Source organism: Crocuta crocuta, unplaced genomic scaffold, assembly GCF_008692635.1.
Source record: "Crocuta crocuta isolate KB4526 unplaced genomic scaffold, BGI_CrCroc_1.0 scaffold457, whole genome shotgun sequence".
Classification (NCBI taxonomy): domain Eukaryota; kingdom Metazoa; phylum Chordata; class Mammalia; order Carnivora; family Hyaenidae; genus Crocuta; species Crocuta crocuta.
Window position 1 is genome coordinate 6,016,155 of NW_027531318.1, and position 60,948 is coordinate 6,077,102.

General features: G+C 37.0%; 1 long non-coding RNA gene and 1 pseudogene across 2 annotated transcripts in view; both read right to left on the reverse strand.

The window, feature by feature from the left end:
- The window catches only part of LOC144238045 (uncharacterized), a 51,806-nt gene extending 33,135 nt beyond the window's left edge, over positions 1-18,671 (reverse strand). Inside the window, exons 1-2 of one of the 2 annotated variants that reach the window (XR_013336990.1) lie at positions 18,622-18,671; positions 8,884-8,998 (exon numbers count right to left, since the gene is read on the reverse strand). This is a non-coding gene — a long non-coding RNA (uncharacterized LOC144238045). Of the gene's footprint in view, positions 1-8,883; positions 8,999-10,137; positions 10,249-18,621 lie in introns of those variants that run through there. The other variant, XR_013336989.1, reaches the window with a different exon arrangement.
- A 12,526-nt stretch (positions 18,672-31,197) lies between these two features.
- Positions 31,198-52,537, reverse strand: LOC144238037 (E3 UFM1-protein ligase 1-like; annotated as a pseudogene).
- Positions 52,538-60,948: the final 8,411 nt, after the last annotated feature.

A 60,948-nucleotide genomic window follows, 5' to 3' on the forward strand; every position in this document is an offset into this window, starting at 1 on the left:
GGCATGTGGAGATGAGCACTTCCTCCCATGAATTAGGGAGGAGCCAAGATGGAGGTTTCCTGGTGTTACTAGTACAACTGAAGCCTCTTCTCTGTTAAGTAGACAAAGCAAGTACCACGTGACTTCCTGTATTCTATTCTCTGGGGTCTCATCCTTGTAAGGAAATACTGAAATGTGAGAGGAAACGTGTTTGCTTAAATAGAAATTATAATTAAGTCATAAAATAACAAAATACGTATGGGATTTAAAAAAAAAAACACTAAAGAAAATTCCAACCAAATCTAAATATAATCATATGAAGATCTGGCTAAGCTTATTTAACAGAACTTACAGCATGTGTCCAAAATGTTTTGGCACTGTTTTAGGCACTTCTTCATTTTGTGAAATGCAGTAAACTTGTAATACTATCGTGATCAAGAATGGAACAGGTTCCACTGGGAAAGCCTTCCAATAAATAGTCCAGAGTATATTTGCTTGTCTTTGCAAAAAGAAATATAAGAATGATGAACTTGAAACTAATGAGTGGGTAGGAACAGGACTGGGAGGTGGGGAGGGAAGTGAGACTTCTTATAATATACCTGTTTATATCTTTTTGACTTTTGAAACATACAAATGTTTTATATGTTCAAAAAATAAAATTACATCAAAATGCATTTTTTAAAAACTCTGAAATTGAATACCAATAGGGGGAAATAACTTAAATATATCAAATTGATAAAATAACCAAAGAGCTATTTCAAGTAACTGTTGATTTCAAGAGACTTCTTGGTTTTGACTAATTCAAATCACTTTTATCTCTGACAAGTATAATGGGGTATATTCTAATGCCAAAAATAATAGCAAAGAAACCCAAAGATTTACTTACTAGGTTTGTTGAGAATAGTAATATTAGTATTTGTGGTGGTTAATTCGATATCTCAATTTTACTGGGCCACAGGGTGCCCAAACATTTTGGATATGGCTGTGAGGGTGTTCCCAATGAGATTAACTTCTGAACTGGTAGACTAAGGAAGGCCAATTGCCTTCTCTTATGTGAATAAACCTAATCCAATCCACTGAGGGCCTGAATGGAGGAAAAAGACAGTAAACACACACACACACACACACACACTATTGGCTCTGTTTCTCTGGAGAAATATATATATATTTATATATATATATATATTTTTTTTTTTTTTTTTTTGAGAGAGAGAGAGAAGACACAGGGCAAGGGCAAGGGCAGAGAGAGTGAGCCTAAGAGAAAGAATCCCATGAGGGGCAGAGAGAGAGAGAGGGAAAGAGAGAGAGAAGCAGGGTTCACCTGAAGTGGGCTCACACTCACCCAATTCAGGACTCAAACTCACAAACTGTGGAATCATGACCTGAGCTGAAGTCAAATGCTTAACTGACTGAACTACCCAGGCATCCCTACAGTATTATAATTCTAAGATAATTCTATTTTTATTTCAAATAAAGCAAACAATTAAATATATTAATCTTCTGAGGAAACAAGAATTTCTCTGTAAGAAAATAGAAAGCAAAATACAGTAAGGGAAAGCCCTATACTATAACATTTATATAGAAAATATCATTAAAAATTCATGATTATTTTGACAATATATCTCCCAGCTTTGTTCAATGAAATGGCTAGTAGCCATGAGTACATGTAGCACCCAGATTTTGGTTTCTAAATGCCATTCTGGTGAGACGAGAAAAAACCAGCATCCCCTGGAGAAGTGGTTGATTTCAGATCTGGGTCAGAGAAAGCAAGTGATGAGCCTGGGACAACTTGTGCCAGAAAACAAAGCTGTGTTCAAAGACTCATGAGATGACACTAAAATGATACAAGTGTCGGTTGAAGGAGCTGCTGCTAGTGAAATTTCAAAGAATCTGAGCATCAGAAAAATTAAATTATAGTGATATGCAAAATGTGTGTGTGGGGACGTGTGTGTGTGTGTGTGTGTGTGTGTGTGCATGAGAGAGAGAAATGGAGAGACAGAAATGGAAACAGAGAGAGGAGATAAGGCTCTACTTTTGCGGGATGCCAGCTGATAGATATAAAAAAGATTATAGAATTTTAAAAAATCATTATTTTGCACCCTCCGGTATAATAATCTANATGAGAGAGAGAAATGGAGAGACAGAAATGGAAAGAGAGAGAGGAGATAAGGCTCTACTTTTGCGGGATGCCAGCTGATAGATATAAAAAAGATTATAGAATTTTAAAAAATCATTATTTTGCACCCTCCGGTATAATAATCTATTCAGGTGGGATTCATCATGGATTCTTAAACTGTTGGGTAAAATATGGCTAGTAACAAGGTCTTCACACAATCTCAAAGTATCAATACCACCTCTCTCACCAATTATTTACTAATTTCAAAAAGAAATCTATATCCATACAGCAGAGAGATCTGGTTTACAAGTTTTGGCCACAACCTGAGCCAAAAAATCAAACTTATGTCACCAATATTAGGACAGTCTAACATCACAGCCTCTTGATGTGATGAAATAACAAGTCCTCAACACAACTATGTAATATTCTTACCCAAATTATTTAACCTGAATATAATCATACATTTAGATTTTATACTGAAGTACAGGAAAAACACAGAAGTTACCAGGAACAAATTAAGTAACATCCTGAGGAGGCGATCAGATCAACCTAGAAGGTAGGACATTATATAAGAATATTGGCCTGAACTCATAAAAAAAATACAATGTCATGAAAGATACAAAAGGAAGTGGATTGTTCTACCATAAAGAAACTTAAAAGCAATAATAGCCACATGCAAAGTTGAGCCTTAATAGGATCCCGAACTGAACAAAGGAATACAGACTATATATGAGTTGATATAATGAAATGTTCATGTTATTAGGTATGATAATGATATTATTAGTTAGGTAGGAGAATATCTAAGGTGAACTTCTATGACGACTACAATCTACTTTCAAACAGGGCAGCAGAAAAAACAGGCGTATGTATACACATACGCAGAGAAAACAAGAGCAGGGGCCAGGGAGAGAGAGCCAGATTGTACAGGAGAGAAAACAAGCAACTGGGGGCATTGGTGAATCTAGGCCAAGAGTATTTTTTCCTTTTTTTTTTTTCTGCAGGTTTGAAAATTGTCAAAATAAGAATTTGGGGGTTGTGAGGAGTATTGATGATAATACCTTTGAAAAGTAAAGTTAAATTGCTGCAGTAAAGAAAAATGATTGATCTGTGTTCTTAGATAAGAATAGCAACATCCCCCGCAGCTGGGGAGGGACGCCTGTCACTGTCACTGTTAAGGTTCACTCTTTGATTCTGAGTACCTCGTTAATTTAAAAGGGCAAACTCCATCTGCGTCCTCCCAAGCAGTCACTATAAAAGGAAGGAGGGCTTTTCCAGGGCAGCCAAGTTTCCAGAGAGGCGAATCTTGCAGGATGAGATGGACCTTTTTCAGAATAAAGAGCAGACAGGGAAATAGATAGGGCTTGCCTTGGAAAGATGGAGCAGGGTGTATGTCCATCACACAACCAAGACAAAAAAGTGGCCAGGAGTGGGGGTGGGAGCAGGAGAGGTAAATATGTGGTTGAAGGAAGAAATGTGTGCTCTGAGATGAAGCTTGATATAATTCAATGCATAAGCATGATGTTTCTCAATTTCTGGGGGAGGGTTTTTGGCTATTGTTGTTAATGGAAGTATTGATATAGCTTCTCAGCATGTTTTGATTCTTTCATCTGTCTCTAACCTCACCATCCCCCTAACTGATTATTGCCAAGACCTCTGGTTCCCCTCTTCCTCCTCCCCCTGCACTCAAAAGAAATCCTTGGCTGTTATTTTCCCCAGTGCTCACCTCAGGTTTTCAGGCCCAGCCTCTCCCTGAGGAGCCTTCTCTGTTACTGGAGATTTTAAAGAACCACATGTAACTCTTAGATATTCCCAACTAGGTGCAAAGAATCATGGTTTTACAGCATGAACTGTAATCAATTTTTTTTCAAGTTCTTTGCTAGATTGACTGTTTTGAATTTACTACTTATATCTGTGAAAGGGTGAGGTCGAAGCTAGCAGCTCTAAAGTATTTACATATACAGCATTCACCTTTTGGGCAATAGATTCTACATTTGTATTTCTGTGCTCAGTTAGGCAGTGAAAGGTAGATAAGACTGGTTGATACTGGTTGAAAATCCCTTCAGAGAGGAAAATGGGCCAGAAGCAAAATGTCTGGCCATGGTACCCTGACACTTCATTATTTCCCATGAAATTGGTTCAAAATATCTTCCATTGCATATTTCCTTGAAAAAATAAGATTATAGGGGACTGGGTGGCTCAGTTGGTTAAGCATCTGACTCTTGGTTTCAGCTCAGGTCATGATCTCACAGTTCATGGGATCAAGCCCTGCATCAGGCTTTGTGCTGATAGTGTAGAGCCTGCTTGGGATTCTCTCTCTCTCTCCCTCTCTCTGTCCCTTCCTTGCTCTCTCTCTCTCTCTCTCTCTCAAAATAAATAAACTCAAAAAAATTAATTTGCTAAAAAAAGAAAAGAAATGAAAAATCAATTATAAATGTAGTGAGCTCCAGCATGAGATAGTTCTTGTATAACCCAACAAATACCTATGTCCACAAAAGTTTCAAGTGCCCAGCGGGTACTAAATATAATGTACACTTCACACAACCTAAAAGGCTGTATACACCTTTTTGTCCTGGGGCCATGGCTTTGCTAGATAAATATTTATTGGATAGTATCACAAGCTGGCTAAATCTACTCTGCTTTTCACACTGACTGCTAAGGTTCAAAGCCAAATTTGAAACCTACCCCTACTAGTGTGATCAAAATCTTGTATTCTGCATGTGGGACACCATCTTTGCATCCTCATGACTTGTTACTTTACATGGGTTGTAGTTCTATAAGTTGCCTTGAATCCTTCTTAGAATGAGGAGGTATATTTGGGATGAAGGGAGCACTGGCTGAGCTTAAAACACAGAAGAGGCTGCCCAGGATCCAGGATGATCTCAATTTGTAGTGGACCCCACGATGTCTTTCTAGTAATCAAAGGTAATTTGCCAGACCACCAGGCCTGAACCCAAATTCAGTATTGTTCCTAAGAACAGCAAATCCCTGGAAAGCGGCTCTCAGATGGTGAAGCCAGTAAATGAAGTCACCATTCTGGCTTTTCTGATGCACACAAACCACATCAAGGAACAATGCAGTGTCACAGCACATCCCCTACCATAGGGAAACTTGCATGCCTTTTTATGATGTGCAAACTGTGCCTAGAAATTTGAGAGAAATAGTACTAATTATGCTGGATACTTATAATACAGTAAGTATTACATATGTTCTGTAACAACTCTAATAGAACATGATTACTCCATTCATACAAAAAAGAAAAAAAAAACACCTGAGGCTCATAAAACAGATCTTTAAGCTGAAAGAAATGGCAAACCATGAGTTCCAACACTGGTTGGTCTGATCTGACTCAAAGTCTTGGCTTACTGTAGCAAGCCTGTGGGGTCTATTGCCTGCCCCTGACTCTGTTTCGCTATATGTCATGTGCAAAAATGCCACTTCTCCTTTGATCCCTGATGAAGCTGCTATACAAAGTCTATGAAGCATCTTAAATCCTTCAGAGGAAAAGAACATTAAATGCATAAAGCCATGTGGAATGAGACCAAAGAACTAGTGGATGACCACCTGGTTTGATTTGGGGTCCCATGAGAACTAGGGAATAAATCTCAAAGAATAGATCTTTAACACTGGCATCCATGGGTGTCATAAAAACTTGTGGAAACTCTAGATAAGTCACAGATTCTTATAACTACATCATTTAAGTGCTGCAGTGGGGCTCACCACTGTGGTGATTATAGTGCTAATACCAGCACCCTGCACTGTCAGCCCCCATAAAGGAGCTATGATGACAGGTGGAAGTGAGGCACGGAAAGCTCTCTCCTCCTACCCCAGGAGCCACAGTTCCAAGCATAGCACACTGTGAGCAATACACTGACCAGTGAATATAACACTTGAAGCTCTCTGGGGAACCCTCAGTGAACTGCTTTACAACTTGTACCTGTCACTTCTCAGATCCCTCAGAGAAGTTCCAGGAGTTGTGTCCTAAAACATTACCTCCTCTTCAAAGAGAATTTTTATGCTCCTTTTATAATGAAGCTCCAATCCTTTCACCCTTATTTTGGATTCCTATTCCCTCTATACTGATATTATTAATGCTGGTCTCCTATGCTATGCTCTCTCTCCTATCACCAAGCCTTTGCACAAGCTGCTTTCTCTGTCTAGAACACTGGAATACTTGCTTGCCCCTAGGTCCTCTCCCTGGATTTGACTTCCATGTAGTTAGGTCACTTCTAAGGGGGCCTCTTGACTTCCTTAGGGAGTTGGGCATCTCTTATATGGAGCTCTGTTATAGCTCCATATGGTTCTTTAACTTTCATGACCATATGATTATTTATTGTCTGTCTCTTCCTTTAGACTCATAAGGGCAATTACTACATCTTCAGTGGTTCCTGCTAAAAATCTAAACAATGTCTGGCACAGAACAGATGCTCAATAAGTGTCTGATGAATGGATGAGTAAATCTCTCCTAAATAATGAAGACCTAACTCAGACTAATGCCATCACAATGATAATAAACTATCCTCAGATTTATTCAGCTCTTCATAGTTTAAAAAGTGTTTTCAACAGCTTTATGACAACAAATCTAATAATCTAGATCAAATGAATCCATTCTTTGAAAGACACAATTTGCCAAAACTAATACAAGAAGAAATAGACAATCTAACTAGGCCTGTATCTATTAGAGATATTGAATCAATAAATTCATAGCCTTCCAAAATGTAAAGCACCAGACTCAGGTGGGTTCACTGCTGAATTCCACAAAACATAAGGAAGAATACCAATTCTCTATAATCTCTTCAGAGGATAAAAACAGAAGGGATGCTTCCTAACTCATTCTATGATGTCAGCATTATGCTAATACTAAAACCAGACAAAGAATTATAAGAGAAGAAAACTACAGACCAATATCTCTCATGAACATAACAAACAAAATATTAGCAAATCAAGTCCAACAATGTATACAAGGAATTATACACCATGACCAAGTGGGATTTATCCTAACTATGCAAGGCTGGTTCAACAATAAGAAATAAGGTAACATAATTCAGCACATCAAAGGGATAGAAAAGAAAAACTTCATAATTATATCACTCAATGCATAACAATCATTTCACAAAATCTAATATCCACTCAAGATAAAAAAAAAACCTCTCAGTAAACTAAGAATAGAGGGTAACTTCCTCAACTTGATAAAGACTACCTACAAAAAAAAAAAATCCTTACATCATGCTTAATGGTCAGAACCAAGAAGAAGCTTTTTTGCTAAGATCAGGAACAAGGCAAGGATGTACCCCCTCACTACATTGTCTCAGTATCATAGTGGAAGTCCTAGCTAATGCAATAAGACAAGCAAAGAAAATACAAGGCATAAAGAAATAAATAGAAAGAACAGAAAGAAATAAAACTATTCTCGTCTCCATATGTCCTGATCATTTATCTGAAAATGTAAAAGAATCAACAAAAAACTCTTAGAACTAATAAGTGATTATAATAAGCTTGCAGGATATAAACTTCATATAAAAATATAGTTGTTTTCCTATATACAGCAATGAGCAAGTGGGATTTTATATTAAAACACAATACCATTCACATTAGTACATACTCCCAAGATTCTTATACAAAATATGTATGAAATTTATATGAGAAAACTACAAAACTCTACTTAAAAAAATCAAAGAAGGACAAAATAATGGAGAGCTTTTCCATGTTCATGGATAGGAGGATTCAATATTGTTAACAGGTCAGTTATTTTCAACTTTATCTACAAATTCAGTGTAATCCAATCCCAATCAAAACCCCAGCAAGTTATTTTGTGGATATCAATAAACTGATTCTAAAGTTTATATGGAGAAGGAAAATATGAGGAATATCCAATACAATACTGAAGGAAAAAAAGAAAGTTGGAAGATTAATACTGCACAATTTCACTACTTACTATAAAGCTTTAGTAATCAGTTCAGTGTGGTATTGGCAAAAGAATAGACATATAAATCAGTGGAACAGAATAGAGACCCCAGAAATAGGCCCACATAAATATAGTCCAATGATCTTTGACTAAGGAGCAAAGGAAGTACAAAACAGCAAATACAAACACATTTTTTTTTTTTTCAAAAAATGGTGCTGGAACAACTGGACATTCAAATGCAAAAAAGTGAATCTAAACACAGACCTGACTTCCTTCAAGCGGGTTATAAACCTCAGTGAAAATACAAAACTATAAAACTCCTAGAAGACAACATAGTAGAAAGCCTAGATGAGCTTGATATAGTAATGACTTTTTGATACAACACCAAAGGCACGAGCTATGAAAGAAAGAATTTATAAGCTGAACTTCATTAAAACTAAAAAACCTCTGTTCTGCAAAAGACAATGTCAAGAAAATGAAAAGACAAGCTACAAGTGAAGAGAAATATTTGCAAGACACACATTTGATAATACACATTTGGACTGGTATCCAAACTACACAACGAGCTCTTTAAAGTCAACAAGAAAACAAACAACCCAATTAAAAAATGGGCAAAAGATCTTAACAGACCCCTCACCAAAGAACATATACAGATAGTAAATAAACACATCAAAAGGTGTGTTCCACATCATGTCATCAGGGAAATACAAATTAAAACAATGAGACACCACTACACACCTATTAGAATGGCCCAACAGCAAAAACACTGAGAACACTAAGTGCTGACAAGAATGCAGAGCAATAGGAGTTCTGTTTGTAGGAATGAAACCTGGCATGCTTTCAAAGACATCATGGCAGTTTCTTACAAAATTAAACATACTCTTACCATACGATCCAGGAATTATGCTCTTAGGTATTTATTCAAAGGAGCTGAAAACTTGTTTCCACATAAAAACCTTCACGTGGATGTTTATAGCAGTTATATTCATACTTGTCCAAACCTGGAAGCAACCAAAATATTCTTCAGTAGATGAATACATAAACGTATTGTGGTACATCCAACAATATTGCAGTATTTTTCAGCAGTAAAAAAAATAAAATTGAGCTATCAAGTCATTATAAGACATGGAGGAAACTCAAATGCACATTACTAAGTGAAAGAAGCTAATCTTTAAAGGTTACATACAGGGGCGCCTGGGTGGCTCAGTTGGTTAAGCCTCCAACTTTGGCTCAGGTCATGATCTGACAGCTTGTGGGTTTGAGCCCCGCATCAGGCTCTGTGCTGACAGCTAGCTCAGAGCCTGGAGCCTGCTTCTGATTCTGTGTTTCCCTCTCTCTCTGACCCTCCCTTGCTCAGAAATAAATAAAACATTAAAAAAAATTTTAAAGGTTACATACCATATTATTTCTCTCTCTCTCTCTCTCTCTCAGAAATAAATAAAAAGTACAAAGAATGTTTTTAAAAAGGTTACATACCATATTATTTCAGCTATATGACATTCTGGAAAAGGCAAAACTATGGAGACAGTAAGATGATTAGTGGTTGCCAGGGATTGAAATGGGGACAGGTGAACAGGCAGAGTGCACTGAACTTTTAGGACAGTGAAAATACTATGTTTGATACTACAATGACAGATCCATGTCATTATACACTTTCCAAATCCATAGAAAGTACAACACCAAGAATGAACCCTAATGTCAACTATGAACTTTAGGCAATAATGATGTGTTGATCTAGGTTCATGATTTGTAATAAATGGATCACTTTGGTGTAGGATGTTGATAATGGGGAAGGCTATACATGTGTGGGGGCAAGAAATAAATGGGAACTCTTTGTATTTTCTCGGTGCTGCTGTGAACCTAAATCTGCTCTAAAAATAGTCTCTGTTTTTTAAAAGTGCTTTTACATACATTATTTTTATAATGCTGTAAAATGTGTGTTTCTTATAGAAGGCTTTTTAAAAATCTTTCATTCTTATGAGTATAGTTTTGCTCTGTAAGTGGTAACAATTCCACACTGGTGTCTCCCTATAATTTTTCTTTTAGATAACTAACATTTATTTGGCCTTAATGGTATATTAGGCAGTTTACCTAAGACCTCTTACTTTAAGGTCAAAAAAGTCTTATGATCCCAACTTACCTTCCGGCGGGCCAACCCGAGGGCAAGATGCTGGTTTCTCCATTTGTCCTCCAGTGCTCCCCGCCCCAGCCCTCCCACATCGCCTCTATTTCTACACCTGTTCCTGATGCCCCTCTTTCTTTCCTGCTAGTTTTTGTCTCCTATCTAAGCGGAGTGCTTGCACCTTGGGATCTAGGACAGGAGACTGGTCCTAGCTTTGGTACAAGGAGCTGCCTCCCCGCCCCCCACTGCCAGGCCCCTCCCTACCACTGGCCCATCTCCATTGACTTCATTTGTCCCTTACTGAAAGCAAATCTGACCCTGGAGTACTTTCCTCACCAGAGTCAAGTAAGCCACATGTCAAGCAATTCAAGAGGGTGCCAGAAGTCAGGACTGTGATAGCAGAAAGAGGAATGTGGATCATGAGCTTGATATGAGCTGCTGATGAGTGTCCACTCCCAGAAAACAAGAAGGACTTTACTAAACTGCTGTCAGATTCAGAGCCTGTTCCCTCCCCAAGTGGATGCTAACTGAAAATATACTGCCTATCAGAAAGAACAGGAAAAACAAAACAAAACAAATGCCCAGCATGGTTGTTAAACACAAGACCACTCGAGGCAGAAGCTGGTCAGTCTATGTCAGATGGCCAGAACACACACAAATCCAACTCACAAACCTCAAGATTTTCCTGGGCTTAGGGTGCTAAAAATTCAGTGAGTCCTGGGCTTAAGAATTATTCCTACCTTCATGAAAAGTTAGGGGCAGGAGTGGGAGAGCTGGGAGAGGAGGAAAGGAGCCCTCTGAGGCCACAAGCTGAAAGGGAGCCTGGCCCTTTCTAGGCCTGGCTGGGAGACTCACATTTAAAATCTACTACATCATTTATGTGCTTGGATAGTAAATTTATCTCTTTCCTTCTTTTTTATTCAGGGTGGGGGAAATGGGAAGAGAAGGGAGGCCAATAATAAATAATCTGATGTCCTGATAATATTTGACAACACTTGAATTAGATGTCTGCACTGTATTGGAAGAAAATATTTGGCTATTGGATTAAACCCTAAAAACCCTTAGAACAATAATAAATAAAGTACAATGCTGACAACCCAAAGCACAGTGAATGAGTATCCCAGGGGAGGTATGAACACTTGATCCAGAACTGCAAACGCAAGCTTGAAATCTCTTTGAAGTTTTATGCTTAGTCTTTGAAATTTATCCAAATTCATCCAATGGGCATTCTGCCCATTAATGTTTATTTTAATATGAAAATAATATTCTTTCTCCTACAAAATTTCCAAATAAAACTCAGTGTTCCAGAAAGGTGTGACAGGGAACACATAGTCCAGTTTCATATGTCCAGGGGTGTAAATAATCAGGTATCCAAAATCTATGTGCATTTAGACCAACTGTTGGCTGATGATTTCGCTGCCCTGGGTGACAAAGACAGGAAGTGCAGATCTCAGGCTCTGGGTTGCAAAGAGACAGCAGAGAACCTCTCTTCAAAAGAGTCTGGTAGAGACACTACAGAGCACCTCTCATAAGTCACATTAGGGAGAAAGCATTATATCTGGAGTACAAACACACACAGGAGTCTCCTGGGATGCTAATATCCTTGGGGTCCTTGTTATGGTCTGCATTAGTTCAGGTAGGTGAGGCTATGCTAACAAAACGGACACAAACATGCAATGGCTCCACACGATAGAAATAGAACAGTCCCTGAAGGTTCAGGTTGTGGGTTCTGCTTCATGGAGACATACAAGAATCAAGGCTGAGCATGGCTCTGCCATCTTTTAACATGTGACTTCCAAGGTCGCCTGGGGCTGCCACCTTAGTGACCTGGAAGAGAAAAAGAGCAGTTGGAGAAAGGAATGCAAAGTTTTTATAGGCTAGGCCTGAAAGGACACCCACATACTCCTGTTCATATTCCACTCATTGGCCCTCAGTCATATAATCAGACTGAATTGCCAGGACCCTGGAAAAGGGAATCTATGTGTATGTTCAGGCAGAAAAGGGAAACATAGATTTTGTAGAGTAGAACTTTTTAAACAAATGTTTAGTTTTTATTATTATTATTTTTTAATGTTTTATTTATTTCTCGGAGAGAGAGAGATAGTGTGAGCAGGGGAGGGTCAGAGAGAGAGGGAGTCACAGACTGAAACAGGCTCCAGGCTCTGAGCTGGCAGTCAGCACAGAGCCCGACGCGGGGCTCGAACCCACGAACCGCGAGATCATGACCTAAGCGAAAGTCGGACGCTTAACCGACTAAGCCACCCAGGCGCCCCTCAAATGTTTAGTTTTTAAAGAGAGAGCACAAGAGAGAAAGAGAGAGAGAGAGAGAGCAGGGGAGGGGCAGAAGGGAGGTGCCAAGGATCCTAAGCAGGTTTCACGCTGTCACTTGGCCAGAGCCAGACATGGGGCTCAAACTCAGGAAATGTGAGATCATGACCCCAGCCAAAGTTAGATGCTTAACTGACTGAGCCACCCAGGAGCCCTGAGAATAGCACTTTTTGCAATAACACCCAAGGCCAGAAAATCCCATGAATCTGTATCTGTTAATTTCAGACATATTATATAATGAGATAGTTGCTACATGGGGCACCAGCACATTTATAGGTGATTCTAGACCCTCTTCAATATTCTAGTTATGCTAAAGAGATTCCCCAAATCAATGAGCTAAAGAAAGTTTACTGGCTCTTTTTCATAATATTAGTTTTTCCAAAGCTTTGATCTGATCAGTTAATTCCAGACCCTCTGCAATGCAATTAATAAAAATACTTGTCACATTAAGACCTATTTTTTTCCCCTAAAACTGTTTTCATTTTAACCTTTTAAAATTAACTCCCAATAAGCATTTCTCTAGAGCACAGGAAGTACCTATGAGAGCAAATCAAAATAACAAATAATCCCATATTCTTTTACTTACAATTTTTCCACATACTAAGTTTGCCTTCCTCACCTCATTGGTTGGACTATGACTTGTGTGGTTTGTGGCTATGCAAGTTAAAATAATCATTTGAAAAAACTTTTTTTCTTTTTGCAAAATACTCTTGCCCCTTAATACAGTTTTAAGCTGTGTGGGTCTACTTATATATGGATTTCAATAAATGCAGTGCAGTACTGAAAATATTTTTTCTCTTTCTTATAATTTCCTTAATAGCATTTTATTTTCTTTAGATTGCTTTGTTATAAGAAAACCACATATAATACAGATAACATAAATATATGTGTTAATCAACTGTTTATGCTATCATAAAGACTTCTGGTCAACACTAGCACATTGGCACTTAAGTTTGGGGGGAGCCAAAAGTTACACATAAATTTTCCTTGGTGACAGTGGTGATTCCCTAATCTCCAGGTTGTGCAAATGTATAACAAACATTTGGGTCAAATGTATACCAATAGCATGACAGATTAATGACAGATCTTTCTCCGAAATGTAACACTTCATACTCAGAGTCAGAGCCAGTACTAATGAGACCCATTAGGGCAACTTCTGACTAGTGAGTGTCCTATACCTGTATGTCTCAAGTAGTATCCTTCACCAGGCAGATTATATAAACTCGCCTATCCAAGGCCCAATGACACCTTGGATTTGTACAGTTTCCTCACAGGAATTTTGTTTCCAGAAGGGTAGCACTCTTTTCAAAGAGCTGGAGATCAGAAAAGTCTGTCTTTACTGTTTTTTCCTTCCTCCTAGTAACTTAGCAGTATCACACAAAGTTCTGAGGGGCACTTTTTTATCTTTACCCAAGGCCACCACATTGTGCAACTCCAGAGTACATGATTTGCTCTCTATGCAATGTTAAGAGCCCTCTTCATCATAAAAATTCAAAAAGATGGCATGTGAATTTAGGCTTCCTGGTCTTTGGGGAGCATGCACAGATGGTTCTTCAAGCTCCAGTTACATCCACCAGGTAAAGTTCTATCAGTTGCAAATGAACAGTAAATGAGGGGACTTCCATTTTTAATGAAATTGTTTAGAAACCAAGCCATTTAAAATATTTGGTAATGTAAGATAAAACAGGGCAAATATGATTTTAAATGCAGCTTGAAAAAAAAGTAAAGGAAATCCCAGAAGTCAGAAATAAAGAGTAAATAAATAAAACCAAAGCAGTGAGCATGTGAGCTGACATTATGACCTCCCCAGAGGAAAAGTTGTCAATTTCCATAATCTTGAGGCTTGAATTTCAATACTCCTGCCAAGACAGGAGGCAGAGCTTTGGTCCCATAAGAGTAAGGAAGATCAAGACTCCTATAGCAAGTGAGGGCCATTAAAGAACAACACCCTCAATAAAAGATTAAACTAGATAAATATCAACACAAGATCATAGAGATGGGGGTGGGTGAGGCAGGGCAGGGGTGAAGCTTGTGTGTCCCTTACTGTCCTGGCAGTCAGGAAAAAAAATGCTTCCTGGATACATATCAAAACCACACTGAGATAGTACCTCACGCCGGTCAGAGTGGCTAAAATGAGCAAATCAGAGGACTCTAGATGCTGGCAAGGATGTGGNTTTAATGGAGGACCATAGGAGAGAAGAAGGGGAAAAATAGTTGGGGAGAGGGAGGGAGGCAAATCATGAGAGACTCTTGAATGCTGAGAATAGAGGACTGAATGGGTATGGGGGGGAGGGGAAGGGTGTGTGCATGGAGGAGGGCACTTGTGGGGANGCATGAGTGGGGGAGGGGAAGAGAGAGAGTGAAGGTGACACAGAATCCAAAGCAGGCTGCAGGCTCTGACCTGTCAGCACAGAGCCTGATGTGGGACTTGAACTCACAAACCACTGGATCATGACCTGAGCTGAAGTCAGACGCTTAACCAACAGAGCCACCCAAGAAACCTCTTGGCTGTACAATATTTTCAGAGGACGAATTCACAATCAGAACTCTTAAAATACCTGAGGAAATAATCTTCTATGATTAAGAGCCAACAGACATAATGAACAAAAGTATTAGAACCCAAGAACTTCAGGTAATTGGATAATCTTACAGATTAAAAAATAAGAATATTTGACATAAACAAACATAACAAAAGAATAAAACATTATCAAAAATGAAAAATAACCAAATAAAAATTTTAGAAACAAAAACCTAGTAATTGAAATTAAAAGCTCAGAGGATAGGTTTTATCTGCTTAGACACAGCTGATCAGAGAATCTGTGAACTGGAAAGCAAATATAAGGAAATTACACAAATGCAATACACAGAGTGAGAGATGAAAAATATCAGGGGCACCTAGGTGGCCCAGTCAGTTAAGCATCCAACTTCGGCTCAGGTCATGAACTCCCAGTTCATGAGTTCAAACACCATGTCAGGCTCTGTGCTGACAGCTTAGAGCCTGGAGCCTACTTCAGATTCTGTGTCTCCCTCACTCTCTTCCCCTACCCTGCTCACACTCTGTCTCTGTCTCTCTTTCTCTCTCAAAAATAAATAAATATTTAAAAAATTTTTAAAAACTTCTTCAAAGAGAAATTAAGAAATATTCAAATAAAATGAAAACAACCAAACATATCTAGTAGAAGTTGCAGAAAGAATTAACACACTGAGGAGAGCCATATTCATAGAAAGGCTGAATATTTTCCAGAATTCATAAAAAACATGAATCTGTAGATGTAAGAGGTGCATATATTCTAAGTGAAAAAACAAGTCTACACTTGAACACATCATGGTAAAACTAAGATTTTAAATCACTATATCAGAAAGCAAACAGAAAATTTTAACACAACCAGCGAGATCATCCTTTAGACTGAGAGCAGATACACTATAATAGCACAATAAAAAAACAAGGCAATGAAATAATATCTTCAAAATGCTGATAAAATATAACTCTAAATTTTTTATATCCATTTAAACTATTGTTCAAGAGTGAGAATGAATTCAAAATATTTTTAGACAAACCAAGACTGAGAGCAGTGAGCTGATGAACTCTCACTGAACTGATCACTAAAGGATTTTCTTCAAGAAGAAGTAATCAAATCCAGAAGAAATGAATATGATATAAGATGTAATGATAAGCAATGACATTGGTAAACATTCAGGTAAACCTAAACAAGAATCAGCTGTATATAAAACCTAACCAGGGGCGCCTGGGTGGCTCAGTCAGTTAAGCGTCCAACTTCGGCTCAGGTCATGATCTTACAGTCCATGGGTTTGAACCCTGCATCAGGCTCTGTGCTGGCAGCTCAGAGCCTGGAGCCTGCTTCAGATTCTGTGTCTCCTCTCTCTCTGCCCCTCCCCCACTTGCTCTCTGTCTCTCAAAATAAAATAAAGATATAAAAATTTAAATAAAAACAATGACAGATTTTAGGAAAGAGGTGTAAAAAGTGGAATAAAATACTAGACAACAGTGATGTTTGATTGAGGAGAGTTAAGGGTTAGAAAGTGAAACATTCCAAGAACCATGCATGGTATAACAAGACAGAAAGAATGAGCACAGACTTTGTTAACTGAGGTACAAGTTCAAAATTGAAAGGTAAACACTGAAAGAATAGAAATAGATTATGTTACTTCTAAAGCAATCGCAACAAAACGGAAAAGGGAATTAAGAAAATTCTATCATTCCAGCAGAAAGGAGGAAAAACTTTAAGAAACAAATTTACATATAATATGTACAAGTACTATAAACAAAACACAAAATAATATAGTAGGAACAAAGATTTTAAATCACAGTAAATATGGGATATATAAAATGAGTATTAAAATATAACAATAAGTAAATATAAATGGATTAAACTTATGTTAGACAGATTTAATCCAATCCATGGAAAAAGATGCAACCTACAAAAGATTCAATACAACTGACTATAAACATATGGAAAGAATTCTCAGCTTCACTAGTAAAGAAAAAATGAATTCACATATGGATTTTAAAATGACAATCCTTAGTGCCGAAGGGAGTGGGTAAATTGACATTCTTTTAAAATGTTGCCTGTAAATGAATTGGAACAAATTTTCTAGAGTACAGTTTGTAATGTATATCAGAAAGCTTAAAAACATACCTAGCAATTACACTTTGAGGAAATAATCAGGCAATGTGTGCAAAAATTATCTACAAGGATGTTCTAATGAATTGTGTATACTATCAAAAAAGCAAAATCTAAATATCTAACAATTAACAGTTGTTAAATTACTATCCCTGCTGCTGCTACGACTACTACTAGTAGTAATAAAAGATAATACTTACTAAGAGTTTACTATGGGGGCACCTGGGTGGCTCAGTCAGTTGAATACCCGACTCTTGATTTCAGCTCAGGTCATGGTCCCAGGGTCATGAGATTGAGCCCCATATAGGGCTCTGCGCTGAGTGGGAGCCCGCTTAAGATTCTCCCTCTGCCTCTCCCCTGCTTGAGCTCTCTCTCTCTCTCTCTCTCAAAGAAAAAAAGAGAGAGAGTTTACTATGTGCCAGGCATTGTTCTAAATACTTTACTAACACATTTTAACCTCCATTATAACTACAAGAGCTAGGTCTTTTTATCACCCTCATTCTATAGATCTGGAAATTCAGGTGCAGAAAATTAATTTAGCGACTTGCCTAAAGTCACCCAGCAATCAAAGAACCTCCCATTTTTTTCTTTTTCTTTTTTTAAATAAGTTTTTATTTTTAGTGGTTTGTCCATTCCGACTTGAAAATGATTTTTTGGGGCAGTCATCATAGTCGAATCCAAAGGCCATAGGCAGAGATGACCGTGCTGAAAATTTGGTAATCACTGCCATAGTATGCATGGAACCTCTCTGAGTTCCATCCCTTAGTCTAAACTTGGCTGCTTTATTTTCATTGTTTGTGTTTAATGTTACATCATTCTGCTGATTAACTCTTTATAGAAGACAAAAGGAAATTGGAAAACAGGTAAGATTATGTATCAGGTACAAAAGCCAATCTAAGGAGTGAACTTCACCTAGGGCAGATTTTCCATAAATGTCTACCACCATGTTTTTCTACCTCAGTCTTCTTCCAGATCCTTGCCATTCCCCTATTAAGAGAAGAAATCTATGTCTTCTCTTCATGAATTTGGGTGGGTTCTCCAGAGCTCCCATAACACATGTTTGTTACATTATGTGGTCAGTAAAACACATGTTCTAGGGAATATTTTATTTTAATAACACTAACCATATGAAACAGCATATATCCTAATACTGTGAACACACACACGTATGTATGTTAGTACAAAAACCATTCACACACAGGCATATTTAGATGCAAAAATAAGCAAGGATGAATTATACACTGAAGTATTAACAATCTATAATCCCAGGACTATAGAAAACTTTTTTTTGCTTACTCTTCATATTTCTACAAGGAACTTCTATATCTCATGCAATTTGAAACAAAGAAATAGTAATTTCAAAGATAAAGAAATCGATGTGGCTGATGGGGTGGGTGGGGGTCAGAGAGAGAAGACATCTGTCTGCCCAGTTGGAAGCTTCTTTGTTTCTGAGGCTTCCCATCCCCCCTAACCTGCTGCCGCACTTCCCCAGCACCCAAGCTAGCCAGGTTCTTTTCTGTCGCCTCCTTACCCCCAGCATCTCCAGCTGTGTCTTTTGGCAATTGTCATCCTGGGTCAGCTGCCTAGCCTCTCTCCCTTGGTCTAATCCAAGAAGATACTAAATTACTTAGGGAGTCACATGGGCATTTCCTTTATGTCATCAAGGAAATGGGCCCAGGTGTAAACAGTCCACAGTGGGAGACAATAGCAATTCACTAAATATAGTCAACAAATGTTTGTTGAACTCCTACAATGTGATGGACACCATCTTTCAGGTTGAGCAACCTTGAATTCAAGGAAATACCCTAAATCAGCCTCTTCCAATATATTCCTCTGGTGCTTTTTCTTTTCTTTTTTTTTTTTTTTTAAATAAAGATCACAACAATAAAGTTGCTTTTGACATAGATAAAAACCATAATCTCCTCCTCTTGCAAGAGTATAAAAGTTCTATGTTTCAGAGTAAGACTCTGATCTATAGATAAGCTCATGCATGCTAACAAATGTTCAAGTAATTATTTGATTGCAACTCATTTAGATTCTTAATTAAGTTCCTCAGTCTGTAATTAAACTCTACCACATCCATTCCTGTCACTAAAATGGAATAAAGGCTGGGGCACATAGAAACTGTTCATCTACAATTTCATTTTCATCTTTCTTTTTTTTTTAATTTAAATTCAAGTTCATTAACAGTGTAGTCTTGGCTTCAGGAGTAGAACCCAGTGATTCATCTCTTACATATGACATGCTGTGCTCATCCTGAAAAGTGCCTGCCTTAATGCCCATCACCAATTTAACACATCCCCTACCCACATCCTCTCCAGTAACCCTCAGTTTGTACTCTGTATTTAAGAGTCTCTTATGGTTTGCCTTCTCTGTTTTTATCTTATTTTTCCTTCCCTTCCCCTATGTTCATCTGTTGAGTTTCTCAAATTCCACATATGAGTGAAATCATATGACATCTAGTCTCACTTTTTAAGCAGTGAACTGTTAGTGTCATTTGGATGGAAATATCCTGTATAATGGAAGCTTAGAAAATGCTTCCTGCTGAAAGCACATTTTTCATCGCCAACTCACCCAAGTCTGAGCTGGCAGTCTGAAGGAGGCTGACAGCCCTTTCAGGTTCAACCACACACACCCTCAGCTTTTTTGGATGCAAACCTGAGGCTGTTCTTCAGAGCATCCCAATTTTTCTTTAACCTTTTCTGGCTCATCCAGGACCTTGTAGCGGTTCTTACAAAAGCAGTGCATAGATCAAGAGCATCCAAAACTCTTTACGATAGGGGTGCTTCTCTTAAAATGGAGTTTAGCCATTTAGCTGTTAGGAATTCTAACACTATTTTTTTTTTTTTTTTAATTTTTTTTTTTAATGTTTTATTTATTTCTAGGAGAGAGAGAGAGAGACAGCGTGAGCAGGGGAGGGTCAGAGAGAGAGGGAGTCACAGACTGAAACAGGCTCCAGGCTCTGAGCTGGCAGTCAGCACAGAGCCCGACGCGGGGCTCGAACCCACGAACCGTGAGATCATGACCTAAGCGAAAGTTGGACGCTTAACCAACTAAGCCACCCAGGCGCCCCAGGAATTCTAACACTCTTAATTGTTGAGAGGCTAAACAGACCTCAGGGTCTGAAATTCAGGGAAGTATTTAAACAAGAAATCAATCTGAGAAGGTGCAAATAAATTTATTGAAAGTTTTTTTTCCCTTGGCCTATGTCCCATACTTATTTTTAAATATTATTTATTTATATTTATTGACTGCTTTCATTTAATTAATTTAGAAAGCATCTATCATCATAAACTTTGCTTTGTTAGAACCCCAAACACTGGTCTGAACTAAACTAACATAACTCTGAGTAAATTATTGCTTTTCTAGGTTTTGGGGGGGGTCAGAATGGGGTTCCCTGTAGTGATAAAAGATTCATATAAAGTGGTTTTAACTAAAAAAAAAAAACAAGAATTATTTTTCTTACACAGCAAATGCTGAAAGAAGCCCCATAAAGTCAAGTCTCCTACAGTGTTTAACTGGGCTAAGGGATCAAGATGCATGATAACTGCTGACCGCTGTCATTTCTCCCTCATTCATAAAGAAATGAATGCGCGCCTGGAAATCAGACCGAGCCATCCTGCTTGCCATGGGCTAAGGGTCCAATCCCTCATAGCTAGAAGCCTAATAAACATCAGGTCACAAATGTAACAGGACTGGAGGCTTCTGCATGTATTTCATTTCTCACTAGGGGACCATGAAGCTCAATTATTTTCTAACTTCTAGTGTCCAAAGCAAAAAATAATCTCTCCCCTGAGAAAAGTGGGCAATGAGTTTTTTTTAAGTTCACATTGTTCTCTCCACAGACATTAGCAAGTGCCAGTGCTAGTCTCCACCCTGTCTGACTCCTCCAGATACACAAGGGTAGGGGTGCTGCATGGTGCTGTGAGCAAGTGCAGTGGGTTGTGTCCCACGTGCAGCTCCCAACATAACATCTGTCACATCAAAAGTTAGGTGTGTCCTGTCATGGCACATGGAATCTCAGGATTGTGACCAACTGTTCTTTGCCATCACAGAGACAGTGTGATAAGCTGGACTTTTAACACCTGTGTAGGACAGTCTGGGAAACTGAGCCACAATATCCCAAGAGTGAATCACTCACCTCAGGTCATCAGCTGAATTCAGGGCACTGAGAGAGGTTTTTGTTTCAGTTAAGCTAGGTTCCAATCACAGAACCTTCGGTGGATGCCAAGCCATTTCCACTCTGACCCTCTCCAGCTCAGGAAGTTGTCCTGACATGGATGTCAGCGGGAAAACCCTCATGAATTTTCAAGTAAAACTTGCTCAGCCTAAAAAGTTTTAGGCAGTAGAGCTCTCTATAAAGAGACTGAAAGAAATACATTAACAAAGGGGTAGCTCTGTGTTGGATATTATGAGTGAATTTTTTTCTTCTTCTGTAATGTGTTTTCAATTTTCAAAGTTGTCTACAGTGAGCATGTATTACATGTATAATTTTTAAAAACTAATTTAAAGGGCAGATGGAAAAATGTATGAAAAAGGCAACGGCTCTTCCTAAAAACCCTCACAATGCTGAGGTCTCATGAAGCCAGACTTCTTGTGGCCTATTCCTAGAAGAGAGATTTTCTAGTGCCTTTCAGGAGCTCCAACAGCTTCAAGAGCACATTTGACTAAAACGTTCTTGTACTGACCCCGACTCCCAGGGTGGTAAGCCACTACATAGGGAATCAGTAGGTAAAGGAAAAGCTACCTTGACTCTTTAAAAATATATAGTTCATAAGTCACTGTGTGATGGATACACAGCTCTCAAATTTCCTTCATTAACCAGAACAATGGGCGGGGGAGAAAAAAAAACCACTGAGCTCCCTCTGCAGGTCAATGATAGTATTAACTGTCCAGTTTTCCATTCTTGGTCTCCTTGAATGAATCTGTGACCCTAGTCAACAAAACTGTGGTTATTTTAAAATGAAATGAAATTTACTGATACAAAACAACAACAAGAACAACAAAAGCAAAAGTATAAAAAAATCTTCCTCTTGTGCATTCTGCAGTAACAGAACAAAACAGCATTTAAACACGTATAGGAAATTGGAACAGCTTTTGTAATTTAAGTTTCATGAAAAAATTCAGTAGGGGTGATTTAAATAGCGTTGCCAATTAGAAAGCAAAAATCAGGGCTGCGAGGCAATATTTCCAGCTCTGACGGACAAAGGCCTCCATCACCTACTCAAGTTGCATCACAGAAAACGAACTGGTAAAACAGAAGTGACAGAATCATGGGGAATCTATTTTTCCTCCTTTCACCTGTAAATTTAAGTCAGCTCTTTGATAGCCCAGCATCATTCTCCTCATCAATAAAATGAGAGTGTGCTAGGTCATGTCTCGAGATTCCATTAGACCCTAACAGGAAAACCATACCTATGATAGTAATAAGGTATCCCAAGGTGTATTAAAGAATTGAATTATATTAAAAAGGGCATATCTTCAAGCTCATTTCAGTAGAAGGGTTAGAGGTGATAATTTATATAAAGTACACAACAGATGGAAGGTACTCAACAAATAGCTGTTGAGTAAGCTTTGCCGTCTGGGATGAGAACTCTGTCTCTGGTCACAGTGTCTGGCCTCAACACCTCTCGCCCCGTCTCTCCCTGAAGACATCCTTCGGAAACTCAGCGAGGCTTCTGACCGGCCTTCCTGACTATTCTTTCAATACATCTGATCCTACACTAAACATTACTTTGGATCAAACTCAAATGATGAACTATAATTGTTTTTTTTTTAAGACAGAAAATTGAGGAGCCCCTGGGTGGCTCAGTTGGTTAAACGTGCAACTTCAGCTCAGGTCATGATCTCACAGCCCATGAGTTCAAGCCCTGTGTTGGGCTCTGTGCTGACAGCTCAGAGCCTGGAGCCTGCTTGGGATTCTGTCTCCTCCTCTCTCTCTGCTCCTCCCCTGCTCCTGCTCTGTCTCTGACTCTCTCTCTCTTTCTCAAAAATAAATAAACATTAAAAAAATTTTTTTTAATAAAAGAAAACTGAAACCCTTCTCTCATGGAGTTCCTGCTAAGAAAATTGAGGAGGCGGATGCCTTTAAGAGACTTTCTATAAGACTTCAAAAACCAAAACCAAATAGATCGATCCAAACTTGAGAGACACTGGAGACCATGCACACAGAATCTGTGATGTGCACAAATTATGAAAGCACCACTCCATTACTTTCAAGAGGAATCAATGCTAAAGGCTCAGCTGGAAGTGCTGAGCATTGACTCTCCACAGGCATACTACTTTGTTACTCAACTAAAAATGAGGCATTGCCCTTTATGCAAGAATTAACGCAATTGGCTGGAGGCCACACAAGCCCCTCTGCACTCTAAACCAGAGTCCCTACAGACGGCCAGTCTATGAACTACGTACTTCATGGCAAAGTAAGTATAGAAATGGAAAGTGAGAGCCTACAACATTATGTCTACTGAATATGACATTTAAAAATTAAGCTTGCACTTTACATTTCAATTTTTATTTTATTTGTGTTTTTCCCTTCCAGTAATTCTTTATTTTACTTTATAAAACTGTCTATCCAAAATAGATTGGAAATTTAAAAAACAAAAACATTGGTCCTACACTAGGTAAAGTTTGAGAAGCACTGTTCTAGTCTGCGTTTTCTTCCAGGCAGAGCAAGTATGAAGTGCCACTAGGTCTACATTTCCAATATGATAGCCACTAGCCACATACGGCTACTAAACACTGGAAATGTGGCTGGTCTAAATGGGGATGTACTATAAGGATAAGACACACATGGGATTCCAGTCTAGTAAAAAAAAAAAATGTACACTATCTCAATGTTTTAAAAAGGTGTTGAAATGATATTTTGGACACACTGGGCTAAAAATATAGTAAAATAAATTTGGTATGTGTCTTTTTAATTTTTAATGTGACTACTAGAAAATTTAAATTTAAATACATGTGGTTTGTATTTGTGATTCATAAATTTCCATACTTCTATTCGGTGAAGATGAGTGTTGCTTTAGACTTTTCTCCTCCTGCTACCTTTGAGCCAGTTTTGTGATGTCCAATCTTACAATTACATGGGCAGCTCAAATGTACCTCTTCAGTAAAACCTTTCATGAACCATAAAAAAGCTCCCAACACATCTCTCTCTTCAGCTGTGCACCTATAGTGCTTAGTCCAGACCTTCATCTATATGTATATTCATAAACATATGGGCATGTGAGAAAAATGAAAACAGTGAGTGGATAATTTAGATTTGGTGGTCAGGAATGGCCTCTCTGAGGTGATATTTAAGCTGAAAGATGACAAGAAGGCATGAGATCCACAAAACTGGCAATGAATATATTAGGCAGAGAAAACAGTTTATGCAAGTTTCCTAAATAGAAACAAGTTTGGTATTTTGAAGCAAATAAAATGGCAGCAATAAGTTGGAAGAGGAATTGAAGAAGAATTTCTGTTTTTAGCAATATGATAGAAAGCCTGAACAGCCCTCCCAACTGAAAAGTAAAAACTTGGTAAAATCAAGGATTCTTTTAAATGGATTGCAGAATGGCATGAATAAAAGTATTCATCAAAGGTAAAAAATAAAATGAAATAGGCATTTATCCTGAATAGGATAAATGTTGTTTTTGCTGAGCCTTAGAGACTTGAATTTCTGCTTCGATGACCACATGGGCCTGGGGGACAGGAGGTATAATGGTTAATTTTACATTTAATTTTATATCTCTCTGTCTCTGTCACACACACACACACACACATTTTGTTGGTTCTGTTTCTCTGGAGAACCCCAACTAATACCGAAGGTAAAACCTAAATGGAGAGTCTAGTAGGAAACCTGTTAGATAAACGTGAAATCTCAGAGAGGGTTTATAACCTCAATGTACGGACAATCAAGAAATAAACTCATCATACAAAATTGCATAGCAAAAAAATTAATTCCACTTTGACACCAGATGGTAGTGGTAGTGGTGAAAAAAAGAAAAGAACCAGAGAAATCATAATCATAAGCCACTTCTTATATGGGTTTGCAGTCCAAATCCATATAACTCGTATGATCCAAAGAAATCTTTAAGGGCAGACTTTTATCATGAGTAATTTTTAAGTTTCTCATAAATTTCAATACAGTAAAATTCAGTCTTTGTGATATATACCTCTATAGGTATAATGTATCCACAACTGTAATCATGATACTAAGCAGTTCTATTCCCCCCCCCAATTCCTTTGTTATAAAACACTTCCCCAAATACTTACAATCACTGATCTGTTCTCCACTGTAATAACTTTGCCTTCTCCAGAATATCATACAAACCAAATAATAGCAGAGTATGGAACCTTGTTGATAATTCATCATCTTTGATGATTCCTATCATTCATGCCAATTAAGCAATTAATTTTAAAATAGTCTCAAAATATTTTAAATATTAAAATGGAGTTGAGATTCAGACATTTTTTTACAACTATCAATAACGCATTGTTTAATATTATTCCACGGTATAACTGCACCTCAATTTGTTTATCACTCACCAGCTAAAGGGCATTTANAAATAAATAAATAAATAAAATAAAATAAAATAAAATAAAATAAAATAAAATAAAGGGTAATTACGTGGTTTTCAGGTTTTGGTGATTATGAACAAAGCTGCTTTTTTCATGTAAATTTTTATACATCCATATTAAGATTTTAACGTAAGGATAATTTTTATTTCTCTAGGGTGAATACCCAGGAGTGGAACTGCTGGATCATATAGCAAGTATATGATTAACTTGATAAGAAACTACCAAACTGATTTTTCAAAGTTGCTGTACCTGTACCAACTTGTGCTCCCACCAGCAATTTAAAAAATCTAGTTCTTCCTCATCTTTGCCAGCACTGGATATTCTCAGATTTTAAAAATTAATCCATTCTTGGGGCACCTCGGTGGCTCAGTCAGTTAAGTTTCTGACTCTTGATTTCGGCTTAGGTCATGATATTATGGTTCATGAGATTGAGCCCTAAGCTGGGCTTTGTGCTGACAATGTGGAACCTGCTTAGGATTCTCTCTCTCCTTCTCTCTCTGCCCCTCCCCTGCTTGCACTCTCTCTCTCTCTCTCTCTCAAAATAAGTATTTAAAATAAATAAGCTATTCTTTTTTTCAAGTGCCACAAATTTAATAGAAAAAGGAAACTATTTTTAATAACATTCTTAAATCTGTCAATCAAGATCATAGTAGATAAGCATTTAAAACCTTTTATTTTATTAGTGAAACTAGATTTTTACATAAAAAATATATATATAATTTTACTTTCAATAAAAACTAGGGGCACCTGGCTGGCTCAGGTGGTGGAGTGTGCAACTCTTGATCTCAGGGTTGTGAATTCAAGCTCCACGTTGAATGTACAGATTAGTTAAAAATAAAATCTTTAAAAAACAAAAGCACACACGTACACACATACATGCACGTGCACACAATTAAAAACTGTTTTTATTTACTTTGGAAAAATAAGAACCATTTTGATAAATGAAAAAACTTAATGTGAACAAGACCAAATAGTTTTCTTTTGATTTGTCTAGCTGCNCCCAGGCGCCCCTGCCTCTACTATTTTTATTCTTACAAGTCAAGAAAGTCAGAATGATTTGATTTGCTTCATTGTCTAATATTGTGTCTATTGACGCAAATGTGGGTTACTTTGGTATCTACTGAAACATAAATGATAAGGTTCTTTTGATGGAATAGAACATTAAGTTGAGTGTTCAATATTTTCAAAGCTGAAAAAACAAAACTGATTGGAGTTCGTGGTCACAGAGAGTTTGTCATTTTTCTTCTTTTGCCCATATGAAAATACATTAATGGAAAATTACCAATGGACAAACATTTTTAAATTTAAGTTACTTTCCTATTAACTTTAATAATAATGCTTAGTCAGTAAGTATATTAATTTCTTTCATTCAGTGTTACTACTTTGTATAAAATTAAAGTAGAGGTAGACTGATAATTTATATTAAACACTGTGAAACACAGAGTTTGAAATGCCACATAAGGAATTGTATAAAATAGTGCTTTCTTATTTTTTGATAGAGAGTATGGGTGCATGAGCACCCACACAAGCTGGGGTGGCATGCAGGGAGCAGAGAGAGGAGAGAGAAAATCCCACAAAGAGTTGGACAATAACCTGTAAATTTTTAATATTTGAGATTTAACTTATTATTTTCAAAATAAATTTTTATATATAATAAGTTGGTGCTTAAAACTCATTTGTTTGAAATTATTACTCCAAGGAACTCTTAGTTATTTTTTACTATAACCAGTCTTTAGAAAATAAGAATATAATATTCTTATGGGATTTTCATTTTTGAAAAAAAAAAAGTTCTAATGCACTTAAAGATCCTCCTCCTACAACAAAGAATTAGTTGCCAGAGTGACCACTGTTATAAAAAGTAACATTTAGAAATGCAAATTGGGTTAAAGAGAAATACTTCTATTATATCTTTTAGTTATTCTAATGTTATAATGCAACTTATACCTATTAAGAAGTAGCTTTTATTTTTTCTCCCTCTCTTGTTAGCATGTTGTTTTAGAATAGAGCACAGCAATGTGTGGGCTCCTCTGGTATTCTTCTGCATCTATGAAGGTGTCCCTGAAACCCCTCAACCACATAAAAGTTATTTTTATGTCAGAAATAAGAACAGGAGCATAGTAATTTTTTTTGGCAAATTTCTCAATTTTAGGATTAAAACATTCTCTACTAATTTTAAAATACATGATTTTCAAGGAGAGAGTTAAGATGGCAGAGCAGTATGGAGACCCTGAGCTTGTCTCATCCCTGAAAGGCAGCTAGATCAGCACCAAACCATTTTGAAAACCTAGGAAATTAATCGGAGGATTAACACAACAATCTCCATAACATGAGCCATAGAACTCAGCCGGTGTGCAGTGCAGAGAGGTGAACTGGGGGAGAGAAAAGCCACGGAGGGTAGGGAGCCATTTTTGCAGAGAGAGGACAGAGAGAAAAAGGAAAAGGGAGACTGTGGTGCACTGGGATTGTGCAAGAAAAGCACTTCCATGAAAGTAGCTGAAGAGAAAGAGAGAGAAAGAGTGAAAACACTACTAGGGGATTGAACAAGAAATCTGTTCTCCAAAATCATTGAAGGAGAGAAAGGAGAGGGTTTCAGTACCACTAGGATTCTTTAAACAGTGGAGTGCAGAGTCTGAAGTTCCAGAGCTCAGTGCCTGGCAGTGTTCTGGTGAGGAAGCAGGATGAATCCCCAAGAGCAGGCAGCATGGTGTGAGGGGCTCATGTGCCACACAGGGAGAAGGGGTTTCCTGCTTGGGGTTCATTTGGTAGGGGCCATATGGCCTCTCCACAGGCAAAGTTCCCAGTGGACACCAAAGAGCAGCACATTTGCTGGTATTAGGACAAAGATGCAAGAGTGTGGCAAAACTTGGCACTGGCTGTGTGTGGTGATTTGCCATAATCTCTGAACCTCTGCTGCTGTGCAATTGCACAAATGTTTTCTGGGCAAGCTGGCACCTGGCCATTGCCCAGCAAGATCCTCCCCTAGAGAGCTGACACGGGCCCAAGCCACAGGGGTATCTGAAGTGTGGGGTTTTGAAATACAACCCCATGTGAGATAAAACTCTGGAGGGACGTGTTGCCTGCCAGGCAGACAACTTGGACACAGACAGAGTAGAGGTGGGGAGTGGATGGAGTCCTGAGACAAATTAGGGGTGCTTGACTGCTGGTGGGTGAAAGTGCGAAATTCCTGCACCAGAGACTAGGGAGCTGGATGAAATCATTTTCACCTCTCCCATACAGGTGCATGTGCGTATGCACATGGATCCACCAGTAAGCTAAGAAGCACCACATAGTGGATAATGGAGCCATTACACCCTGCCCAACTGAGCCCTCCAAGTACATCCCCCAAAAGACAGCAGGAATCACTCCACTTGCTTAGGGTATGGACTATAGAGTGCTTCACAGTTTCAGTTCTAGGGAAAATTGGATGTAACTTCATTTGGGTTTCATTCTGTTTGCTGGCTTATTAGTTTGTTTTCTTTGCTTCTTTTTTTGCTTAAATTGTTTTATTTTTTTCTTTCTATTTCTTTCTTGGATACAGAAAGAGAAAATTTTATTTTAATTTTTTTACTTTAATTTTATGTCTTATTTCATTTTATTTTGTTTTATTATATAATATTTTTAAAATATATTTTAAATTTATTTCTAGGAGAGAGAGAGAGACAGCGTGAGCAGGGGAGGGTCACAGAGAGAGGGAGACACAGACTCTGAAACAGGCTCCAGGCTCTGAGCTGGCAGTCAGCACAGAGCCCGACGTGGGGCTCGAACCCACGAACCACGAGATCATGACCTAAGCGAAAGTCGACGCTCAACCGACTAAGCCACCCAGGCGCCCCTATTATATAATATTTTTAATTTGTAAAATTTTGTCTTACCTTTTTTTCCTTTCCTTTCCCTTTTTTCTCTATTTTATCAAGCTTCTTTCAATAAGTAGATCAAAACACACTGAAGATCTAGCTTCCTTTATTTGATTTTGTTTTGTTTTTAATTTTAATTTTATTAGTTTCTTCTTCCAAAATGACAAGATGAAGGAATTCACCCCCAAAAGAAAGAACAGGAAGAGGGGAGCCTGGGTGGCTCAGTTGATTAAGCTTCTGACTTTGGCTTAGGTCATGATTACACAGTCTGTGGGTTCAAGCCCTGCATCAGGCTCTGTGCTCAATGCTTGCATATCAGATAAAGGATTAGTATCCAAAATCAATAAAGAATCTATTGAACTCAATCAACACCCAAAAAACAAATAATCCAGTGAAGAAATGAGCAAAAGACATGAATTGACACTTTTCCAAAGAAGACATCCAGATGGCTAACAGACACATGAAAAGATGCTCAAAATAACTCATCATGAGGGAAATACAAATAAAAACCACAATGAGATACCATCCCACACCTGTTAGAATGGCTAATATTAATAACTTAGGCAACAACAGATCATAGAGAGAATGCAGAGAAAAAGAAACCCTTTTGCATAGCTGGTGGGAATGCAAACTGGCGTAGCCACTGTGGAAAACAGTATGGAGATTTCTAAAAAAATTAAAAATAAAACTACCTTATGACCCAGAATTGCATTACTAGGTGTTTATCCAATGGATACAAGAGAGCTAATTTGAAAGGGCACATGCACTCCAATGTTTATAATAGTACTGTTGACAATATCCAAAGTATGGAAAGAGTCCAAATGTCCATCAACTGATGAATGGATAAAGAAAATGTGGTACATATATACAATGGAATATTAATCAGTGATCAAAAAGAATGAAACCTTGCCATTTGCCATTACGTGGATGGAACTAGAGGGTATTATGCTAAGCAAAATAAGTCAGAGGAAGACAAATATCATATGATTTCACTCATATGTATAATTTAAGAAACAGGTGAACATAGGGAAAGGGAAGCAAAAATAAGATAATAACAGAGGGAGAAAAACCGAAAGAGACTTTTAAACACAGAGAACAAACTGAGGGTTGCTTGTGTGGTGTTGGGTGGGGGGATGGCTAAATGGTTAATGGGAATTAAGGAAGATACTTGTTGAGATGAGCACTGGTTGTTATATGTAAGTGATGAATCATTAAATTCTATTTCTGAAATCATTACACTATGTTAACTAACTTGGATTTACTTAAATAAATAAATAAAGCCACTATGAACATATGTGTATAAAAAATACACAAGTTTCATTTTTATTCCAAATGTTTTTTAAAAACATGACCACATTTTAAATTTCTGCCTAATATGTGTATAAATATAATAATGTCGCTTGAAATCTAACAATAGAATGAATGAATCTTTTCTAAAGATGAAAGATATCAGAAAATTTATTCCTCATTCAGCATCTTAAAATAAAAATAAACCTGAAATAATTTTTAGAATTATAATGTGAAAAAGAAATCTTCCATGGTAGAACCCACATTGATTTACATTGAGTACAATCCTATTATTTAAACTGGATTGTGGGGCTGGGGATCCTGAAGTGAATATTTCCTGGCAACCACTCACATTAAAGTTTGGGGGAAAATGTTTACCATATGACAAAAGTAAATTAAGATGATTACTCCTCTGTCATAGATGATTTCCTGGATTTGAGAACAAGGTCTTCAATGGATGAAGAAAGTTTTTGAAACTCTTTATGAGCACTATTGGTGATATCTTCTTGTTTTTTGTCTAATTCATCATTCCAGGGACCATCTCCCTGCCTGGTCTTCTTATTTTGACTAACTAAACGCTTTAGAACTGAGCGTTGATCCTTTACCAAAAGCATATGCCGATCCTCTAGAACTTTACTATGAAGAAGAGCAGTGATCTGTGGGACACATCTTCCAGGTGCATGGAGCATGCTGTGGGTTGGACTCTGGAACAGAAGGACTGGTGTGAGATGCAGAATAAGAGCAGGATATTCTGTGACTTTTAGCTGTTCAGCTAGTGCTTGTCGATGCTGGAACCGTATCTGCCTTTCCTTTCTTGTGTCTCCTATGTTCACTATAATATCACAAGCTGCTTCTGCTGAACCCAGACAAAGAAAGTCTTCTATGCTCTTTTCATTCAGAGAGCTACGGAGTTTTGTGAGAGCTATTTTGGCTTTTTCTGATAATTTACTTAATTTTTTTTCTCATTTCACTTGTCATTGCTGTAGGACCATATACTGCCATAACTAAACCCAAAGTTAAGAGGCTGAAAATAAGGTTAGTGATATCAGTACACACTGTCTTCAGCAGGTGCTTTGTAAGAGCAGCCTATGTATCATTCTGTAAAGAACTTCACCTTTTTCCACATAGCCCATTATTATTGTATATGTTTGAAACCCCTTCTTGCAAGTCCCTGATTGTGTACTTTCAACCAGTTCCAGAGGCAGAAATTGAAGAAATGAACACTGAACATACCACCTCGTGATACGTTTTATTAAGAGGTTTTATTTAGTACTCACCAAGGTCAGACATAAACTCCTCAGAGGCATCTTGTATATGTTTTCTTTAAAAATCTTCAACCTCAGGGCGCCTGAGTGGCTCAGTCGGCTGAGCGGCCAACTTCAGCTCAGGTCATGATCCCACGGTTTGTGGGTTCAAGCCCCATGTCGGGCTCTGCGCTGATAGTGAGGAATCTGCTTGGGATTTTCTCCCTCTGCCCCTCCTCTGCTCTGGCGTGCATGTTCTCTCCGTCTCTCAAAAATAAACGTTAATTTTTTTTTTAATCTTCAATCTCACCTTGGAACATGAAAGAGATCTCTGGTTTCATCTTCTCAGTGTGAAATGACTCATCATCACTATCATTTTTTCTTCCTTTCTTCTTGATTTTTATTTTTTAAATATATTTTTAATGTTTATTTATTTTTGAAGGCGAGAGAGAGAGTATGAGTGGGGAAGGGGTGGGGGTTGGGGGGGGGAGACACAGAATCTGAAGCAGGCTCTAGGCTCTGAGCTGTCAGCACAGAGCCCGATGCAGGGATCAAACACACAATCCGTGAGATCATGACCTGAGCCAAAGTCGGACGCTTAACCGACTGAGCCACCCAGGTACCCCATCTTCTTGATTTTTAAATTTGTGTATTCTCTGGCATTGCCACTACCTCCTCTCATACTTCCACTGCCCTCTGTTGCTTTTCTTTCCTTCATCTATTTTTATCTTGTTTACTTGTGTTAATGCATTCTAAAATGGAGACTTGTTTCATATCTTCTTCAGTGATTAAATGAACAGATTATTTTTCATTTCCTTTTCAGCTTTCTGGTGCATCAGTTCATGAAAAGTTCTATGCAGGTACTAAGAAATGTTCTGCTGACTACAACGGTGTCACTACAGACAATAGCTGAAACCTGCTTGCAGAATGCTCTCATCACCCAGTTGAAGCAACATCACAGCATCTTCAACTGATAAAGAACTGGGAAACTGGGGTACAATATCAACCATGTTCTAGAGCTGACTGATGGCTTCCTCTACTGATGCTTCCATGTGATGTGTAAATCATTGAGTTGACCACAGCTGCTTTCAAAAACAAGACTTGTGTAGGTCTTCTATCTTTTCTTTATGTAGGTCACAGCATGTGGGATTCCAAGTCTGGATAAAATATCAGATTCTAGATAGCCATTCTACCTGATGCATTCTGATGTAATTGTTAGGGATGAACACTGCCTTATCCTGTCTTCCACCAACCACAGAGCCCCATAAACATCTATTGTTAACAAGCTCCTCAAACACAAAGTAGTTGCTCTTGACATCCATATTTTGAAATCAGAGAATTCACTGCTGTAGGCTGGGTAATAGCACTGAACAGTCCATGATGCGTACTTTATGTCAAGCTATAAAAGCTTCAGTAAATATTGCTCCTCTCTTATTAAGGGCAATATAGCCATTAAGAACTCTACCTAGTCTTTGAGTTAATGCCTGTCAGAAAGTTTTCAGGAAGATCATAAGTTTTACACAGTTGGAATATGGTGACTTGATCACTTTCTTGCAATTTGTCATTTACCTCTTCTAACAGATCTAAATAGTTCGCATCTATCAGTTGTCCCAATACTAGCTGAAGGTGCTTTTCTGATTTAACAATGTCACCAATTCTATTTTCAGCAAGAGTCAGAACCACATTGATTACCTGTTGCAGATCGATGATTACTCAACCACCTCAGACATATAGCTCATCTCTCATTTCTTTACTAATTTGGGCTGGAATAATATATTCCTTCCTATCAAGTGTGTGAACTACTTCTAGCTGTTTCTGAGCAATCAGTTTATTCACAATATCAATGCACTTCCACTCTGACAATCTCTGGGTAACTGTGGTGAGCTGTGCCCACTGGAAGTCAACTGCCAACCACTTGATCTCCTCACAGGTGTCCTTTCCCTACTTGCCCAGCCACCAAAGAACTGTCCACACATCAGCCTAAAAAAATAAACCATTCTAATTAATCAGTAGTGATATCCAATATGTTTTCAAGTTTGCATTTCCCTAATGACTAAGGATACTGAGCATCTTAATTGGCAACTGTATACCTTCTTTGATGAAATATCCATCCAAATTTTTGCCACTTTGTTTTTTGAGTTGTTTTCTTTTTGTTGTTTTGAGAGTGTTTATATATTCTGAATACTATTTATCTGTCAGATATGCAATTTGCAAATATTTTCTCCCAGTCTGTGGCTTGTCTTTTATTCCTCTCAATAGCATAGTTTTCAATTTTGATAAAGTCTGGTTTACCCCATTTTCCTACAGATCATGTTTTTGTTGTCACATCTAAGAACTCTTTTCCATACTCAAGGTCACAAAGATTTTCTTATGTGCTTTCTTCCAGAAGTTTTATTCTTTTATGGTTTACATTTAGGTCAATGATACATTCTGAATTAATTTTCATATGAGGTGTGAATTATGGGCACTTTTTTTTCGGCATATGGACATCCAATATTTCAAGCATCATTTATTGAAAAGACTATCCTTTCTCTAACTGCTTTTGCATCTTTTTCAAAGATGGGTCTGTACTGGGCTCTCTATTCTGTTCCATCAATCTGTTTGCCTTTCACCAATTACAGCATGGTCTTAATAATAGTAGTTTTATAGAAGTCTTGAAATCAAGTAATGTGAATCCTCCAACTTTTTTCTGAGATTTCAGAACTGTTTTACCTACCCCCATTCATTTGTCTGTCCATACAAATGAAGTGTCAGTTTGTAAATATCTAAAAAAAAATCCTTGGGATTTTGACTGGGATTGTATTGCATCTATCAATCAATTCGGGGAGAATTGACATTGTAATACCGTGAGGCTACCAATCCATGAACAAGGTACATGTCTCCATTTGTTTATCTTTTATTTGGTTTCTTTCATCAGTGTTTGTAGTTTCAACATATATACCCTGCACATTTTGATTCCAATTGTTAGGACAGAGAAATACAGTTGCCTTTTATATGTCAACCTCATATCCTGTATTCTTGATAAACTCACTTATTTCAGGGGTTTTTTGGTAAATTTCTTTGTATTTTGCATACAGACAATCATATTGTCTGTGAATAGAGGCTTCTATTACTGCCCTTTTATTTTTTTAATTTTTATTTTTTATGAATATAATTTATTGTCAAATTGGCTTACATACAACATCCAGTGCTCATCCCAACAAGTGCCCTCCTCAATGCCCATCACTCATTTCCCCCTTATTACTGCCCTTTTAATCTGTAAGGCTGTTATTTCTTTTCCTCTCTCATTGTACTCGTGAGAACTTCCAGTGAATGATGAAAGTGGATATCCTTGCCTCATTTCAGGTCTTATTGGAAAATCATTCAATCTTTGGCTATTAAGTATGATATTAGCCTGATGAGATACCCTTCATCAGGTTAAGAAAATTACAATATATTCCTGGTTTACTGAGAATTTTTATCATCAATGAATGTTGAATTTGACAAATGCTTTTTCTACATTTACTGAGATGATCATCTAGCTTCTTTCTTCAGTATGTTAATACAATGAATTATACTGATTTTTAAAAGCTTGCACCAACCTTGCATTTCCAGAACAAATCCCACTTGGTCATGCTGTATTTTGTTGCTGTTGTTGTTGTTGTTGTTGTTGTCGTTGAGTGGTTTTGTATTTCTGTTTATGATATTGGTTTAGGGATATTGGTCTGTAATTTTCTTTACCTGTAATTACTTTGGTTTTGGTGTCAGGTTAATGCTGGCCTAATATAATGAATAGGAAAGTGGTCTATTTTCTGGAATATAATGTACTGTTTCTTAAATGTTTAAAGAATTCACCAGTTAAATCACCTAGACCTTTGGTTTTCTTTGATAGAAGGCTTTAACTATAAATTCAACCTTTTTATAGGATATTCAGATTATGTATTTCTTCTTCAGTAAATGTGGTAGATTGTGTCTCTCAAGGAATTGTCACAATTATGGGGACAAAGTTGTCAGTAGAATTCCCTGAATGGAATTATATTGTCTCCTCTTTCATTCCTGAGATTAGTAATTAGTTTCTTCTATTTTTTTCATGGTTTGCAGGTTTATCAACTTTAATGGCTTTTAAGAAATCTTTTTTTTTTTTGAAAAATATGTTAACAGGCACAATGAGGAACCCATTCTCAGAATTCTTATGTATCATTTCTGTGAACACCTGATGAGGCTTGTGAAGAAAAGAATACAAATGGCTGTAATTTTCTCTTGTATCTGCACACCCAAATTGTCTCAACAGCTCACACTTGGCTTCTACCAACTCTTTAACAATTCTGCCTAAATCTTTCTTGCTGATGTTAGGCTACACTTTTTTCAAATCGGCAAGTGCTCACATCTTGTCTCTCCCTACAAGCATTTGCCTCTCTTTAGATTTTGGGCTAGTTGGTTGCCCTTCAAGCTCAGCTCTCTAACAAATTCAAAAAAGTTGTGAACTTGAAGTTTTGTCGAGTTTTTTGATGTGTTGTAATGGTAAGAGTGATGATCTTCCCAGCACTCTATCTCCTAGAAGAATAGACCCAGTAGAAACTGGGTCAGAGATTAAGCATCTTAGTAAATACTGTCAACCAGATTTCTAAAGTGGCTATATCATATCATTTTACACTCACACCAACAATGTATGAGAGTTTTAGTTGTTTTACATTCTTGTCAACTCTTGGTAATGCAATCTTTGATTTTAGCCAGCATTTGGGTACCTCTATTCTTTCTGTCTTTATGAATTTGCCTATTTCAGGCACCTCCTATAGTTGGAATCATACAATATTTGACTTTTTGTGTCTGGTCTATATTGCTTAGCATAATGCTTCCAAAGTTCATCTAGGTAGCATACATCAGAATTTCTTTCAAGACTGAATAATATTTCATTGCATTTATATACCACTTCTAGTGTGTCCATTCAACTATTCATGGACAACTGTATTATTTCAACCTTTTGGTTATGGTGTGAATAATGCTTTTATAAACATTGGTAAACATGTATCTGAGTCTCTATTTTCATTTCTTTTGAGTATATACCAAGGAATGGAATTGCTGATCATATGGTATAATCATCCTATGTTTACTTTCTTAGGAACCACTAAACTGTTTTCCACAGTGCTGTTCCATTTTCCATTCTCACCAGCCTTGTATGATTGTACTCAATTTCTCCATGCCCTTAGAAATACATATTATTTTCCATTTTAAAATATATAATAGCCATCCTAATGGGTTTGAGGTGGTATCTCATTGTGGTTTTGATTTGCATTTCCTTAATGACTAGTGATATTGAGCATTTTTTTATTGTGAGTATTTTTTTATTTTAATAGTTTATTGTCAAGTTGGTTTCCATATAATACCCAGTGCTCATCTCCACAAGTGCCCTCCTCCATGCCCATCACTCCCCTTCCCCTCCCCCCCACCCCATCTCCCCTCAGTTTGTTCTCAGCATTCAANTTATTGGTTTTATGGATTGTTTCCTTGCTGTGCAGAAGCTTTTAATCTTGATGAGGTCCCAATAGTTCATTTTTGCTATTGATTCCCTTGCTTTTGGGGATGTGTCAAGTAAGAAATTGCTGCAGTTGAGGTCAAGAAGGTTGTTTCCGACTTTCTCCTCTAGGGGATATTGAGCATTTTTAAAATCTGCCTATTGAAAAGCTACATAATTTCTTTGGGAGAAATGTATATTCAAATGCTTTGTCCATTTCTTAACTGGGTTTTGTTGTTGTTAAGTTTTAGGAGTTCTTTATATGTTCTGCATATTAAACTTTATCAGATAAATGGCTTGCAAGTATATTTTCCATTCTGTGGGACGTCTTTTCACTTTGTTGACACTGTCCTAAGATACATAAAAGATTTTTAAAATGTTGATGAAGTCCAATCTATCTAACTTTTTGTTCTTGTTGCCTATGCTTTTGTTGTCATTTCCAAGAAATCACTGGCAAATCTGATGTCATAAAGGTTTTCTCCTATGTTTTCTTCTGAGTTTCATAATTTTATTCTTACATTTAGATCTTTATTCACTTTAAGGTAATGGTTGTAAATTATGTAGGGTAAGGGTTCAATTTAATTTTTTTTGCATGTGGATATACAGTTTTCCCAACATTTGTTGAAAAGATCCCCCTTTCCCCATTAACTGGCCATGGCAGTCTTGTCAAAAATAAATTGACCATAGATATGAGGGTTTATTTTCAGACTCTATTCTATTCCATTGCTGTGTATGTCTGTCTTCATGCCACTGCTTTGATTACTGTAGCTTTACAATAATTTTGAAAACTGGTTGTGTGCTGAGTCCTCCAATTTTGTTACTTTTCAAGATGTTTTAGATATTCAGGGTCACTTGAGATTCCCTATGAAGTTTAGAATAGATCTTTCAGTTTCTGCAGAGAAAAATTCATTGGGATTTTGATAGGGTTTGAATTCAAGCTGTCAATTGCTTTGGGTAGTATTAACATCTTAATAAAAGTCTTCCACTCTATGAACACAGGATGTTTTTCCACTTATTTGTGTCTTTCATTTATTTCAGCAACATTTTATAGTTTTTGGCATACAAGACTTTTACTTCCTTGGTTAGGTATTTTCGTATATATTTTATTCTTTTTGATGCTATTATAAATGGAATTTTCTTAATTTCCTTTCAGATTATTCATTGTTAGTGTATAGAAATGAAACTGATTATTGTTATGTCTATGTATAATTGTTCTTGCTTCTTCCTCTGCCTACAATGCTGTGTACCTACCCAAATCAGAGTGTTCTTAATAAAAATTCTTCTCCAATTTTGCAGGATATCAGGAGTCTATGCCTTTAACTAGGTTCTCCCCAGGTTTTCAAACTTTTATTATCTTGCCTAATTACACTGAATATGACTTTCAGGATAATGTTTTATGGAAATTTTAATTTCTTGATTTCTTCTATAAATTGGGGAAAAACATTCAAGACTTGACTTAAGTATGATGTTAGACATAGTTTATTGCATCTATTGAGATGATCATATCTGTTTTCTTCTTTACTCTGATTTTTCCATGTAAAACCAAACCTGCATTTCTGGTATAAACACAACTTAGTCATAGTGCATTATAGTCACTTAATGTATTATGCTTTTTATTTATTACTGAATTCAATTTGCCAATATTTTTTTATGTTTTTATATGGGAAATTTTTATGTATAGGAATGGCTTACTACATTGCTTTATCTAAACTCACTGGCCAGAACTCAGACCAAACTTAATAGCAAGGAAGCTAGAAAATGTAAACAAATGGCTAGTTCTGCCACAGAAATTAAGAGATATGCGGAAGATAGAAATAAGATTGTCCATTGTATATTTAATTAATCTCATTAGGAGGCAAGGGCACACAAGGATATCAAAGAGAAACTATTTGGCAAGAAGTTGTTGAGAATTTTCCAGAATTGATAAAAACACATGAATCCACAGATTTGAGAAATACAACTTATTCCAAAAGAGAGCAAATTTAAGAAAAATTCATGTGGTAAACCTGTCCTAATGGGCTACAGAACATCTAAAACAAATGGAAAGACAGGAACTATAAGGGAAAATAAATCAATCAGAAAGGAATGGCAATATGACTTAAAACAAACTTTCAGCAGTAACACCAGATACTGGCATACCATGGAATGTCTTCAAAATGCTGAGAGAACATAAACATAATGCTCTAGAATTAAGCAAAACTGATCTTTTCAGGATTAAGGTAAAATAAAGATACTTTCAGATAGTCAAACACTCACTGAATTCTACCAAGTCATCTATATACTATGAAAGATGGACTATTATAGCATTTCTGAAATACAAGCAGAAATGTAGAATAAGTAAAATAGCAAACTTTTTTTATAGATAAATACCACCTATATAAAACAATAAAGGTTTAATTTGCAGGGTTAAATAACAATCAGACTTAACATACTATGTAACAAGAATATACAAGTTGTAGAGAATAAACAAAGTTAAAGTGTTTTGTGTGGTTGGGAGAGTTTAGACTTTGGCAAATTAAATATATGTGGTAAAATTGTAAAATTAACCCGAAAAGAATAAAAATAGTGTATAAGTTCCAGAGTACATAAAAGCAAATTAAATTTAAAAATAAAGAATACTTAACTTTTAAAGGGGAAAAGTAGAAAGTGCAGAAGAAATACAAAAATAAAATAAGATAAACAAATTTAAATATACAAATAATCACAATAAATGTCTATGGACTAAAGTCATTAGTTAATAAACAGATAACAGGATTGGAAAAAACACAGCTGTCTACAGGTAACATACTTAAAATACAGAGACACAGGAATATTGAAAATAAAAGAATGGAAAATTATATACCAGTATAATACCATTCAAAACATAATAAGAAAGAAAGAAAGAAAGAAAGAAAGAAAGAAAGAAAGAGAAAGAAAGAAAGAAAGAAAGAAAGAAAGAAAGAAAGAAAGAAAGAAAGAAAGAAAGAAAGAAAGAAAAAGAGAGAGAGAGAGAAGGAGGGAGGGAGGAAGGAAGGAAGGGAGGGAGGAAGAAAAGAAGGAAGGAAAGAAGAAAGAAAGAAACAAACAAACCTCAGGTGGCTATAATAACTTTGGACAAAATTCACTAGAACAGAAAGCATTATTAGGGACAAAAGAGTCACTACATAAGAGTAAATTTTGTATAATTCTAAAGTTTAAGCAAACTAAGAAGTGGCATCAAAATACATAAACAGCTTCTGTTTTATAGTCTGTCATATAAGGAACTTGGAAGTCATTGCCTCAATCTACTGACAAGTAAAAAGATAAAGAAACTAAAAAAATCAACAACTCTTCCGAGCACTTGGGTGGCTCAGTTGGTTAAGCGTCCAACCCTTGATACCCACTCAGGTCATGATTTCACAGTTCATGACTTCAAGCCCTGCTTGGGATTCTCACTCTCTCCCTCATTCTCTGCCCTCCCCACCCCCCATCATGTGCGTGCGCTCTCTCTGTCAAAATAAATAAACTTAAAGAAATCAACAACTCTTCTTAGATCTGTCTGAAAAGTAAGCACACACCAAACTTCTGCCCCCCACCCAAAACTGGAGAGAAAGGCAGGTGAATATATAAATTATAACTTACTGGAGCAGAAACATCCACAAGAACCAGTACCAGGGTAGAAAAAAATCGAAACTATAATTGATGAATTGCTGGAGGATCAGTGTGGACAAGACTGAGAATTTAAAACTCCATAGAGTTCTAGTCATTGAAGAAGCCTCCTATACCCTGGTGATTTTTTACCTCCAGGAGCCCCTACCAGGTTCTTATACGGATTATCGAAGGAAAAAACCCTCCTGTTTCTGGCAAGGAGAAGGGAAAAGTAATCATTTTCAAATATATCAGAGCATTCCATTTTTCATAATAAGCCCTGCCCTCAAAAGAAACCTGTTGGGGATTTTATCTGAACCTAACCAACCTGAGGGAAGGAAAATACCCAATTCCACCTGGTTCTAACCTTTTAGGTGAGACAAGAGGAATATCCAGGTTGAGTCCTCCTATAGCATTCCACACAAAGATGTGAAGTGCACAACTCTAGCTTTCTCAAGCCATCCTGTCTCATCTAAAGTGGGAAGGGAAATCTGAGAAACACTTGTGAAGTTCACAGTCCAGGCACACAGGCTTACTAAAAGATTGAGACATAATCATAGGACTCTTAAACATTTTCCCTCCTCCAATACTTTTTCACTACTCTGTTAAAAGACTATTTACTAGAGTTCATTTCACTCAGTACATCACATCTGGCTTTCAACAATAAAGTACAAGGCAAACTAATGGGCAAAAAAACACTGTTTTGAGGGGCACCTGGGTGGCTCAGTCGGTTAAGCATCCAACTCTTGATCTTGGCTCAGGTCATGATCTCACAGTTCCTGAGACTGAGCCTCACATTGGGGCTCCCCTGCCTCTGTGCTGTCACCACAGAGACTGCTTGGGATTCTCTCTCTCCCTCTCTCTCTTCCCATCCCCCCTCATTCTCTCTCTCTCTCTCAAAATAAATAAACTTAAGAAAACAATTTTGGTAAGTTCATACCTACCCTTGATAAAAATTCTTGGCAAACTAGGAATACAAGAGAACTTCCTTAACCTGATCATTATCTTACTTGATAAGGTATGATTCAATTGGGAATAAAATTTCATATAAAACAATTTTACAAAAGCAACAAAAAATGTAACCTGTAAATGATTAAATATTACAAAAACCTCCAACAGAGAAAATTACTTATGTTTACTAAAATATTAAAGAACACTTAAATAGATAACACTTTGTTTTTAGATGCAAAGGCACAATATCCTAAAGATGTCAGTGGTTCTCCCAACTTATATATAGATTCATTGCAAGTCTGATAAAAATCCTTACAGGGCTTTTTATGGGATCTGAAATGATCCTTAAAATTACAAGCAAGAGCAAAGGGCCAAAAAGAGTCAAGACCCCTTGAAGAACAAAAAGCTAGAGGAGTATAATTCTGACGGATTTTTGATGTTTGATTGCCAAGAGCTGTTAAGCCTCATGCCCCCTTCTTCACTTTGGGTTCCATATTTGGACAAGCTGATGAGGAAAGCTGGGCACTTCCTCCTTTAATGCTGGCAGGAGATTCAAACAAGGCAAGCCCCTTTCCTAGTCACTGCAGCCCTACCCCCCAATCCACAATCTTCTTTCCTTGCTCTTTTTTTAATTTTTTAAATGTTTTATTTATTTCTAGGAGAGAGAGAGAGAGACAGCGTGAGCAGGGGACGGTCAGAGAGAGAGGGAGTCACAGACTCTGAAACAGCCTCTGAGCTGGCAGTCAGCACAGAGCCCGACGTGGGGCTCGAACCCACGAACCGCGAGATCATGACCTAAGCGAAAGTCGGACGCTTAACCGACTAAGCCACCCAGGCGCCCCACTCCTTTCCTTGCTCTTGAAATCCACTGTAGACCTCCTTGGGGGGCCTGCCCTGCTCCCCTCGAAGATCTCAGGTAAATAATAAACCTTGTTATACCTTCTTAGGATGTGTGGGTGGCATCATCTGGCTGCACATATGAACCTAACTCTGGGTGAGCAGGGTCCGTGTGGCTCTGCAGGTGACCAAACAGGGAGGATGGCTGATGATGCATCAAGATGTACTGAAAGTAGCACAGATGAGGGTCTCTGCATAAATGATTCTGTTGTGTGGGAACCAAGGCTCCTGGAGTTGTGTTATGTGGCCCTGGGTAAGATGGGTACACAAGGACCTGATTACATAGAATTTTGAAAGTCAAGGTAAGGAGTTTGGATTTTATCTTCAGAGTGATGAGAAGCCTTTGCGGGGAGGGGGGAGTATGTTTTTATTCTTTTCTTTTGCTTGCGCACACATGACACATGCTCACAAGAGAGCATGAGTTGGGGGAGAGGGGCAGAGGGAGAGAGAGAATCTTAAGCAGGCTCCATGCTCAGGGTAAAGCCTACACAGGGCTCAATACCATGACCTGAGCTGAAATCAAGAGTTGGTTGATCAACCAACTGAGCCACCCATGTGACCCACCATTGGAGAATTTTAAACAGGCTGATCTGATTTTAACTTTTCAAAGATTCTTCTAATTGCTATGGACTAAATTGTGCCCTCCCTATCCCCAAATTCATATTGAAGCCCTAACCGTCGAGGTGGCTGTATTTGGAGATAGAGCCTTTAGGAACATAATTAGTATTAAATTAAATGAGGTCATGAGGGTAGAGCCTAATCTGATAGAACTGTTGCCCTTATAAGAAGAGAGAAAAACACTAGGTCTCTCTCTCTCTCTCTCTCTCTCTCTCTCTCTCTCTCTCTCCACAATGTGAGGATACAATGAGAAGGCAGCCATCTACAAGCCAAGAAGAGTGGTCTCATCAAGATGATGCCATCTTGATCTTGGACTGAAGAACTATGAGAAATTAAATTTTTGTTGTTGAAGCTTCCTGGGCTGTGGTATTTTGTTATAGCAGTCCTAGCAGGCTAATATACTAACAAACTATTGAAGTAAGCACAAAGGAGGAAATCAATTTTGGAAGTGAGGAGAGGAGTGAGAAGATGATGACAGTGGTGCACTTGGGTGGCTCAGTCAGTTGAGCATCTGACTTCAGCTCAGGTCATGATGTGATAGTTTGTGAGTTTGAGCCCTACATCAGGCTGGCTGCTGTCAGTTCAGAGCCTGTTTCAGATCTTCTGTCCCCTTCTCTCTGCCCCTCCCTGGCTCATGCTCTCTCTCTCTCTCTCAGAAATGAATAAACATTAAGAAATAAAAGGAGATGATGGCAGCTTGAGCTAGGGCATATGCAGTAGGGACAATGAGAAGCACACACATTCTAGGCTCTCCTCTGCAGAGCAGCCCACAGGATGCTATGTATTGGAGGTGGAGGATGAGAAAAATAAAGGAATCAAGTTCTAAATATATATGCAGGTAAATAAATTAGGCCACCTTTCCATTTTTAATTTGGACTTGAAGAAAAATCACTTGACTAAAAAATAAAAATAGTTTGAGTATGAATTAAAAGAGACAAAAACAGAGATAAAGGACAGAGAGGTTATATAGGTACTAGTTTATCATTTTATGGTATTTTGTAATGTATGTTTTTACAATATAACAGGATCCTACAATCTCAGAGTACATTAAGGCAATAGCACCTGGAAGAGATAGAAGCCATCTCCCCCTAACTCCCAAATAAGGTGTCACCTACATTTCCTCCACACAGTAACCAGTGACTTAGAATGCACATTCTGACACAGTTCTATATTGCTTTTAAGCCATTTGGGTATATATGAGAATAATTATTATTTTAATGAACTTCCAGAAATCTCTGTGAAGCTATTACGTGGGAGCCTAATAGGCTCTAATTTTGCCATTACATTTTCAGAGAATATCAGACCTTTTAAGAATAAAATTTATAGTCCACAGAAGCAGCACAGCCTGCTTTAATGGTAGAGAAAGACAGAAGTAATTAGTTTTATACAGAACATTTTTTTCTTATTATCAAAAGTTTGCTTTTGTTTTGGTCATGTTTAATAACTTTTGTAATATGACACTACTCAATTACCCTCCATATGCATTTATGCATTCTGTAACTGACTGGCCTTCTCTGCTCAGAAGAATATGTATTCTTTTAAGTATAATTAATTCTCTTTTCTCCTAGTTAGGAGGAATAAAGGTAAGACAGAAGAGTATCACGGCTGGGGGAAGAGATGTACTAGGATACTCTTAAATGAAGCAATCTGCCGTTCTTCTGTTATATGTCTGATTTGGCTCAGAATTCATTTACGCATCCATCCATACACCATTCTAAAACCACCCAATAGGGGCGTCTGGGTGGCTCAGTTGGTTAAGCGTCCAACTTTGGCTCAGGTCATGATCTCATGGTTCATGGGATCGAGCCCCGCATTGGTCTCTGTGCTGACAGCTAGCTCAGAGCCTGGATCCTGTTTTGGATTCTGTATCTCCTCTCTCTGACTCTCCCCTGCTCACGATGTCTCTCTCTTTCTCTCAGAAATAAAGAAAACATTAAAGAAAACTTTTTTAAACAAGTAAAACCACCCAATAAAAATTAGGATAACAGCTTTAATTTATCCATACTGACATGGATTCTGACCCATTGACCAATATCCAGCCTTACTCTCTGCCACAAAGGTAAGCTGTCAAAAAGCACAAAATAATCATTTTGTAGCGATATACTACATTACAATTCTTATTAGCAAATATTCTATTAAATCCATTTCTAAAGCTTTCCTATCCAAGACTAATTATGTAAATTTTTTCTTAATCACAACCATAAACTCTTTATAGGTTAATATTTATTCCAGGATATAGATATTAATAAATATTATGTCAAAAATGTATTATGGCTTATTGATACAGAACCTAATATTATTACTTTATGATGTATGAAGCATTATTTTTCCTGGTATCACATCTAGAGCAACTTACACAGGCAAAATTAAAACAATATACACTATTGTTCTTGTATTCTTTTTTCATATAAATGTTAATGGGCCGTCAAATTTCTACTTTTCCATCACTGAAGGCTAAAGCCTCCTTATATTTAAATGAGTAGAGTATTCTAATCAAGAGTAACTTTCAGAGAAAAAGATCAAGCATAGACATAGATGCACAAAATTATTTTTATTAAACCTAAAAATATATATATAATGCCCAAATTTGGGAGTCTCCTGCTACCTAAATGAATGTTTTTAGATCAAAGCATCTTATTTTTAAAAGTAAACTTAGAACCACATTTCCAACTGTTCTGTATCCAGGTCAGTAATTAGATTCCTGATGAACCCTTCTTCCCTTTCCATTGTAACTGCTGTAGTTAATATGTTATAAGTTCACAATGACCTGGTACACCCAGTGGGTATTTTCTTGAGACACGAAAAATAGCCTACTGGCAGTGAATACTCATCAAGACATTCAAAATTAATTTTTTCCTCTTACTCTTAAATAGAAAAAGAGAAAAGATTACTTTATTCATTGAGATCAGTCAAAGCACTGTTATTTTATACTATACTAAAAAAAAAACTGGAATGCCTTTTCAATTAACATATTTCTCATCATTCAAATAATTTTTAAAGGCCAAAGAAATACTTCTATCTTGAACAATTATAAGATTATCAATATTAGTTCAGCTTATATGGTAATTGGTAAAAAATAAAGTTTACTAATAAAATCCAAATTTAACGGGTGAAAAATTATAACCTTAACCTATTTTGTGACTTTTATAAATGAATAAAATTTAATTAATAACGGCATCTGCTTCCAGCCAAGATGGAGTAGCAGGGATTAGACTTGTACTCCCACTTAAAATAACTAAAATACCAGATGAACTCTAGGGGGAAAAACAAAACCAACAACAGAAAAACCTGTCTTTATGACTTTGGACTTAAAGGCAAAAAGAAGTGAGGCCTGAAAGAAATGAAACGACCCCTAAATTTTTCCCAGCTTACTGCCTTGAGAGTTACCAACTAAAGTTCTAGGAAGGGGAAGCCAGGCAGAAATAAGAAGACTTCATGAATCAAAGCATTACAGTTTACAGTATAGAGTATTTAGGATGGTGGAATATAGACAGTATATAATTAGATCTTGTTTCTTAATCCATTCTGCCATCTCTGTCTTTTAATGTTCATTTACAATAATTATTGACAAAGTATTTACTTCTGCCATTTTGGCATTTGTGCAGGTTTTTTAAATATGTTCTATCTTTTTTTTTTTTTCTTCCAGTTCTTCCATTACCGCCTTCTTTAGTGTTTATATGTTCCAGGATACAATTTTCATTATATTCTTACTTATGTTTCTGTATACCTTTTAGTTATTTTCTTAGTGGTTATCCTAGAGTGTAAAATCAACAACTGAAAAATGGAAAAATCTAGTTTGAATTAATTCCAGTTTAGTTTCAATATATACAAAATCTCTACTTTTATCTAGCTTTGTCCCCTACTCTTGTAATTGTCACAAATTATATCTTTAAACATTGTGTGCCCATGTCACAGATTTATAATTACTATTTTATGCATTTTTCTCAAATCATATATAATAAAATCAGGATTTTTTTCTTTCAACACTTAAAATTAATCATCCACCACCTCTGGATCTCCATGGTTTCTGATAAAGAAAATTAGCTGCTAATCTGATTGAGGATCCCATGTACACAATAGATCACTTTTTTCTTGGTGTTTTCCATAGTCTCTTGGGATTTGATGGTTTAATTATAATGCATCTTGCTTGGTGTGAATATGAGTTTATCCCACCCAGAGTTTGTCGAGCTTCTTGGATGTGTAGATTCATAGCTTCCACAAATTTTGGGAAATTTTCAGCCATTATTTCTTCACATATTCTTTCTGCCCCTTTCTCTCCTTTTTGGATTCCATTATGTGTAGGTTGGCAAGCATGGGAAGTTTCCACAAGTCAGTCAGGTTCTGTCTCCTTTTCTTCATTTTTTTTCTTCTGCTTTCCAGACTGAATAATCTCAATTGGCCCATCTTCAAGGTCACTGATCCTTTCTTCTGTCTGATCAAATATATTATTATGCCTCTCTGGAGAATATTTTAATTGTTATAATTTTTTAGCTCCAAAATTATTTGATTCCTATTTATGTTTTTTATCTCATTGATATTCTCTACTTGGTAAGACACTTCTCCTGGTTTCCTTCTTTGTCTATAAGTTCCTTTATCTCTTTCAGCATATATAAGATGATTTAAAGTGTTAAGTACAATGTCTGCTTCCCTGAGGACAGTTGTTGTTAATTTCTTTTCTTCCTAATAATGGGTGATATTTTGTTTCTTTGCATGCCTCATAATTTTTTGAACATGGACATTTTGAACATTATAACATGGTAACGGGAAATCAGATCCTTCTCCCTCCTCAGGATTTGGTGTTCCTGTTATTTGAAGCGTTTTAGTTGCTTGTTTAGTGACTTTTGTAACAACTAATTTTGTAAACACTATATTCTTTGTCATTAGTGGCCACTTTAGTATCTGTTATATAAGCTTATTGGTCAGCTAGCAACTTACCAGAGACCTCTGTTAAATGACTTGAGCCAGCAACCATTATCTTCATCCTCATCATCTCCCAATCTTTGCTTGAGAGATGGCTCTATTTGTACACTCCTTCAATTTTTAGCCAAGCTGTATACACCTCTTCATTTCCTGCTTCTATGGAGCCTAAAGGTCAGCCAAAGATGAAAATTGAGGATGTGTTCAGGTCTTTTATAAGCAAGCTCCAATGTTGTGTATGTGTGTGGCTTTTTAGATTTCCTGTATACGTGACAGCTTTTCAAAGCCCTTACATCCTTACATATTCCTTTCTCCAGTCTTTCCCCCAGGATTTTTCAGTGTATCTACTATCTTCCCTGACTGTTATCTCTTGCCAGTTGTAGCTAGTATATTTGTCATTAAATGTTTTGACAAATACTTCCTAAGACTCTGCTTTGACTCTGACAAAGTTCTGAGGAAAATGAATAAAAGCCAAGCCCTTGAGATGATTCTTCAGGGAGTTACCAAACAATTCAAAACACATATCACAACTCTTGGAGAATAGGGTCCATATTACTCCCTCCAAACCAGGAAGATACACTGGGGCAGACTGCTGTTTCCATAGCCACTGCCAAACTGAAGACTAAGGAATGGTAAATGCCACGGAGCTCTCCTCCTGAAATTAGTCAGTTTCCTTCTTTATTATGCATCCTTTAGTACAGTGTATACAGTTTTTGTTAGATAGCAAACTTCCAGAAAACCTGATCCTGAAAATTTTCCCTAGCCTAATCACTATTTCAGGAAAGGGATGGAGCTGGTTGATCAGGAGTAATGTCACTCATGACAACCAATTTTTGACAAAGGCACAAAGTCAGTTTGATGGATATCTGTATGCAAAACAATGAATTTCAATCCATACTCTATACCATATATAAAAATGAAGTCAAAATGAAACATAAACTAAATTTAAAATGTAAAATAACAAAACATCTAAAAGAAACAAATGAGAAAAATCTGTTTCCTTGGATTAGGCAAAGACTACCTACCTATGATTTCAAAAGCATGATCCATAAAAGAAATATATATATAAATTGGACTTCATCAAAATTAAAAACCTCTGCTTTTCAAAAGATACTGTTATAGTATAAGGAGTAATGTCAGCAACATGGTGGGATAAGATGTTTCTTCTTTTTATCACCCTTTTTAATTACAGAATTCAACATCCATATACTATCAAAGTACCTTTTTGGGTATTTTTGGAGCCAGTACTTTACTCCAAGAGCCTCTTTAGGAATCCTGCCCCTGAGTGTAGCTCAGCCTATGTGATGCAGACAAACCTCTGTATGGGCTGCAGAACCATGGAGCCAGTGAAACTGCATAGACCCCTCTCATTGCAGTCAGGACAAAAGGCCGGTGAGTGCTGTCCCGGATAGGCACTTATGCATGAGAGAGTCTGGAGAAGTCCAGCCTTCCCAAACAGAGACTCTATGACACCAATGAAAAAGAAAAAAAAAGATACAAATATGTCACAGTAGAGATAGTAAGAGAAACATTCTCAGTGCCACCCCTCTCCCAAGGAAACACTGACATGGACTGATTTATCAGGAGGCAACCTCTCCCACAGGGAAATAGAAAAGTGGTGAGTGACAGCCAGACTATACAGTTGAATGGGACTCAGCTGAAGACACTCATTTCTCCACATCAACACCCACAGTAGTAAGGTAGGAGCTCTACAGCAGGGAGAGGGTGCATATTGGGAAAGAGGCAGATATGATTTTCAAAGGGTTAGACTGTACTCAGCAGAAAAGTCCACCCATAAGCCTCTGGGAATACCACTCTTGAAGATCTCCCTACTAGTCCAGGGGTGCCCCAATATATGAAGTGCTAAGCCCACACTTCCCCCAACTCTGCTACCACCTTTTTATGAATGATCAGGAATGTGCCTGGGAGAACAAGTTCTAGTAAATAGGGAGCTGGCTAAGAAAATAGGCCAAGGTTGGTGGACAAGGGGCAGACTACAAACTTGAACTATACTGCCACCTGATGGAAAAGAAGACAGGTTTCCAATATTTAGCAAGGTAGAATTAAAAGAACCAGAGTAGACATAAAAGCTTAAAAATTCATCCACAAGAGGCAACAAGAAAAATGAAGCAGGGACACTTTCATGAAGACTGAGAGAAAGAAAGAAAAAAATATCCTCAGATAATAACACCACCATAGAACATAACACTCCATCTACTTTAGAACAGGAGTTAAAGGTGTCTGTGACTTCAAATGCAGAAGCATAAGCACATAACTACAAAGACTATGAAAAGTCAACGTAATATGGCGTCACAAAAAGAAAATGATAATTCTCAAGCAAACAAACACTCCCACTTAGATATTTGGACTTTTTTCTGTTATAAACCTTCAATTAATATCTGTCTTCCCCTCAAAAATATGTAATTTCTATGATAGCAGGAGTCATGTTGCTTTGTCACCATTATATCCCCAGCACCTGCAACAGTATGTGATGCATAGCTATATAAAAATGAAATGAAAAACTGAAATTATGTTTAATATATATGGATATATAATTAAAATTAATTTTACTTTTTTCTCTTATCTTTTTAATGTGGCTATTAGAAAACATTAAGGGGAAGTAGGTGGGGGGGATGAGTGAAATAAACAATGGAGATTAAGGAGTACACTTGTGACAAGCACTAAGTGATGCATGTTATTATTGAATCACTATATCATATACCTGAAACTGCTATAACACTGTATGTTAAATATACGTGAATAGAATAAAAAATAAATTAAAAAAGAAAATATTAAATAATCCTAATTAGTTTTAAAGGTTGTTATGAAGAATCTCAGAAGCTATAAGAAAACTCAGAAAAATAATTCTATGAAATCAGAAAAAAAGTATATTAACAAAGTGATTTCTTAAAAAAAGATAGTGAAATTAAAAGAACTAAATAGCAATTCTGGAGCTGAAGAATTCCATGAGTGAGGTGAAGAACACAATACAGAGTGCCTGTAGCAGGGCAGACCAGAAGGAAGAAAGAATAAATGACTTGGAGAATAGGAATTTTGAAATAACACAAATAGAAGGGGAAAAAAAGGAACTAAGATTTTAAGAGTGAAGGAAGCCTACAAAAGCTAAGGGATTACATCAGAAAGACAAATATAATAATAATATGGATTCCAGAAGGAGAAGAGAGAGGAGGTGGGCAGAGAGTCTATTTAAAGAAATAACAGCTGAGGGGACTTCCGGGGAAGATAGCAGACTAGGAGGATTCTAAGCTCACCTCCTCCCACAAATACAACTAGATAACACCCACACCCATGTAAATAACCCAGAAAGCAACTAAAGATTGGCAGAATAGATCCTCCACAGCTAAATGTAAAGAGGGCACACCTTAGAGGGTAGGAAGGGTGGAGATGTGGTGAGGAGCTAAACAGTCCTATGAGACCGCCTGCAGGACAGGAGGGATGCTGCAGTTTCAGGAAGGGGAGAGGAGCAATGCCACATCAGGCACCTCAGGCACAGGGGACCCACATGGGGAAATGAATCCCCATAACATTTGCATTTGAAAACCAGAGGTGCCTAATAATCAGTGGGGCTTAACACCTGGAACTTTAAAACTCAGAGGGCTCAGCTCCTGGAAAGCTGGGAAGTCAGAGTCCCTGTCCTTGAAGAGACAGCACGACAAACAGCTTCACTAAGATACAGCATTAGAAGTAGCAGTTTGAAAAGCACCCGGGGTATATGGGAAGGAGATTCATTTACTAATGTTAGAGTGTGTGCTAGAGGGGCAAGGATCTTTGGGAGACTTCTTCAAGAACAAAAGAGCTGGTGGGTGCCATTTTCCTCCCCTACCCACCCCCGGCCTAGATACATGGAACACCTTCCACTTAGCTAGCCAACAGTGCAGCCCACCCCGACATGTTTCTGCAAATCTGCCCCTTCCAACCCTGTCTGCCTCAGCAGTTTGCCAGGTGGCTACACATCCAGTCTCACAATGCACCAGTGCTCACCTTGCTGGCACAGCACATCGCACTCCTGCATTCTCCTGTAAACCTGCCCTTGGCTGGAACCCATTCAAAGCAATGCCACAAGCCTGGCAGTGTGCAAGCAGCCTTAATAGGGGCCAGTACCACTCCAAAGTGACTCCTACCGGGGGGGAGAGGAGAAGATAACCACACAAATCAGTCCAACTTTTGCTCTAGCAATGGGCTTGGGGGTAGACATCAGGTCTGACTACAAGACCTGCCCACCAACAAAAGCTTCTCAAGGGACAACACAGAGAAAGCACTGAGCAGTTCAGTGCTACTCAATCATTGGCAAACACCCAGCCTGACTCAATAAAAGCCCAAATGCCCCAGATTGGTTCACTAATGAGAGAAGGACCAAACACTGCCCACAACAGGCAAAGAGAGACATTGCAGATGACTGAAGGTAAATGCAGCTCAGTCACAACACTGGGCTCACACAACACACACAGGAGACACCCCTGAAGCACCAGGTTCTGATAAAGAGGATGTTCCACTATAAGGCACTACAGGGACTCTTCTTCATAAGGTCACCGCTTCCTTTCTATGAGTTTATCTATTTTGTTGATCTTTTTAAAGAACCAACTCCTGGTTCAAATGATCTGTTCTATTGTTCCTTTAGTTTTTATTTCATCTATTTCTACTCTAATCTTAAACACTGTCTTCCTTCTACTGGTTTTGGGGTTTGTTTGTTTTTCCAGCTCCCTTAGGTGTAAGGCTAGGTTGTTTATTTGAGATTTTTCTTGCTTCATGAGGTAGGTCTGTATTACTATAAAATTCCCTCTCAGAATAGCTTTTGCTGCATCTCAAAGATTTTGGACTGTTGTGTTTTCCTTTTTCATTTTCTTCATGTATTTTTGGACTTTCTGTTTGATTCTTGGCTGACTCATTCATTGTTTTGTACCATATTATTTAACCTTCATATATTTGCATTCTTTCCAGATTTTTCTCTTGTGGTTGATTTCTAGTTTCATAATGTTATTGTCAGAAAAGATGCATGGTATGACTAAGAACTTTTTGAATTTGTTGAGACTTGTTTTGTGGCCTCATATGTGATCTATTCTGGAGAATGTTCCATGTGTCCTTGAAAAGAGTTTGTATTCTGCTGTTTTAGGGTGGAATGTTCTGAATATGTCTATTAGATCCATCTGGTGTAATGTGTTATTCAAAGCCAGTTTCCTTATTGATTTTGTTTGGATGATCTATTGATGTAAGTAGGATGTTACAGTCCCCTATTATTATATTACTACCAATTACCTCCTTTAGGTTTGTTATTAGCTGCTTTATGTATTTGGGTGCTTCCATGTCAGGTGCATAAATATTTAAAATTGTTATAGCTTCCTGTTGGATTTTTCCCTTTATGAATATATACTATCCTTCTTTGTCTTTTGTTACAGTCCCTATTTAAATGTCTATTTTGTCTGAGATAAGTATTGCCTATCTTGGCTTTCTTTTCACTTCCATTTGTATGGTAAGTGCTTTTCTATCCCTTCACTTTCAATCTGCATGTGTCTTTAGATCTGAAATGAGTATCTTATAGGCAGATATAGATGGGTCTTGCTTTTTTTATCCAATCACTTTATATCTTTTTTTTTTTTAAGGAGTGAGAGAGAGCAGGAACGAGTGGGGGAGGGCAGAGAGAGAGAGGGAGAGAGAATCTTAAGCAGGCTCCATGCTCAGCACAGATCCTGACGTGGGTCTTGAACTCACAACCCTGAGATCATGACCTGAGCCAAAATCAAGAGTCAGATACTTAACTGACTGAGCCACCCAGACACTCCCAGTCACCTTATGTCTCTTGATGGGAACATTGAGTCCATTTACATTCAAAATAATTATTGATAGGTATGAACTTAGTGCCATTTTGTTACTTGTTTTATGGTTGTTTTTGTATTTCTTCTCTATTCCTTTATTGTCTTGCTCTCTTCTGTCACAGTTTGCTGGCTTTCTTTAGTGATAATACTTGGATTTCCTTTTATTTATTTTTTGCATATCCATTACCGGTTTTTGATTTGTGGTTATCATTAGGTTTATATATGACATCTTATACATTTAACAATTTATGTTAAGTTGATGGTTGCTCATGTTTGAACCCATTCTTTACTCCTCTCCTCCACATTTTAGGTATATGGCTTCATACTTTACATCATTTTATTTTATGAATCCCTTGACTGATTTTTATAAATACACTTATTTTTTATTGTTTTTGTGCTTTCTACTTTGCTTACTCCTACTTATGGTCTTTCCTTTCCATTAAAAGAGTTTTCTTCAACATATTTCAGTGATATGAAAACATATTAAAGTACTCAAATACTGGTAAAGGTAAAACATACAGTAAGACTTAGAAAAATGTAACTCTATATTAGGATAGTGTATTACCATTAAACTATAGTATAAATATTAAAGGAAAATAGTAGTACAATTAACTATAGCTACTATAAATTGTTAACAAAAATACAACAGAAAAGATGTAAATTGTGACATCATTAATACAAAAGGGAGGAGTAAAATGCTAAAGCCTTTATAGGTAATTGAACACAAGTTCCTATCAACCTAAAATGGACTGTCTTATCTATATGATGTTTTATGTAAATTCCATGGTAAATCCACAAAAGACATAGAATGGGGAAACAGCATACTACCATGGAAAGCCAACTGACAAATGTGGGTAGAAACAGAGAAAAAGAAACAATGGAAATATTAAAAAAAACAAAACAAAACAGAAAGCAGTTAATTAAATGGCATTACTAAGTCCTTACATATCAATAATTACTCTGAAAGTAAATGGATTGAATTCACTTATGAAAAAGGCACAAAGTGGCTGGATGGATTTAAAAATGTGAAGATCCAACTATAAGAGACCCACTTCAGAATTAAGGAGGCATTTAGACTCATGAAAAAAAAAGAAAAAATATACTCCATGAACAAAAACAATAAAATACCTAGGAATAAATTTAACCAAAGAAATGAAAGACCTGTACAATGAAAACAATAACAGTTTTCAGTTCTTTCTACTGAAAGAAACAAGAAAACAAAACAAATGCAAGGACATTCTGTATTCATGCACTGGAAAAGTTAATACTGTTAAAATATCCATGCCAGCCAAAGTCATCTACAGGTTCAAAACAATCCGTATAAAAATCACAGTGGTAATTTCCACAGGGGAAAAAATCCTAAAATTCATATGGAACCACAAAAAAACCCAAAGAATCATAAGGAAAAAAAAACCCTCCAAACATCACACTTCCTGATTTCAAACTGTACTACAAAGCTATAATAGTTAAAACAGCACAGTACTGGCATAAAAACAAACCCTTAGAGACCAATGGAACCAATAATTAAATCCCTACATATACAGTCAACTAATATTGATAAGGAAACCAAGAGCATCAATTTCCAATAAAGAATACTGACCTTAAAGAAATAGATGGCCTGATAAAGAATTCAAAATAATTGACTTAAAGAAGCTCAGTAAGCTACAAGGGTGCATGGATACAAGGGTACAGGGAAAGACAAATGAATAAAATCAGAAAAACAATACATGAAAAAATCAGTTCCTCGAAGAGAGAGAAGTCCTTAAAAAGAGCTAAACAAAACTTCTAGAGATGAATGAAACAAAAATGCAATACAGCTCCTCAACAGCAGAAGAGGGAACCACTGAACTCAAGGACATATTTGAAATTATCCAGTCAAAGAAGTAAAAAATAATAAAAGGGGGAAGAAAGACTATAGGATTTATCAGATATTAGTAAGAAAATCAATATACAAATTATAGGAGTCCCACAAAGAGAAGGGAGAAAAAGGGCAGCAGCTTATTATAGAAATAATGACAAAAAAAAAACCAATTTGGGGAAGAAAACAGACATCTAGATTCAATAAGTCCAAAAGCTGCCAAATAGGTGGAACACAAAGAGCTCTACATTGAGACACGTTATAATTGTCAAAAGTCAAAGACAAAGAAAAAGCTTAAAAGCAGCAAGGCAAGAAGTGGCTCATCACATATAAGGAGCCCCCATCTCCCTAAGACTATCAGCAGGTCTCTCAATAGAAATCTTGTAGGCCAGGAGGAGGACAAAGATATATTCAGAGTACTTGGCAATGCTATCTTTTATTAAAATTATTTTTAAGTTTATTTATTTACTTAGAAAGAAAAAGCATGAGTAGGGGAGGGACAGAGAGAGAGAGAGGGAGAGAGAGAATCCCAAGCAGGCTCCATGTTGTGAGGGCAGAGCTGGATGTGGGCCTCAATCCCATGACTGTGGGATCATGACCTGAGCTGAAAGCAGAAGTTGGACGCTTAACTGACTGAATCACCCAAATGCCTCAGCAAAGCTATCTTTTAAAAATAAAGAAGAGATAGGGGCACCTGGGTAGCTCAGTCGGTTAAGTGGCCAACTTCTGCTCAGGTCATGATCTTGTGGTTCGCGGGTTTGAGCCCCATGTCAGGCCCTGTGCTGACAGCTCAGAGCCTAGAGCCTGCTTCATATTCTGTGTCTCACTCTCTATGCCCCTTCCTTACTTGCACTCTGTCTCTCTCTCTCTCAAAAATAAACATTAAAAAAAAGAAACATTGTTTAAAAAAATAAAGAAAGAAAGAAGAGATAGTCTTTCCCAACCCAACAAAACTGAGGAAGTCTGTCACTATTAGACCTACTTTACAAGAAATGCTTAAAAGAGTTACTCAAATTGAAGTGAAAACACACTAAACAGCAATATGAAAACATATGAAAGCATAAATCTTACCAGTAAAGGTAATTATATGAACAAATACAGAATATTGTTAACTCTGTAATGATAGTATGTAAATTATGTTTAACCCAAATTTAAAAGTTTGAAGATAATAATATGTTAATGAATATGCAATATAAAAAAGAAGCAACCTCTGAGTAGAAGAACACATGTGGTGAGAGGAGAGTAGAAGTATAGAGTTCTTGTGTAAAATTTAAAACAGATGATTATAATGACAAGATATTTTATGCAAGCCTTGAGGTAACCACTAAGAAAAAATTACCTATAATATATACACAAAAGATAAAGAGAAAAGAATCAAAGCAAGTCACCACATTCATCATCATCATCATCAAACAACAAAGGAAGCTACCAAGAGAGGAAGAGAAGAACAAAATATCTCTAAAATAGACAGAAAACAATAAAATGACAACAGTAAGTTTCCACCTATCAAGAATCATTTCAAATATAAATAGATAAAACTCCTCAACCAAAAGGCACTTAGAGTAGCTGGATGGATAAAAAACATAAAAAAGATCCAGTGCTATGCTGTCTATCAGAGACTGACTTCAAATTTAAGGACACATATAAGCTAAAAATAGAGAGGTTTAAGATATCCTATGCAAATGGTAATCAACAGAAAGCAGAAGTTGCTATATTTATGTTAGACAAAATTGACTTAGTCAAAAATTGTCTCTAGGGACATAAAGGGTCAATTCAACAAGAAGGTATAACAATTATGAATACATACACCCAACTTCAGAGTTCCTAAATGCATAAAGCAATACTGACAGATCTTAAGGGAGAAATGAACAGCCATACAGTTAACAATAGGAAACTCCAATTCCGTACTTTGAATAATGAAGCAACCATCCATATAGAAAATCAATTATGAGACAGTTGACTTGAATAACATTATAGATCAAATAGACATAAGGGATAGAACTTCCTACCCCAAAGCAGCAGAACATACATTCTTCTCAAGTGCACATAGAACATTATCTAGGATACATTACAGGTGAGTTCACAAAACAAGTTTTAACAAATTTAAGAACATCAAAATCATTCCAAGTATATTTTCTCACCACAACTTATTAAAACCAGAAATACGAAAATAGTAAAAGTTGAAAATACATGGAAACTAAATAATGTGCTTTTGAACAACCATAAGGTCAGAGAGGAAATAAAAAAGGAATTTTAACTGTATCTCAAGACCAAAGAAAATTAAAGCATAATATATGAAAGTAGAGGGTGTATATCAAAAACAGTACTAAGAGTTAATTGTATAGCAATAAATGCCCACATTTAAAAAGAAAGATCTCAAATAAACAATCTAATTCTACACATCAAGGAACAAAGAAAAGAACAACAAACTAAGCCCAAAATTAAAAGAAGGAAGGAACAATAAACATGGGAGGAAAAATAAATCAAAAGAGAATGGAAAAACAATAGAAAAAAATAAACAAAAATAATATTTTGTTTTTTAAAAAAGTGAAATCAATGATCTTTTAGCTAGGAAAGTGAAAAAAGAGAGAAGACTCAAAATCATGAATGAAAGAGGAGACATTACTATGGATGCCTCAGGAAAAAATATGATCATAAAAAATGATTAAAAACAATTATATGCCAACCAATTAGATAATCTACAAGAAATGGGCAAATTCCTAGAAAACCTAAGACCTACCAAAACTGAGCCAAGAAGAAACAACAAAGCCTAAAAAGACCAATAAAAATTAAGAAGACTGAAGGGTAACTGGGTGGCTTAGTTGGTTAAGTGTCCAACTCTTGATTTCAGCTCAAGTCATGTCCTCAAAGTTCGTGAGATCAAGCCCTGCAACAGACTCTATGCTGACAGCGTGGAGTCTGCTTGGGATTTTCTCTCTCTCCCTCCTTCTCTGCCCCTCCCCTGCTCATATGCATGCGCTCTCTTTCTCTCTCTCAAAATAAATGAATAAACATTAAAAAAATATATAAGGAGATCAAATCAGTAATCAAAAAACCTCCCAAGAAAGAAAAGCTTAGGACCAGATGGTTTCATATGTGAATTCTACCAAATATTCAGAGAAGAATTAATACCAATCCTCGTTAAATTCTTCTAAAATATAGAAGGAGGGAATACCTTGCTCATTTTATAAGGCCAGCATCATCCTGATGCTAAAGTCAAACCAAAAATCACAAGAAAACTACAGGCCAATATCCCTGACAAACCCAGATGCAAAAATCCTTAATAAAATACCAGCAAATCAAATTCAATAGTATATTAAAGGGATCACATATGATGACCAAGTGGGATTTATACCTTGGATTCAAGATTGATTCAACATATGAAAATCAATGAGATATACCACATTAACAGAATAAAAGAAAAAGGCCACATGATCAACCCAATAGACAAAGAAAAAGCATTTGACAAAAGTCAATATCCATTCATGATAAAAACTCTCAACAAAATAGGTATAGAGGAATTTACTCAAAACAATAAATCCATATGTGAAAATCCTGCCATGCTGTACAGAAATAGAAAAAAATCCTAAAAGTCATATTAAACCACAAAAAACCCTGGATAAGCAACGCAGTCTTTGAGGAAAACAAAACAATAATAACAACACCACCACCACAAAGAGGGAGGCAAATTTTCAGATTTCAAAATACATTATAAAGCTATGGTAGTCAAAACAGTATTTCCATGGCATGAAAATAAAAAAATAGACCAATGTAACAGAATAAAGAGCTTAGAAATAAATCCACACATATTGTCAACTGATCTTCAATAAGTGTGCCAAGAAGGGACACTTAGGTGGCTCAGTTAATTAAATGTCTGACTCTTGATTTCAGCTCAGGCTGTGATCTCAAAGTTTATGGGATTGAGCCCCATTTTGGGTTTTGCACTGACTGCGCAGAGCCTGCTTGGGATTCTCTCTCTCTCTCTCTCTCTCTCTCTCTCCCCCCCTTCCTTATTCACACACTCTGTCTCTCAAAATAAATAAAAACAATAAAAATAAGTGTACCAAGAACACAGAGTGGGAAAAGACTAGTTTCTTTAATAAGCAGTGCTGGGAAAGCTGGATATCCCCATCCAGAAGGATGAAAGTGGATCCTTATATCTCACCATACACAAAAATCACCTCAAAATGGATTAAAGATTTAAATGTAAGTAAGACCTGAAACCAGGAAATTAGAAAAAACATAGGGAAAAAGGTTCTTGACATTGATCTGGGCAATGCTCTTTTGGAAATGTTGCATAGGCAACAAAAGCAAAAAGAGACAAGTGGGATTACATCAAACTAAACATGTCTGCACAGAAAAGGAAACAATCAATGAAGTGGAAAGGCAGCTTATGGAATGGAAGACAAAATCTGCAAACCATATATCTAGTAAGGAGTTAATATACACATTTTATGGGAACTCATAAAATTCAATAGCAAAATTAAAAATGGGCAAAAGACCTGAATAGGCATTTCTCAAAAGAAGACATACAAAGAGTCAATAGGTATATGAAAAGATACTCAATATCACTAATCATCAGAGAAATGCAGCTCAAAACTACAATGAGATATCATCTCACACCTGTTAGAATGGCTGTTAGCAAAAACAAAGCATAATAAAGTGTTAGAGATGATGTGGAGAAAGGGGATCCCTTATACACTGGTGGGGATATAAACTGGTACAGTCATTATGTAAAACAG